The sequence below is a fragment of the Polyodon spathula genome, chromosome 22 (assembly GCF_017654505.1).
Source record: "Polyodon spathula isolate WHYD16114869_AA chromosome 22, ASM1765450v1, whole genome shotgun sequence".
Classification (NCBI taxonomy): domain Eukaryota; kingdom Metazoa; phylum Chordata; class Actinopteri; order Acipenseriformes; family Polyodontidae; genus Polyodon; species Polyodon spathula.
In genome coordinates, this window is record NC_054555.1 from 2,417,293 (window position 1) to 2,489,381 (window position 72,089).

General features: G+C 39.4%; 2 protein-coding genes across 2 annotated transcripts; both read right to left on the reverse strand.

Moving 5' to 3' along the window:
- Positions 1–2,958: 2,958 nt before the first annotated feature.
- On the reverse strand, positions 2,959–24,079 carry sncb (synuclein, beta). The gene is made up of 6 exons (XM_041222819.1): positions 23,793–24,079; positions 22,362–22,495; positions 10,580–10,621; positions 8,159–8,277; positions 4,852–4,941; positions 2,959–3,060 (listed from the first exon to the last, which is right to left on the reverse strand). The coding sequence occupies exons 2-6, from the start codon at positions 22,480–22,482 to the stop codon at positions 3,028–3,030; spliced, it is 405 nt and encodes a 134-aa protein (XP_041078753.1). The 5' UTR covers positions 22,483–22,495; positions 23,793–24,079; the 3' UTR covers positions 2,959–3,027.
- Positions 24,080–33,963: 9,884 nt separating this feature from the next.
- LOC121297603 (pantothenate kinase 3-like) lies at positions 33,964–41,386 on the reverse strand. The gene is made up of 7 exons (XM_041224040.1): positions 41,323–41,386; positions 38,799–39,151; positions 38,271–38,524; positions 37,788–37,964; positions 37,132–37,255; positions 35,013–35,138; positions 33,964–34,552 (listed from the first exon to the last, which is right to left on the reverse strand). The coding sequence occupies exons 1-7, from the start codon at positions 41,348–41,350 to the stop codon at positions 34,502–34,504; spliced, it is 1,113 nt and encodes a 370-aa protein (XP_041079974.1). The 5' UTR covers positions 41,351–41,386; the 3' UTR covers positions 33,964–34,501.
- Between the last annotated feature and the right edge of the window lie 30,703 nt (positions 41,387–72,089).

Genomic DNA, 72,089 nt, shown 5'->3' on the forward strand with positions numbered 1-72,089 from the left:
CTACAAACTTGCTTTGACTGCAACTTAGCTGTTTGTCTAAACTGATATTTTTTCTCTTAACTTGTGTCTCTACCTCCTACTTCCAAAGCTACTGGCAGTGATCTGTAACCAAGCCCCAGAGGGAATGGTTAGAAGGAATTCTGATTGTCAAAGCTGAAAGGCCCAAGGTAATTAATGAGGATTGTCTACGTGTAGTTCTAATTAAAAAGGAAGCATGGGGACACTGAGAGACAAGTGCAGTGACCCGGCCATGGCAGATCACTGAATTATTGAGGGAATGTCACAAGAAGAACACAAGGAAACCAGAACCACAGATACCTAACTGAAAGTGAATACTTAAATTTCATTATAATTAAAATAAATACATTTAGGTGAAATGCCAAACTGATCAGATTACTTTATTACATTCAATAAAAACATACTAATCTTGGGAAATAGTGAACAACGTAACTGATGTGGAGTCCCCACTTCTTTGGGGGTAGCTGGAAATTTAACAGGTGTTATATTCTGCGTGTCAGAAAGTGTCTCTTCATTTTCCACACACCTGAATGAAGACTAGGCTTTTGCAGTGTGGAAAGCTGGTGTCCATGTAGCACAGATAATCTAATAAACAGTATCAACACTTCAAATCTATTATCAACCTGAATTGCAATGGTTTGGTGTTTAAATGTTTTCCTACCAGCCGAGTCTGTGACCCCCTTAGCTGCCGCCTGTGTCGTTCCTCTGAGTCCCTCGAATGACTTCTTCATTGAGGCCATTGTCAGCGCCAGTCAGACCGCAGCTCTGGCCAGACATCAGTAGGCGCGGCGGGGACGTCCGTTTAATACCTTTGCCACGGACTGCCTGGGGGCACCCATTCCGAGCGGATACACACCAACATGCCTACTGATGCAAAACTGTGAGATGAGATTACTGTGGCATTTCAAAAATCAACTTACCGGGGTGGGGCGCGAATGCAAACGCACGCAGTTTTGCTGCCTGGTGATTAAACCCACGAGTCTGAGACCAGAGAACCTTTACTAACATTGAAACCATCTGGGCTTCTTTCAAAACCAAACAGCTCTCCATTGTGTACGTCTCATCTTCTTCATTTCCGTCCATTTACTGTACATACACTTGAAGCAGGATCACATTCAAAACCAAGTGCTTTGAAAATAATAAAACGACTCAGGAAAAAAAACCTGCAACTAAAGTTGTCTCTTGTCCCGTTAGTTTTTTGTTTTGTCTTTGCACCTGTGTACAAATGTTAGTTTAAATATGTATTCTGCTGTGAAATATTTAGGTTTGCAAACATTCCTATAAAAGCAAATGGAGACCTTTGGGAAAAGGGTTTGCTTCTAAATGAATCACTGATACTGGAGAACCTGCGGTATTTCAAATACAACAGAGGAAAGTTAGTTTTATGAAGCAATTATCATGCAGATTTAAATACATTTACTGGCGCAATAATTTTTATGAATTAGCAGCGTAAAAGGAGTCTAGTGGTACATTACAAGTCCCGGCTTTAAGGATTATCTTTGGGCCAGATCCATGAAGCATTACCTTACTTCAGTGCAAATTCATCACCAGGTTTTTTTTTGTTTTTTTCATTTCTTGTTGTAAAAGGAAAATGACAAAGCCACAGCAAGCAAGGCGAAAGGTGTAGCAGCCCTTAAATTATTGATTTGATTTACAAAACTCTGGTGTGAACTTTTATGACAGTAGCAGTAGGGACCAAATTTCAAATTTGAATTGATCTGCCCTGTATGTAGATACCGGTAGCAGATATTCTCCTTTCCAGCCAGGGCAACTCAAATAAAGAATACTAGTACCCTGGAAATCAAGGTTTTGAGACTCTGTGACACATGCTGTATCTAATTGTATCAGGAGACATACATTCCTCCCATCCCATCTCCTCCCTACAGCTACCTATGCGCTAACACGAGGGTCCATGCGATCAACCCTCAATCTGACTTGACTCCAGTGGTTCCTTCCTATCACATGATCATTAATAATAATTCTATTTCAAATTTCTTGTGTTCTTCATCTCGTATTTAACTATAACCGTCACACAAGAAAACATTTGGCTTAAAATAAAATAAAAAAAAAAATAATAAAAAGCACACAAGCAGGCAAAAACACAACATTTTTCTTTATTTTTTTATTTACAGATATTTAGTCTTCCTCGACACACAGATGTTTTCCTGTTTATTAGCTCCTGCGTTTGACATAAAGCACAGGTCCAATTGACACAGCTATTTCACTTTCTTGTGAGACACATTTACACCCATTTTTTAATTAGAATCATGGTTTTGTTACGCACACACGCACACTCACTATATAATATATATATTATATATATATATATATAATAATATATATATATATAATATATATATATATATGGATATATATGTATATATATATAATATATATATATAATATAAAATATTGTTTTTTGTAATTTTTTTTTAGTTTGGTCTCTAAGGATTTTTCACTGGAACGATTTCACGAACAACTGTAAAGATACAATGTAGAAAACACCAAATAAATAAAGGAATACATACAAAAGAAAACCATCACATACAAGCAATGTACAGCTCTATAGGAGTCATGTTTGTATATCGGCATGTCTGAGGTTTTTATTCTTGTTTCAGTTTTTACTAAGAGATAGGAAACAACTAAACCACACACACGTGCACCAACACTAGTTTACACATAGCGAGCGCAGGTCTCATTTCATTGGGAGGGAGTCAAGGGAATGAGACCCAGCTAACGCAGTTGAATATCAGTTAATATAACAATCACATTACACAAAACATGACGATCCAAACGTATTAAAGAAAGATCACTTTGTCTTCTTTAAGGAAGAACATATTCATAGGATATATTTTTTGCACCAGGGGTTACTGTGAGGGTTGGGGTGTTGATTATATATTATTATTATTATTATTATTATTATTATTATTATTATTATTATTATTATTAGCAGTAGTATTTTTAGTAGTATTGTGCTGTAGCTGGTTGGACTGGGAGACCTGGTCAGCTTTATGCTTCTGGTTCATACTCCTGATAATCTTCCTGTAATGATAAAAACATAAAAAATGATACATTGAGTGAATAACACATATATACTTCTGGGACATGTACTTTCTTGATTTTATAATTGTTTTCTTTTTTTTTAATGAAACATGTCTACCTCTACACGTTCCCAAGTCTGTACCGTTTACTCTTGTAATTCTCTCCATACACCACAAGAGGGCGATATCAGATGCTAAACGCATACAGCATCACTGCAGAGCACCAAGCCTGTATTAACAAGGCAGTGTTAACGCCCAGTGATAAAATCTCTGATTTCTGTCTAACCACTGCTCATGTGGCAGGATGAAGGGAGCTGTAGGGTAGAGAGTGGAGGGGTGGTTATTGCTGTCCTCTTGTAACTGTGTGGCATGGTTAGGGCTGTTTTTTTTTTTTTTTAGTAGGAATCTGTTCAGTCTGTACTGGGGTGTTTACATTACACCCACATCCATACACTCAGTAACAGCTGGCTGAGGGACAGTGAGAGAGGACCCATTTAACAGGAGGAAGAGAATGAGGGAGAGAGGACCCATTTAACCCTTGAGTACTGTCCATGTACTGTGCTATAATATAGCATGTTTTCAGTTACCTATAGTAAACTACACTGTGTTCAGATGGTACTACCGGAGCTAAAGATTTAGAAAGATTTCCCTCTGCACTCTCTGCTGTCTGAACATGCCTGTCATTGTGGTGAACCTTGAAGAATATGTGATTTTTTTAAGTGTCCCCAGTATGTACTTTCTGCTTTACATTGTGTATATGTGTACGTACACCCCTTTAGTCATAGTATGATGAATGATACAGTATCTAGATAACAGAAATCTGAACAGACTCCAGGCTGCTAAACCAGGCATTCGATAAACCGTGGTGGTATAGCAAAGGCTGGTTGTGATACAGTGACGTTCTGAAGACAAAGGGAACGTGTATGAGGTGAACATGGTTTACCATGTACTGTATCTAGCACGGCCTAGCAACAGCTAACCATGGTAAAGAGGGCTGTATCAGTGCATGGCTGAACCACGTTAAAAACGACAGAAATCCCGGACTCACGCTGAGTGTGTTACACACAGTGGAGTCACTGTGGATGAGAGGAATCAAACCCAACTCCAAACCCATCACTCTGCTAATCCACTCACTGCCCAGTCAGCCCTGCCTAGCTCATTGTGTGCTGGGACAGCTGCCCTACTCGCCTATTGATTTGGATCAGTCAGCCTGTTATTTTCCATTCTTGGAAAGGAAGGTTGCTGAGAAATTGCTGGTTACAGAGCATCTGTGAACGGGGATCAGGTGCCTGCTGTCTGCTTGTGAGCACACTCATGTTTGAAGCTGTACTCAACAGCAGCCAGCTCAGAAGCAGCTGGTGTATCTTTCAGCAAGCGAATCCTGGTATTTAATGAAAGTCTTTAAGAGTTGTGCTTAGTGCAGGATTTCCAATCAAGGTGCTGGAGGGCCATTCCACACAGGTGAAATGAAATAATCAACTACTGTAGGGTCTGGTTGGAAGGTTATTATTATTGGAACAAAGACCAAGACTTGACTTTGGCCACCTCAGGTCTAGTACAGCACATGTGGTTCCTACAGAGCGCCAATGCACCACCGTGGTTGTCTGCCTGTGTGCGTGCACAGGGATGAAATAAGACTCCTATTGTGTAGCAGTTTCATCCATTACAGGTTTTAGTAGGATCTTGATTAGTGCATAAGTAACACGCTCAGGTGTAGTAAAATCAGGAATCGATCAAGTCTTCTTTCCATCCCTGGTGTAGGAGTTGGGAGTCACCCCCTCAGTGGACTCACCTGTGGGGCCTCTTCGTAGGTCTCCCTCTCGGGCTCCAGCAGCGACTCTCCCAGGGGCTCCTCCGTTGCCTCCTGCCCCAGCTCCTCAGGCTGTGGAGACACACACACGCACACCCTCATTAACAGAACACAGAAGAGTGCCCCACGCAGGTCAGGGCTGTACACGTCAGTCACAGGAAGAGCAATCAAATACTAACTCAGGGACACATTTTCAAAGCGCCTTAGAAAGGGCGGAGGCTGGGCACGAACCCAGAGGCCCGCAAACTCTAAATGTCCTCAATGTGCTTTATTAGGCTCAAAAAGGGAAACTTGATAAAATGGAGAAATAAATAATGCACAAAAATTCCAACAACGTTTCATTATTACACACCGTTGAAATTTACTGACCCCAGTAAAGTGGTAATGATCACAGAAATGGTTATGCATACATACATACATCTATCAATGTACAAGGCCAGGCTTGAGGTGAGAATGCTACACAATTAATCAGGAGCTAACACAGTCTCTGATAACTGATGAGAGCCGAGAGGAACCCCAGAATCTGACAGTCACTATCCCAGCTATATACAGCGTGTGGATGTAAATAAGTGTGTTTACTCCAAAAGTGTTTCAGAGAGGAGAAAAAACTCCCCTTATAATGACAAATCAAACAACCAAGGTATTTAATGCAATCACTTTCAGGGGCTTGTTCATTTCTAGCTGTGTAACATTAACCATCGTTCTCTTTATTTGGCCCTTCCCATTGAACGCTGTAATTGAGTGTAACGTCTTGTAATAAAGCTGCTTTGAACTGATACTAGAGCTCAGCCAGTAGTATAAATCATGATAACGGGTCTGTGAGAGGATACCTACAGTGAGTCAGTGATAATATCCTGGCACCGAGGCAATTGCTAGAGATTACAAAGCCACACGCTGGTCCGTAATGGGACAGATATGAAGGTGTCATGCGCGTGACATCAAATGACATCTAAATGGAACAACAGAGACATCTGATGGATAGACAAGTGTATTGCAACTACTGGGGATTGCAACTTTATTGGATTTTAGTGTAAAAAACGACCCATTTGTATATTACATATGCACCCCTCAATCCCTAGTACATGAATTTGCAAGCATGGAAAGCAATGGCAAGCATGGAAAGCAATGGGCTGCTTACAATCCTCTTCGTTACAGTCCTTCATTGTGAATCTGAATCATTCACACGAATCTGACGGGAGGTATAGAGAACAAGACTCTCTAATTAAACTAATTTGTCATCAAGAGAAGATGTGATTAAGGAAAAGAAAAAGTGCACTGCAGCGCATATCATTAGTCAGGGTGCTTATCTCCAAACGTCTACATTAACAGAAATGTTTCTGTTTTTATTTGAGCGATTAATCACCTTTGCACATCTTATAAACAGGTGATATTATTTAAAAACAAGCAGCTCTGCAAACTGCAGACATCTCCTAGAGCTGAACAAAAGCGTCCCGGCTCCTGAGCAGCAGTAGGTTTGTTGTCCACTGCAGCGTGTCCTGCTTTTTCTTGCTCTGAGTGTGGATCTGTATCCTGGTCCATGTTGCAGTGCAATTTACTGTTAATTCCAGGTGAGATCCTGTGAGCCAGTGTCTGGTGCAAGGCTGCGTTCACTGACAAGGGAGCTCTGAAGAGCTAGAGCCTCATTTCCTTGTCTGCTATTTTCAGACCAGCTCTGAGAATAAAAGCTGAAGTGTCTTGGGCTATCGGCTTCTTTATTTTTAACCTCAGCTAATCAATTAGGTCACCTTGACATTGAGTGTAACCCTAGGAATCCCAGAGCTTGCCAGATTACGGTAGTAGCATGAGCTGCCTGTATGCGCTCCTGTGTGTTTCGTGTTAGGGCTGGTGCTCCAGAAGGTGGTTTTAATGAGATTTAGTGCAGCCAGAAGCCAAGGCAGGGAGAAACCCTTTGTAGAGGTCTGTCTTGTGTTAATAAGGGGGAAGTGCAGCAGGCAATACTCTTCCTCTGAGCTTATCGTGTCTGAGATCAGCATTGCTGCCTCGTTATTCTTCTATCTGATTTACAGGAAATACCGAAGACACTGAAGGGTATTTACACAGTATAGTACATGTAGTACAAAAACTGTGACTTAACCCAATACGTGAATTATCATTGAATTGTGAAATACAGGGGAAGCAAGGCATAACTATTGCTTGACACACGTCTCCGTGACTTTCCTTCTCACTTCTGTTATTAACAATGTTGCTAAAAAGCAATGATGCAACAAACGAGGCCAGTGCAGGTACTTTACCAGTCTCAATAAGAACAACGCGTTTCACTGACAGGCTCTAGTCTGATTACGTTCCAAAATTCTACCTGGATCGGTCTCGCACCTTGCCTATGGTTTAAAACACATACTTATGAATCTTTGCTAAGGTGAGATGACAAGTTCCTATACAGATTATGAACAGGGGCAGTGTCAGACATGAACAAACCTGGGTCCCTAAGCATCATTATCACGGCTGGCATATGAATGTATTGTGGTATTGGATTATAGAGAGGTGGTGGGCCAGTGCACTGTTTCCAAATGCTTCTTTTAAATGAGTTCTCAGCGAGCATGTTGTACAGGTTAAACTAGCTTGAAAAACTACCACTACTTTAATAAAAATACAAAATAAAAATAATGACGTTGAAGGACTCTAAGCGTGGGCGACTTGGCTGGCTCTTGATTTGGTAAAAGTCTTTTTTTAATCTCACCCAGCCTCTCTGCTCTTTCTCTCTCTGTTTTCTCTGCTAGTCTCCGCACGCTGCTCAAATCTCATTTTCTCCAGGCTGAAACCCTTCCTACGCATCCATGAAGAACACATTCAGTACATGACAGAAGTTAATTACAGCAGGCTGTTTCTCAGGGAGTAAGCTGTAGAGATGATTTATGAATTGTCACTGCACAATGTTTTACACAACAGGGAGCTGGATTCAAAACTAACAAAGATACTGCTGAGTAAAGTCCCTAAAATCCTAGTTAAAGTGGTCCGGTCTTGTTTGGTCTATCTGTAAACATCTCCAGTCAGCTTGCTGCATCCACTTGAACTTTCCTGCTTCCAATAATGGTCTAAGTAACGCTAAGCCACTGCTACTGTCAAAGGCTACTATTAACTGATTCAGTAAGGCTAATCAATTAGCAGAGCATGTAGACTTTCTTCAGAGAGAGCTGTCAAGAAAGAAGGAGACTCTAGCCACAAGCAGATGTCTGATAATCCCACTGAAATGCATGTTCACGGGAAGGTTCTTGCTGTGTGTCACTAAAAACATCAGACAACTGGCCGAATTGGCTAACTCTGTGCTTACCTTCATGTCAGTGGGGAATTCATCTTTCTTTACCAGGCCTGTGGCTGCTGCGATGTTACCTGCCCCAGAGAAAACAGCACCCCCTAGCTGGGAGGCCTGCTCCTTTGTCTTCTCTGCCACTGTAAGAGAGGACAGGGAGGGTGGGTCATGCTCTGAATGTTGAAATACACTGTATTCTGAAAGATCCCCTTTTTTTACATCTCTGCTCTCTACAGCTTTTGCATCACCCTACAGAATGAACCCACTGTGCTTCACAAAGTCGAATGAAACCTGCTGAATAACGAATAACGAATAACACACCACTTTGGAGTTTTCCATATACTTAACAAAAAAGTGACAACAACTGAAAAACATTTTGAAATCTAACATGATATACTGTACTGCTATTATGGCTTCCGGTAGACTTTTGCGATATCATTTTGTAGTTTATTTGATTGCATGATGTTAAATATAAGATCAAAATTATGTTCATATAGTTTTTATTATTTATTATTATTATTATTATTATTATTATTATTATTATTATTATTATTATTTTATTATTATTTTTATTATGTGTCAATCTTAAAATTGTAGGTGATGCAAAACTTTTGGCCATAACTGTATATTGTAAAGCTTGAATTAAGTCTCTCCAGAATTTTTTTTTTCCTCAGATGAAGGGCTTTTCAAATTTAAAGTCTCACAATTGGATTTCTCCTTTCTGAAATGATGACCGTGCCCCTCTAAGAGACATAATGAATGCGAGGAGAAGAAAGACACTCATGAAGCCTGGGCATGGCCAGTGCCGCTGCTGTTTAACCCTTGCATGTGCCAGATACTAATTGCCGATAATGACAAACCCAAATTTACATGCATGCAAGCCACTGCAGACACATGCAATGATCTTGAGAATCGTGCGCTATTCACTAAAACATTCAATATGAAAAATTACTGTTTCATCAACATGAAATGAATGCAGATTTAATGTGTCTGGTGCACTCTGCATGAGTCACAACTCAACATTCATTCTAATGGCAGGGAAGAACCAGTAGCTCAATTAAAGAGCAAAGAACAGAACGAGAAAGAGGCAATTTTCAAGGTTGTGGGCCCTACTAAGTACACTTTGATTAATTTAGCAATGTTTAAGGACTATTTTAGTATGCTCTACATTTTATGTGGCACATCCCAGCAACCTCTTTTCAGCTGTTTTAGCGAGGGTAATGAACTATTAAACCAAATGATTATAAACTCATTAAAAACAAACAAAAAAAAAGGCCTATTTTTTAGGCTCTCCCCCAGTTCTGTTACATTAGCAGTATGCACCTTTTGCTTTACCTGCAAACCTGCCCTTGCACAGGTCCACTGCTGCAGACATGCTTCAGCTCAAAGCTACACTTTGAAGAACAGTCACTGGCATCATACTTGCAGTCAAGAATCATCAGACTCTATACGACATACAAAGACTGTATTCCTAATTCCAAGTCACTTTATATCTTATGCTTAAAAGCTTACTTAAAGAACCATCAAATCAAGCTTGCCCGGGAGGTGGGATCAAAGGAATCCCACCTTCAAGAAATGGAGCGCTCTATCACACCCATGCAGCTCCACTGTGGCTGTGGTGCTGGGCACAGCTGTTGGACAGTAATTGTGCAGTTTGTCTCCCTGGAAAGCAACCCCCCCCCCCCCCCCCCCCCCCCCCCACCAAGAAGGTAATCTAAGACGGAGGTGTTGGATACAGTCTTCCTTTGTGAATAAAAAAGGTCATGTTCCACATAGGTGAAATGCTGGTTTTGCCATTCAGAAACTAATGACATTTTCTATTTTTACTTTAAATAAGTTACAAAAAAAAAAAAAAAAAAAAAAGATTACACTATGTAACACAATTTTTGTTCCCGGGTAGTAAGTGTTATTTCCTAATTGCTTACTGTATTTACAGTATAATTGTAAATCTCGAAAAACTACTCACTTCTAAATCTTTTGTAGTCATCTTTGTATTACTTTAGTATAAATACATGTTAATTTGGATTCATATGTTGTTTTTTTCTGACTTTATGTGAACGAAAAGACACACATTTGCCCATTTTCCCATTGGAAATAGTGATATTTTGAAATATCACTGTCCTGGTCACAAAAGCAAAGTTTGTGGGGAATAATAACCATGTTCTATACTTCTGAGGCATAAGCAAATAGGAAATAACTCTTACTACCCAGGAACAGAAAAAAAAAACATTTTGTTACAGTGTTATTCTTTCTGTTAAAGCACATCCCATTTTTGCTAGTGTTCTGAGGATCCCCTGAAATAAGATGCAGTTTACCTTTCAGCGTAACCTTGGAGCACAAATTTCATTATAAAAACTTAGAACTTTCATCCACCAATCAGGAAGCGATCCAGTAATGACCTCTACCCAGAGTTCTATTGCGTTAGAAAATATCTCCACTTACCGGAAGTGACACCGTGCACAACTCCTTCCTTGGTCATGCTCCCTGAAAATAGAAGAGGACTCTCGATTAGTGAGAGAGCTACAGTGCAGTGTGGAAAACCAAGGGCAGCAGTCTTTCATTTGCTTTATGACCCATCAAAATGTCAAAGTACTTTTAAAGTAAACACAACTTCAAATACAGAAGCACTGTGCATCATTTATGTAAACTGTTTATACAAAATCTACATAACTTAAATCTACAGCCTTAGCCATAACATATTACCAAGGAAATGTGCATTTCCTGTGTAATGAGACATACACCCACACGCCGTTATCAGATTATCTGTATTCCTCTGAGCGGTTTCCAAAGATCAATAAGTCAATGTGTCCATTTAATACCTGCTGATGCCTGCTGTTGAGCTGTTAACAAGATTTCTGAGATTTTAAAACACACAACAACAGCAGCGCAGTGTGCAGATGAGAATCATTAAACCTCAGGGCTGGCTTTTTATAACCTGTAAACACCTTGACGAAATAACCACAATTATCTAAAGATTGAGAGTAAAGACTCTCATTGTCATTCAAATTGTTATTTACCAGGGCATTACACAGGTCAGCATATATACCGTACATCTTTTCACATCTAGTTTATACCCTGTCTTTGCTTGTTTTTTACCGTACACAGAGTGAAGACACTCAAGATAAAGCTCAATACAACACTGTATCCTTTTGCTCAGTACGATGGCAGCTGTGGTCTAGGCTGTTAACGCCACAGGACAAGGTTTATTGATCTTCGCTGTGCTCCTGATGAATGATATCTCTGAAGGAGGGGACCAGACTTTTCTGCAAAGGAGCCATTCTATTTCAGTACAGATGACCTACAGCTACGTACACTCTGAAAGTGACAGAGTACACCGCTAAACCTGCTTTGAGAATCTCTAGGCTGCCCCTTTAAAAAAAGATGAACGGGTTTAATGTTGGCCATGATGATGTTAGAGATTTAAGAGGCTAAGATGAGTTGTGAATGATGAAGAAGATCGTACCACTCTGAAAGACAAAAAGGGGGGGACATACTGCACAAGCTGACAGACTGCATAAGCAAACTGAGGTCACACACACACACACGCACACGCACACGCGCGCACACACACACACAGAAGCACACGCATCTAATTACCACAATAAAAAGGTCATACACAGTGGGGCCAGTCTTTAATGGAAAGGGGATTGATTTCTTTTTTTCAGACAGAATGAGACCCTTACAAGGGTTTGTATCTTTAATTACTATCAATAGAAATTCTGTCAAAAGCACTGGATCATTCAGTGCTGGTCTAGATAAACAAGCCCATCCTAACTGTATTTTTTTTTTTTTCTGGCTGTTCCTTAAATCGTCTTTGAAAATGTTCCTGTTAACTTGTCAACTTGTAGCAGACCGTCCCTTGAACGTCACTGCAATAGCATACTGTGCGCTAGCACTATCTACTGCCGTTATATTGCCATTATAATACAATTGAATTACAGTTGCTGTATTGTAGCTACACACTGCCCTGGATGTACTGTCCTATTGTGGATAACGTCTAACAGGGTGGACAGGAGAAAGCAGGAGAAAGGAGAGCACTCCAGCAGTATTTAGACATGCAAACAATATTTTGGTTTTCTGTAGCAGTTTGTAAAGGGAGGAGGGTTTGCAAACGAGATCTAGGTATTTTAGACCTATAGCACTCTGTGCTTGCAGAAAGCATACCATTTGCAATGCTCACTTACTAAAATGAATGAAAATATTTAGATGGATAAGCCTGTCATGGGTGATAAGGAGCTTTGGGATTACAAGTCATCATGTATAATGACATCCTCTTTGATCATTGAATAGATTATGCACAGAATTTTAATATCTGAATAACTATGTTAGTAGCAGCAATGTTTTATGTTGCTAGATAATGAATACAGCCCATTAAAAATACAGATTATTTTTTAAAGAATATTTTACTGCAGAAGCATCCCAATAGAGGGCTTCATTTTTACATTTCTGAGACAAAATCCTTGCAGTCAGAAGCTGCAAAAGAAACAAATCCATATGGAAAGCCCATCTGTCTGCAAACAAACAAGCCCCCCCTGAGAGGGAGACTGAGAAGATAAACAGAGCATAATAGTTCTCCGATAAACCCAGAAACAGACATCAAAGCACACCAGTGCAGAGGGGTCCCTGCATCCATCAGTGCTGTCTGACATCAGGTTTTTATTTATTGAGTGGGGGAGGCCTGCTAGCTCCTTCACTGTCACCTTCAAACTGCAACAGAGGTCACTGCCACACAGCCTGCCTGGCTGCAGGAGAGACTCCGCCCCTCTGTGTGATGCAGAAGCACCACACAGAGAGACTCCACCCCTTGTGTGGCTGCCAGACTCCGCCCCTACGTGTGTTTGCCAGAGAGACTCCACCCCATGTGCTGCAGAAGCACCACTTGGCTTCTCCGAGACAAGATCAAACCATTTTGTGCAGGTGTACAATAGTTTCTCTCAGATCTCACTCACTACACACATTCCTTTATATAGCATTGTAAAAGCATACCATTCACATCAGCTAAAGCAGTCTCTGTCTCTAAATAAATCTATATCTATATTTGTTTGCAGCAGTATGCAACTGCCAATGAACCACACAAAGCCTGCTATTTATATTATTCCTTGTAACATGAATACAGTGGAGTTCAATTTGAATACGTAGGCCTAACACAGTGTCTGTTCTCTATATTGCGAATATTCATTCTTCAATAAAGGTGTAAAAAACTATTAAGTATAGGTGAGAATTCATAAATGAAAAAAGCAATCCCCTAATCAGATTTAAATTAAAATGTTATAGATTTCCATTTTATCAGACCTCCGTTACTGACTGCCTTCCTAGACCTGACCACACTGGCAGTCGCAGCCTCTATAGCTTGGGTACCTGGGCACTGTGAACAGCTCAATCGTTTCACATTAGATAAGGGCATAGCCGTGAAAGAAGCCATGCATTACACTCACCTATCTGGACCTTCCATGCATCACACCTCACACCTCCCCCATTAAACAGAGTGGCCCAACAGTGATGATCATGTGGAGGTTGACCTTCCCTATCTGAGGAGCTGCGTAAAGAGCTCTGTGAGTCTGACATGAGGAAGGCTGGGATCATATCAGAGCATTTCTACCATTCCCAGAGCTAGAACTAGCATGACAACAGCAACTGAAACGTCTCCAGCACAGAAAACAGCACTTACCACAAGGAGAAGCACTGTTGCCACAAGAGGGTGTAATAATGGGATGGGCAACACATCATCAGACAAGTAACCAGTATCCAGCCAGGTGACATGCCATTGATTAACTCATGATGCATATCTAGAGACATATTGGCAACACAGTACATCAGTGCACCATATACTGTACATTGCACGTGAATCAAAGACATAAAAACTGTGGCTTATAATTCAACATCAGATAATGATGAACAAGTTGGGATAAAAATCACATTCAATCACATGACCTCAACACGCTCTATTTATAACACTCATGTTTTATTTATGCAATTATCTCCGACTCAAAATACTTGGCTTTCGAAGTCCCATCTAATAGCTTATCAACACCTGTACTATTCATAGATGCATGCATAAAACGATATTATAAAGCTTCCCTATCTGTAATTGTGTTTGTTTTTTCCTACAGACCCTAAAATTGTCACTGTATTGAGTTTATAATGACAGCATGGTACTGGTGAAATAAACACCCAAATCAAGGAATTTAATGATTTTGAAGAAAGTGGTTAACCTAATCCAGTCTTGTGCATAGTTTAGATAGATAGCTAGATAGATAGATAGATAGATAGATAGATAGATAGATAGATAGATAGATAGATAGATAGATAGATAGATAGATAGATAGATGCATAGCTAGATAGACAGATAGTTTATTATTCTGAGGTGCACTTTATTCAGTTGTAACTTTTCTAAACTTTGATCCCTGGCTTGGACTGACTTATCCAAGGCTGCAGTCTGTCAGGGGCTGATTCAAATCAGTTTGTTATGAAGAGCCTGTCTGGCAACCTTGAAATGAACAGAGTTTTACCAGAGCCTCATCAAACCTTATGCTGCTCATTATAGCCAACCTGAAGCTTCTGAACCAACAACACAGGTCGCAGTTTTTGCAGAAGCATTTGCATAAATGGATGCTGGAGATGGTTCCGTGAAGGGGGACTGCAGGCTGTATAAATCTCCTGACTCTACTTATAGGACATGTGCCAGCTACTACACTCTCACTAATCAAATCAAATGCCTGAGTGCGTTACCCTCTGGAAGATGCCTCTATTAAAAGCTCTTTCCAGTGCCCTGATGAGATTGATTATACGACTCCACTTGGTGTTTACAAGCGGGCGCGAGTGAACGTTGGCTGACAGCGAACAGTACTGGCAACGTGGGGTGCACAAATTCACTGGTAAAAACCATGCCTTCCAACATGGCCAGTTTCAGCTTGAATCTAAACTAACAAACACCACCTGCTCAGTTTATTAACGTTGCCGACCTACAGTTTTGATGTGTGATGCAAGGACTTGTAAGAAAACATTAGTACGTGCACAAGCTTGCAGCTCACATACTGTTTTTATATATTTTCTTGTAAGGATTTTTTTTTTCAGACAAACAACTGAGGATTATTGGAACAGTGCATTCCCACAATTCCCTGAAAACCCCACCCAGTTGGGTTTTAGAGGATCCAAGTGATTCTGCCTTAACAACATGAGTAGGTAAACCATCCCATCCCCTCACCCCTCTCTATGTGCACAAGTGTCTCCTCTCTGTACTAAGTCTATCTCCACTTAATATCCAGCTGTGTCCTCGGATCCTGGTTTCTGTAATGCACTTCAAGTATTGGTTTGGTTTAACGATGTCAACTCCTTTTTAGATTTTAAACACTTCAGTCAAGTCCTCCTTAATTTTTCCTTGTTCTTTAAACAGATTCAGTATCTTCAGCCTATCTTCGCAGCTCATTCCATTAAGAAGGCTGTATTAAGCTCTGCTGCTCTGTTTGCTTAGCTGCACAAAAATAATGAGGCAGTTGGATGTGACATGCAATACGGGTTATCTGTTTCTTCCAGTTTTTGTATTTTTGTGTTAACTCAGGTAGAGCGGGACAGTGAATTGACAGTTTCTAGGGCAGATGTTTCAAGTAGTGTCTGCACTGAAAATGCTAGTACATGCCTTCACTCATGGGAAAGAAACAAATGCAATTAAAGGGCATTCACTGCATAATGTAGTCAGGCTGGAATTGAAGTTTCTTTTACTGTTTCTAAATGTCTGCATTTGAACTGCTCTGGAGCTGAAAGTGATGGATCTACTGTATAGATAGAAACAGGATGATCTTTAAAACAGAACTCAGGAGAAGGAATATTGAGTCATGTTTTACATTTAATAGGTTTCTTCCTGGTTTCATTAAGAACACTAACACTTTGTCAGTAGAATTACCAGTGATGTGCATGAATTAAGGTGGCCCTGCTACATTATGATTGCAGCCACCTGAAAAATATGCCATTACTTCCTTAAATAGCAATCATATATGGAAAAAACAAGGAAGGAAGGTATTAAATGAACTCATACATAACAGGTTTGTTCTACCTGTGGAATATGCAGATTACAGCATCATTTGCATATGAATTACTCATCTTCCTATTCTCTTAGATGACTCAGATGTCTTGAGTGGAATGCTCAGCATGCCTCCACTGACAACAAGAACGATCCTTCATCTGACAACGATCCTTCATCTGACACTGAAAGATCCGTCATCTGACACACTGAAAGATCCTTCATCTGACACTGAAAGATCCGTCATCTGACACACTGAAAGATCCTTCATCTGACACTGAAAGATCCTTCATCTGACACTGAAAGATCTGTCATCTGACACACTGAAAGATCCTTCATCTGACACTGAAAGATCCTTCATCTGACACTGAAAGATCCGTCATCTGACACAGTGAAAGTCAGCAACACTGAGGCGCAGTTTGGTTTGGAGTCGATGCTAATGTGGATACTGGAATCATCATTAGTGGCCTGTTCACCAAATGCAAAGCGATGCTGACAAAAACCCATCTTGGGGCACATTGTGGGGTGTTGCACTACACACAAACTAACATGGTTTCTGCTCATTCTAATAATCTCACTTATTTCTTCTATGACTCTCCTTGAATGCATTGACCGAGTGCAACCGACAGACAAGCACAGTCTTAAAGGAACGGATATAAAACCAGTTTCTTTTTCTGAGGCGCTATCCAATCAAACTGTTTCAAATTTATAGCATGTACTGGACTCCTTCGCCATCGGGGTGTCCTATGCCTGCCAGTCTGAATGAAAAGAACAAAGAAAACCCTGAAAAAACCCACAGGTTACGTATGCCATTCATTCACTGGGATCCTCTGTATCCCAAACCACCCTCACATGGAAACACACAACTGGCTTACAGTGCTAAGACAGCCAACAGGGAGCCCACTGTAGCACCAACTAAATTATTTAGAGTTCATCCAAATTGGTGACATAAAGGGGGTTCGGATCAGACTGGGTGTTATAGATTACCAAGGTTATATTGAGAATGTCTATAAACGTGTAGTCTCACTCACCCACAAAGGTCACAATCTGCTGAAGCTATACTGCAAAGCCAATTACATCTACAGCACCAGTTCCCAGTGAAATAGCCCAAGTGTCTTCAACTAAACTTGTTTTACTGCTACCATCAAATGAAATGAAAACTTGTCTCCATTAATTAACAAGCCAGACTTGCCTTCCCCTAATGGCAGCTCCTTTAAATATACACATTTGTGAATGAGTAGAAAGTAACCTCTTTTCTCCGTGACCTTCTGGTTTTTGACCATAGAGAATGCGCTAGGGCTCTCTGCAAGGGTTACTTAATTTGAATCTGCAAGCATGTGACCAAGGCAAATGGTTTACAGCAACAGGGCTCCCAAAAGAGAAAATTACAGCATTTATTCCTGTCACTTCGCTCGAGCCCAGCAAGCTTTCTCAGTCTCTCTGGTTTAACATTCACATAAAAAGGGGGGGGGGGGGTAGCCATGCCAACTAGCTACTCCAACTCATCTCGGAACAACCGTTAAACTAGAGACAAACTCAGAACCACAAGACTTATTCCAGCCCCATAGGGGACATAAACCTAGGGAGCTGCACTATACCTTATCCAACATTGTTACAACGCATTTACCACTGGAGAAATAACCAAGGATTTGCGGTGGCCTATTCCTGTGTTAAACTGCAGTACTGCATCACTGGACTGTACAACCAGCTTTTGAAGCAGTGCCAGTTTCAACTGCTTTCTTGTTAAACAATGGAAGTCTCTGTTATTGGTCTACCCGTAAAAACATGCATTTGAACAGTCGCTAAAGTCATTTGAATGGAATGAATAAGTGCACGGTGCTGGCTGTGTTTTTAACTGTGTCAGGAAAAAGAGCAAAAGTGATCGCAAAGTGCCTTAGTAATGTTATTATGCAGAGAAAAAGCAGAATGAAGGATGGTGAAAATGCACTTATTAATAAAATGCAACTACATTAATAAAATTGTCAGAAATATAAACAGAAAAAAAACCATTCAAATACAATGGATTTTCAGACACACATTTCTGACCTTCGTTGCCCATGCCACCACGCTCAACCCCACCCCATCCCACCACGCTCAACCCCACCCCACCATGCTCAACCCCATCCCACCACGCTCAACCCCACCCCACCATGCTCAACCCCATCCCACCACGCTCAACCCCACCCCACCATGCTCAACCCCATCCCACCACGCTCAACCCCACCCCACCATGCTCAACCCCATCCCACCACGCTCAACCCCACCCCACCATGCTCAACCCCATCCCACCACGCTCAACCCCACCCCACCATGCTCAACCCCATCCCACCACGCTCAACCCCACCCCACCATGCTCAACCCCATCCCACCACGCTCAACCCCACCCCACCCCACCACGCTTTACCTTTTTCTGCTCAGTTTGCATCTGCTCTCTCCAGCGCCTGTAGCCAGCATCTGAAACTGCCAGACTGACTTCTTCTGGGTCACAGCACCTGCAGGGCCTCTTTCATGCTACACATCACTAAGCGACAAATGCATGGCGACAGCTACCGAGCAGCATCCAAACTCCACTACTGCTAATGAAGGCATCCTCTACTATTCAGCCATCTTGAGTGCAGTAAAATCAACACAGTAACTAGTGCACCATAATAGAAGCTGCTCCGCTACACTGGACCAACACGGCGAACACACTGCATACTTATAATCAAAATACGGGCCAAATCTTAGACAGGAGCAAAATATGATGCTGAGCACTCCTCCTTCTTTGCCCAGGCTATTGCAACAGAACCACAACATTAAATATCTACCAAACGTGGTTCCAGGTTGTCTGTGAATACTGTGCGTTGTGTGTTTGGTGACTCTTATTGATTAAGAGAGGTCTTCAAAGCTGGTCGAACTGTACCAATTACAGCTCTTATGATATGAGATAATCTATACATGACTTATTAAGTTATCAAAAATAGACTAAATTGTACTTAGAAACATATAAAGAGAGTATTTTTTTTTTTTAAATAAAACATGCAGACCATATAAGCTGTTCTCCTTTTCTGAAATGTAGTCTGTATCTGTCATAAATAAGAGTTAATATAAATATATATGGAAAAACATAAATATTTGCAACCTAAGGAAGTGATGACATCACAATTTATAATTTGCAAGTAACAGTAAGTACACTGTCTGGAAACACACACAATAGCACAGCTACAGCTCCCATGCTTCCACCCCACTGGACACTTCTAACGAACCCCGGTGTGAGATAGGCTTGGTAAGACTGATTTTTTGACTGAGGAGCAGTTCCTGCATCCCTCCCAGACAGGATGTTTTTACAGGGTGGCTTTGTGTACTCTCATGGGTTTAATAAGTGCTCTAACCTTTCTTCTTGTCCACAACAATGGGCACTGTAATGGATAACTGCATTGAAACACACCCTGTCTCTGTGCTTTCCACTGAGAACATTCAAACACACCCTGTCTCGCTGTGCATTGAAACACACCCTGTCTCTGTGCTTTCCACTGAGAACTGCATTCAAACACACCCCGTCTCTCTGTGCTCTCCACTGAGAACTGCATTCAAACACACCCTGTCTCTCTGTGCTTTCCACTGAGAACTGCATTCAAACACACCCTGTCTCTCTGTGCTTTCCACTGAGAACTGCATTCAAACACACCCTGTCTCTCTGTGCTTTCCACTGAGAACTGCATTGAAACACACCCTGTCTCTCTGTGCTTTCCACTGAGAACTGCATTCAAACACACCCTGTCTCTCTGTGCTTTCCACTGAGAACTGCATTCAAACACACCCTGTCTCGCTGTGCTTTCCACTGAGAACTGCATTCAAACACACCCTGTCTCTCTGTGCTTTCCACTGAGAACTGCATTGAAACACACCCTGTCTCTCTGTGCTTTCCACTGAGAACTGCATTCAAACTCACCCTGTCTCTCTGTGCTTTCCACTGAGAACTGCATTGAAACACACCCTGTCTCTCTGTGCTCTCCACTGAGAACTGCATTGAAACACACCCTGTCTCTCTGTGCTCTCCACTGAGAACAGCATTCAAACACATCCTGTCTCGCTGTGCTCTCCACGCAACTGTGCTTTGGTTATGGGTGTGCTTTGGTTTATCATGCACCTGGCAGGATGCAGGGTGCTCTGAAAAACTAGTCGACAACTGGACTACAGGAAACCATTGGATTTCTACTGTATTTACAGGGACATCAGAGGTATTGCTCTTCTGATTTTATTAAAGTCAAATACGTTTTATTCTTTTGAAGGTCTTCCTTTAAGTGAATCTGTTCTTGGCTTGTTGAGGTTTTTACCGTCCAACAGCTCTCCAGCTACTGTAAAGGGATCACATGGAGCCCTTGCGTTCAAACACCATCAGTGTCAGATATTACTGATTTATGTTTTTATTTAGCATAACTGGTTTGACAACTGAGGAATAATGTAGGACATAAGACAAGCCAATAAGCCTGGGTATTTGATTAATTTAAGTGCGTTGTATCTGAAATGCGAGCATCGTGTAAATCATAAAAAGACAAGGACCCTTTGTCCAAACTTGAACAGGAACTTGTGTTTCTCTAGTGTGCTTCCAGCCTCTTCTATCTTGAAACGTTAATATAATACCAGCGTTGATCCTATTTTTAATTTAGATGAATTGAATTGATAACCCTGCTTTTGTTCACTCAAAATGGCTCTCGCTGGAGAAAACCAAACTTGCAAAAGGGCTGCCTTTCCTGTTCAGTTTATCTCCAGTGCACATAAACACACAGAAATCCATTAGAGCTTCTCCACTCCACTCCTGGCTCATGTGACTTGACTAGACAGTGTGCAAACAAATTTGCAATGTACAGCCATACTCCTGGACAATGCTGCAAACAAAACACTTACTGCACTGTACAACTTCCACCTCTGGGCATTCAATTCGACTACATATATATCTTCTGAAATGCTGCCAACTTGGTCAGCCAGAAACTTAGAACACATTAGTTTTATGTTCATTTATGTTGTAAATTAATTTGGGCATTTTTAGGTTATGATGCCACTGTACTGTATTATAATTACGTTATCTAAGACCCATGTTTATAAGAGACCCCACAAATCACTCAAATATCACTTTCCCTTTGTTAGGTTTCACATTATAGTGTTTTAAAAGCATAAATCAGCTGGACTGAACAAACAAGAATGTGTTAAGCCATGAATCTGGTTCTAATAGAGATCCTTTTTGTATATACGCTTCCTAGTGGACATCTGCCACTACTGCATCTGCAGAAGGGTAGCTATGATGCACACAATGGAAGTTGGGGTATTGTTTCAAGCAACTGGAACCAATACCAATTTGAAAAGAAATGAAATATCTCAAAACTGCTTGGAGAACGCATCATGGTTCTTCATCCGAATGCTTCACTGCATTTAGGAGGAGATTTTTTTAGTGGATAAATCAAATACCAACAGGCAAAAGTTCACACAGAGGGTGTGCTCAAAAGTTTACGCATGTGTGAGGAGAAGTCATGCATCTGGCAATAGGTTTTCAAACGCTGGATTATTTCTGGTCTTACATTTCAGGTCACTACTATTCTTTTGGGATATTGGTAAGTCACAAATTGCAAAATAATTTGCATGTAATTTGCATGCATCTTTAAATCTGACACTACTGCACAGCCTGGATTTCCTGGAACCGCATTCTACATGACGTCATGCAGAGGCGCTGGAAGTCCACTTGTCCATGCACACTTAAGGAAAGGTTATCCAGCAATACTCCAATACCTGATCGCTCAATCCGAATTGAGTGCAGTGCCATCAGGGGATCATTTCATTTATCTTTCATTTATCTTCATTCTGATGAAAATCATGACAAATCTGTAATCATATTGGACAATAAATCACTGTCGAAGACTCCTTGTCAGGATTCAGCACACTAAACCATTCCACATACACAGCTTATATACAGTTTATATATGTATATCCATAGATATCCACAGACCACCCTCCTCCTAGCCCCACGTTAATAAAATGCATTATCTCTCAGCCAATCACAGCAAAGCACGAGGAAACAGCAGCACACGCGAGGTTCCACCTATTTTCCTGCCACAAATGAATAGGCTGTGGCTTTTTCCAGGGTGCCCTGCCCCTTGAATCGCTCGACCGGTCTTACAGTCATATCATTTGAACCGTTATTCTGAAGTATGCAAATCAATTGTTTAATCTTACCGACATACATGACCCCTTCCTTTGTTTTTTCAGCCGCCACTGCAACCCCTTCCTTGGTCTTCTCTGCAGCAGCAGCCATCCCTTCTTTGGCCTTGGAAAATCCCTTCATGAAAACATCCATCTTGAGTACTGGGCTGTGATGAGTAGGGAGGCAATCATTATTACAAAACAAACAATGAAATAAACAAACCAGTCAATTCGATACACAGAGGAATAATTCCATTCTGAATCCCAGAATTCTAAATCATAGTAATAATAATATCCAATATGATATAAAACATGCAACTAAATAAACCTTAAAACTGCCTTTTTTTTTTACTGTAATTTTGATACAGACAAGCAACTAGCTTACTTTTTTTAAATTAGCCTTTTATTTTTAAATGTGTGTGTGTGTGTATATATATATATATATATATATATATATATATATATATAATATATATATATATATATATATATTATATAAACATCGTAGAGAGATAGAAATTGCAACGAGCCACTAAAAGCAGTCGCGCAGAAAACACGCCCTCCCCCAGCTATTCTTTTGCGTGGAATCACAAATATAACCTGCTTGCTTCCAAACCAAACACACGACGAACTCAAATAAACACAATCGAGTTTGTTCGGGATAATTATGTGTGCCCGTTGCCTAAATTGTCACCATTGTAACTAACACCGATCATTGGGGGGCACGCCACCTCGGGTGCATTTATAATATCAACCAACACTGCTTTCCTTTCATTGAATCCACTTGAAGACTGCCACGATGCCATTGCATTATGAATAAACACCCAAACATCTTGATAAATACTACTATTACTATGATCTGATGATTGATACTACTATACTTACTATTAATAATCAATAATAATAATAATAATAATAATAATAATAATAATAATAATAATAATAAACTAATAATAATAATAATAATAATAAGGGCAATGGATGGTGGAACAATTCTAGTTATACCAAATTGACAGTTAACAACGGTATACATAACTACAACAGCGTAAACCTGTTTTTTTTTTTTTTTTTTAATTTATTTTTTTACAATTGTCACTTGCGCATTTTTTTTAAATTCGTAGGCTACGACCTATTTTGAGTTTTAAAAAAGTCGTTTTCAAGCAACACATCGTGTTATTGTATAAAAGCAAAGGAAAAAATAACAACTGGGAGCAACATACCAGTTATTCGCTACTATAACACTAACATTTTTGTTTAAAAAAAAAAACAAAACAAACAAAAAAAAAAAACTCCTTTTACGTCTTAAGATGTATTCGCCATTTAAGATGTATTAAAGCTGCTTTCTTCTCAAGAAAGACATATAATATAGGCTTTTGGAACTAATACCTAAAAAGGAAAATACAATAATAATTAATAAATAAATAAATTAAAAAAAACAAAACAAAACAAAAAAAAAACACTTACCTTTTCTTTCTTTTTTAAATTAAACAAAATCTCTTCTTTTACTACAGCACACTGGAATAACGTCAAAGCTAAATGAAGCTCACAATACCATCACATACGGGCCTTCCTCTTTCTTTCTTTTTTTTTTTTTTTTGTTAACCAATAGCTATAGCCCCTCTCGTGTTTCAGTAAAGAGAATCACAGTGATTCTGCCATTGATTTCTCGAAGATGTTAGCCTATATTTAATGCCACAGTGTGATTGTGCCTGGTTAATATTGCAATGCGCTTCTCCCTATAGACCGGCGCCCTATAACGAACCAGGACGAGGATTTCATCAGCACGAATCCAGCAATCAGGCATCGACACTGCAATTGCTATCCACACCCGCCCTTTATGTGGGTTTGCTTTTTAAACACATTTTTCATACTCTCCAGGAAAATATGCACAAACAAACGGTCCCCTTATCTCTCTCTTTCAAACCCACCCATTATATAGATAGATAGATAGATAGAGATAGATAGATAGATAGATAGATAGATAGACAAATATATTGCTATATGAATTGTAGATTATAAATAATTGTTCTATACCCAATGGCTTTCCATTCTACAGTGGAGCAGTGAGAGAAAGAGAGACAGAAAGGGGCATCTATTACATCACGTAATTAGAATAATATATAGTCGAGGAACACACACACACACAAACAAACCTTGAAACATGAATCATATTATAGCCCTATCTAAAAGGGGTTACCCATCTGAGACATGACTAATCTTATCTCCTTGGTAAGCTATAGAAATACACACAGAAGGGAGGGTTTATTTCCCAACACACATGCTGGTACAAGAGGTGTCTACACAAATATGTACACGATGATGATATATACTATGATTATATATATATATATATATATATATATATATATATATATATATATATATATATATATATATATATATACACACACACACACACACACACACACACACACACACACACACACACACACACACACACACACACTCGACAGGTACAAATAGACTTGTGTCTGAATAAGCATGCACTTATACATAGATAATATTTATTATTATAGAGTTAACAAGTGCGTGAGAGACAGAGTGATCAGGAGCCAGACATCCTGCTCTCCTGTTGTACACTAAGATAATCTAGTCAGCTTGCTGAATTTGGTGTATACACATCCTCTTTGAGGAAATAAGAACTTGAGGGGATATTTATTTAGCTTATTTGACCCCCTTCAGACATCTCCATTTAAGATGTATATTAAACGCGTGCGCACGCACGCACGCACGCACGCACGCACGCACGCACGCACGCACGCACCCATCTTAGTACACAGTAGATACAGTTTGCTCAGTATTCACTATATTATCGAATGCTCTGGTGATTATGTACTGCTGATGAATGTATTTTATATTAGGCATGGTTTTCAACATATGGTTGTATTAGTCATGTAGATACGTGAAACTAAAATTTGTAATCTGATACGTCATACTTCTCAATGTCAGCCCTTGTCATGCTTTTCAAAGCTACTACAACCTCAGTGCTTGGCGGTCAGGCAGGGTATAGTAGACCACCTAATTGGAATGCAGGGTCCAAGATCCCAGACAGCCTTAAATAACACTCTGAGCTCCCAGTTTAGGAACAGGGCTTTCACAGCAAAACATACCCTATACCAATCAAGAATCACAACAGTGCCTAATGTGTGCTGTGCCCTGCTCTACAATTCAATCAAACTTCCTGGGACGAGGACAACCCCTGAACAAGCCATGGTTTAGAAATGCTAAAAGAAATATCAGCAATTCAATGAGAAATGTTTTGACAAAAAAAAAAAAAAAAAAACATTTTCAATCTTGATCACCCAAGTTAAGGAATGAAGATTAAGAAGTGCAAAGAATCAGACTTCATTGCTTATTTAAACAATACCAATACCTGGTCTTTGCAACAATAAGTCCAGGCAATCTGACCCTGATTTAACCCAAACGGCATTGGCTTTTAATAGAATTCATATCTTTGCATCAGTTAGCTCGGCCACATTGGTCTGCTCCTAATCCTGTATCCCAATCAATGTACCATCCAGGAATCAGCTGGCACAGGGCTTGAAGAGCTTCTCTGGATCCACAATGAACAGGTGTGGTGCTGAAGCTTCTCCTCTACCTGTCTCAGGAACCCCTCTCACTGTAGAGACTATACAAAGAGACTGTACATTACACACATGGAAAGCTTGTGCAGTAAGCTCAGTGAAGCCACTCAGGCAGACTCAAGGTTTTATTAGAGTCTCTGCGTCTGTCGTTTTCTCTGCTCTGCATCATGCATTTCAACACAGCATTAGGAACAGTAATGACACAGATGAAATGAGACACAGATCAGAAATTCTTTCTAATTCAGACATACTTTTCTGCTTAAATCCCCAGACTGCCACACACTTTATCTGACTAGAGCACCTGTCGTTGCTGTGGACCTCCCTGTTGCAAGTCACTTTCAGTGTCAGGCAAGTAGGAGCTCAGCTGGCAGGTGCTCCCAAACACATAGCATGCAGTACAGTACCGTATTGAAATACATAATACATATGAGATGGACGGGGAGTGTTGTGTGGTGGAGATGATAGGTGATGCTGTTTAAGAAGAACATGCAATGAAACCTCACTGCCAACCACAACAAGCATTACCTTGTGGTCAATTCATTAGGTGGTTGATCATTTAATCCAAAACTGCCTGCTTAGGACCCTCCAGATACACCAGCACTGTAATGAATGTCTATGAACTACTGTACCAGGCACATCCTGCAGATCAAGAGTCCTGTGGGGAACATGAAACTGTATATTTAATCAAACAAGCCAAGTGTATCTGTCCTTCTCATTGCAGTCACTGAGGTAATTATTATTATTAGTAGTAGTAATAGTCGTAGTAGTATTAATACTACTACTACTAATAATAATAATAATAATAATAATAATAATAATAAATAATAATAATAATATCTTTGTTGATTTCTGTTTCTGTAATTTTTCACAAGGCAGGCTGTTGCTGTTTGAAAATGTATATTTGTGTAGCAGGGAGACGTAAGCAACACCTGCATGCCCATTGCCAGTTCTTGTTGTGCCTGAAGTTCATGATGCTATCTTTAAAAAGAGAATCTGATTGACTGGCTACTGACTACAGTAAGTTATTGTAGGAGCTTGTGGCGAAGCTGTGCTCTCCATTATATACAGGGTCTCTTTTTAAGATCAGCTGAAGATAAGTACTGTACTCAATGCTATTATCTTGTGATTGGATCTCTGTTAAAAACCTCTGGTGGTCACACGCACACAGTGCACACTTATGGTAATTTTTCTAGAGGAAAAAAGAATGCTTGCTAAAAGAAAGCTTGTTAAAAGAATGCTCGTTTCTGTCGCTAAGGCTGAGGCTGTTGACCTTTAACCCTGGGAAAGAGTGACAAAGAAAAGGTGAGGATGACTGTTCTGGGACTCAGCCTTTCATTGGGAACACATCGAGTCTCGCTTTACAACACGTGCTTCTTTGTGTGAATCAGGCGCTGGGCTGAGCCTCAGATTGCCTTCAAACTATCAGAGAAATGCTGCAGAGGAATGTGAGATTTGTAGCTGTACAAATGTACTGGTTTGTGAGCAGTAGGATCCCTGTATTTGTGTGGGTTCCAGCAAGCAAACACATTCATTTATATTTTACAAGATGATCAGCAGTGTCCGCTTGCCATTAAAACATTTTGTTGTTTGTTTGTAGGGCTAATGACATCACACACTGACAGCTGGCAATGTCATACTGACCTGTGTTTTGAGAACAGAACTTTGCACTGTGGGTGATTCTGTAGCAATGATTAAAATATACCACAGTCTGAGAGCAGTCTCAGTAGATTTCACTTAATGCAGAACATAAAGGCAATGCACTTCTGTTCCTATTTACAGAGCAGATGCACATCTGATGCATAACAAAGAGGGGCTGCACCTGCTCCAGTGCCTTTCTTCTGTGTGGTGACAGAACCGCCTCAGACTAATCAATAGGCTTTTACTACTGCCAGTCGCTGCTCTCAAATAAAATTACAATTCTTTTTATAATGCATGCTTCAAAACAAATACTCAAAACCGCTTCTCAACTTTGTGTTAATGCATCTTAAGAGAAGAAATCGATAAAGATAGCTTAGATCTTTGCTGGTCTCAGATGGTCAGTTTGAACTGAGAAGCTTGGCTAGGTGTGCCTGCTGTTCCACCAGCTGCTGCTCCACACATTATTCTGAGTTCTGCCAGCTTCCTCTGGTGTTTGTATCGGGTATAACAATAGATCATTTCTACTTGGCCACACTATTTATCGTCGATAGTTTACACACTACACAAGCAGAAGTAATTCAAATATTGTAGCTCATAATTTCCCACAGGAAAATATTTAGAAGAAAATAGTCATTCACTAACAATTTTTATTTTATAGTTTGTTTAATTTTATTTATTATTTTGTTGTGCAAAAAAAGGTGTTCGTTTAATGAATTATGGGTGTGTGTGGGAGGGCAGACAGGTGACTTTTTTCTCCCCCAAGATATATGAACCCTCTATTTGAAACGATGAACGCCGATCTTTTACAATGCTAACACAGCTTTTGAAAGGAAGGTCAGACAGTGACGTAATGTCCCACGCATTCCTCGAAGAACTACCTTGAACATAATAATACATTGCTGTTGTCATTCCTCACCATCATTGACATTGCCACCTCTTCCGATTTCTGTTGCCAGGACAACGTAATTGCTATTCTAACCCTGTATACCACTGCAGTATATAGAAAACGCACAGTACATGGGTATATTCTGCACACTGCTTGCACAGATGCCTCAGGTAATAAGGGCAAGGAGGTTAAATACAGTAGATTAAAATAATTGGGGAATGAGAAACATTGTTACTGATCCTCACTTACAATGTAATGGTTCAGTACTGGGGCATTGGCAGACTAGACCCACGTGATACCATTGGTAGAATAGAACCACGTGATATCATTTTCATAGCGCTAACAGCAACCATATTAATACAACGCGAAAACAGTGAGTAAAGTCAATCAAAGTGATTTATTAAAGGGTACTTTTATCAAACATTAGCCACATTATTGCCAATACGGAAATACAGGTATTACAAATATAGTCCTGGACGGAACATACTGGATAGCTGGTTTAAATACAGTTTCAGAACAGGTGTGCAATATCAACTTGAACTGGGAATAGGAGTAAAGCATGTCCTTTTGACTCTCCTGAATAGCCTGAGAAATGTGTCTAGGTTCAGTGTACTGATAGGCTACAGCTCCCACTCTAGGGCGAAGCCCTTGAGTGCACAAAGCTAACTGGTTATTTCTATAGGTGTTGAGCAATGATTTGGCTGTAAAACAGTTGCTATGATCCCGTAACTACCTCCCCCCATTATCATGTCAACCTTTGTTCTGGTCACTCTGCCATGTACACAACCTTGCTTGGACCGGTTTTAGCCAGACCAGTGGCTTGTTATTGTGGTCCACCCTCTGTTCATGAACTTACATAATACTTATATCACACACTCTGACCCCTCATTTGTACAGTTGCACTAGCTTTCCTATTTCATCTCCACTCGCAGTTCAATGCCTCTTTAATCAGTGACACTGGGAAGCTTTGAAAATTTAATGAGGGCAATTCTTTGAACAATAGGTCAAGCCTCAGCAGTGGGGAGTAGAGGCTGTGACAAAGTCATGCGGCAGTCCACACAGCTCAATGGCTCTTCAGAGAAGGGCTGAGTAAGTATCAGTGTAGAAGAAGGGCCAATGGAGAAATCTGCACATACCTATTTGTTAGTTTATCATTGTATTTCAAATTAGAATCCAAAACTGCCAATGTTTCAAAATAGGTATTGATGATGAGTGCTTACCCGTACCTTCGTTTTTAAAAGCTGTCCAAATCTGAAATGTCTAAATCTGTAAACCACTTTATTCTAGAGTCTACCAGTGTTGTTACCATTACAGATCCTCTCTAAATATAAATCTTGGCTGGAGCTATATCGTTTCTTATATTTACACACACTTTTCTTTTTGAGTTTGTCTCTCAAACACAGATTTTACTGCAAACAAACAGACCACTGCATCTCTTTTGAAATGAAACTGAAACTAGGTTTTTGTTCTGAAAATTTCATTTTAGGAACATGAATCACTCCAATGTGTCAATCTCCACCTTAAAAAAAAACCCCAAAAAAACCCCAAAAACAAAGCAAACAAAAAAAAAAAAAAAAAAACATGACAACGTTGTTCCATGCTTGAATTGTAAAAGCAAAGTTAGACTCAAGACTCCGACACTGTAGATTTATTTCATGAATGTTTTATTGCAGAAAATGTAAAGCAGTACAATGATTAGAAGTAGGAATGATTCAGATCCTAAAATGGATCCCACAGCAAACACTGGCAATAATACACAGACCAGGGGAATGACATGGTATGACCACAGTGTAGTAAAACGATTGCGTCACGACAATTAAAACATGTAATGGCTGCAAACAATTTACACCAAACAAATTGTTAACAGTTTTAACAACCTTCCGCAGATGTACTATTGTACTGAAATGGTGTTTCTGTAAAATAATAATAATAATAATAATAATAATAATAATAATAATAACAACAACAACAACAACAAAACTGTTTACCATTGTTCACTATTTGCTTCATAGTACAGACAGGCATCTATAAGTTACAAGAACGCCTGTGATTCTTTCTGGTCTCAAATGGGTATTATGTTAAGAAATACCACCACCAAGATACCACATAATAAAGCAATGGAAACACATGGACTTTGTTTATGGTGCCATTATAGCTATTACAATGGAGATGAACGCTGCATAATTTTAATTTAATCCAGACCACTGTCCCATTCTTGTTTACAGAAATGAAGTACAGATACGACTAGAATCTGATGGATAAATTCCTGTACACAACTTAAAATGGTCCATGTAATTGCATAAATACTTGTATTAATTGCTGCAGGGAAACACAGCATAAACATATTATTCTAAGATATACAGGTGTTGAATGTTAAATGAATGCAAAACACTGTACATCTTCTCATAATGCACTGCCCACGAGAGACACCAGCTGGTACAATGACAGAACTGCAGCTGTTACTCACCCAGACCAGACACTGGCTGGTCTGGCCAACAGCATACAGCAGACAGAGTGCCTCCTGGTAAGTAGGCGATTGCCTAAACAAATATTGTAATTATTTTTCAAACACTTAAATTTAAATTTCCACAAGTCACGTTCCCAGAAGGCTGTCTCAGCTGTTTAGACCTGGGAGTTTACCCTGCGCAAGATTGTACATAGTTCCCATGACAGGTCAGAGTAAAAAATATTTCACAAAGGACCAACGTAAGTAAATGCTGTGGGAAGGGGGGTTAATTCTTCTTAAAGTGCTTTAGCAATCCTCCATGACGGACTGCAGACAGTGGGTTACAGGATTATTCAAGAGGCTAGTGTCATTTTGAGACCCAAAGTCAAGAAAATCCACAAATAGCTGTCTTTTTATAAAGTATATGCAAACGAAAGACTTATTTAAAGACAATGTCATTCTTAATGCACAGACTGCATGACTGTTCTTTCCTACATTGCTTGAGGACATTTGGAGGTGTGCAATGCAATACTGTGCAGGAGTCATCCTTCACACAAGGTCTATCCTAGGGGTGTCTGGGCTCCCTTGCTCTCAAAGCGAATGCAAAAGGATGTCTGCTTTAGAGAGGCACCATGCACCATGAACCCTCTGACACCGAGAGCACAGGCATTAAAGTAGGTATGGGAACATACCCTGGGCAGTAAAGGGTTAACACAAACGAGAAAAGAAAACAAATGAAGTACTTAGACACTTGACTGGCTCTTTAAAACATTAATCTTTTCTTTTAAATTTTTTTTCTTTTTTTTTTTTTTTTTAAACCTTTTCATAAATAATACAGGCACTTCCCCAGCAACAACCATTTCTCTTAGTTAGCTGCTACAGTGTACAGACTACCAAGCCATTCTCAAAGTTACAGTGGTCCAGACTTAGTATTTCAGAGTTATTGTCCATACTGTAAAGACAAGGCAAACGCATGCCAGAAACCTGGCAAAGAGACAAACTCTTTAGTGAATGTGTGTTTGTCAACACAACCTCTGACACATCTGCTTCTGCCTACACTTAGAGTTAAACAGTGCAAGCGCTAAAATGCAACAGTTTTTAATGATTTAGAAAACTATATATTACAAAAAATAAAAATAATTTTAAAAAGTGCTTCAAATGGTCAAAATGGGTAAGACATTTGACCTAAAACAGCACTTTGTTGAGTCCAACAGGAGATTAGTGGAACAAATTGAGTTAAAGCTCCCCGGTTGTCTCAAGAGCTCTCAGAATCATGTCTAAGTTCCACATAAATTAAGTACACAAGAGCAAAATAGCAGCATGTGTCTCACCAGGGGTGTAAGAGCAATGTGAATTTCTTACACTTCCAACATACATCATTATGATGTAACATGCACCCCCTTCTGGTTCATCCGAGATACTGTCTGTTTTTCCACAAATTAAACTGCAATGATGTGGAACGGTTTTAATAGGAGACTCTAATGGCTTCACATGAGGTAGATGTATGAGGACTTGTAGGTGTTGAGAGCTGGGGATCTTAACAGCTGACTGGCTACTCCAGAAAATGAAGATTAAAGTAAAAAGCCACAAGGATTTGAATTGTTTCAAGCACGAACACAACCCCATCTACACTGTGAATATCCAAGCACAGATTAAGGGCTTTAGGGAAAAAAAAAAACACTAGTATTAAAAACCAGAAAAGGTCTGCCACTCCTCTGATACATCATGCATTTAATCTGTGGGTTTACAGACCACACTGTAAATTTTACTGCTAATTATAAAATAAATTATTAAGACTTATTATAATACTGAGGTCTCAGAGCGTTAAACTTTGACCCGAGTGTATTCCTGTGCTCTGTATAAACTGATACAACACTCGCTGGTTCAGGTCCTTCAGATAAAACTGTTTAACGCATAATGATGTAGAAGGCGTAATGGCGGACATCAACTAGCGAACTTTAAGAACAATACCGTACAGCTACACATGCTGTACTTATAGTTTCAATAACATCTGAATGACGGTAGATGACAGCTGTCAGCATTTGCTTGGACTGTCACTACCATGGAATGCAGGCAGTGTAAGTTGAACATCAATATTTTACAGCAGTGTTGAAAACTTGTGAGGTACAACCCAGTGACTGCTAATCATGACAAGTACAGAGCTCAAATTAAAAAGCAACCGTATCAAAACATTACACTGAAAGACAATGAGGCCATGGCAGATTCAATGAGAAATCCCATCGAAGGAGAAATAGACACAGCAACTCCCGTTTCAATTAAGTCTACAGCCCAAAAGAATTCTCGATAAAAGCGTTTATTTGAACATATTAAAAACCACAGTTAAGACAACAATGGCTTGTTTCGACCCGTAGGTCTTCCTCAGAGCACAATAGAGATACTGGACTTACTTGAAACAGGAGTTGCTTTTTTCTCCTTCGATGGGATTTCTCACTGGAGGAGACTTCAAATTATCTATTTCCCAGGACGAGGTACCCTGGATTTTATAAACTGTTCCTGAACACTTTTGTAGAGCTGGCATCTTGGCATCGTGTGTGTGTGTGTGTGTGTGTGTATATATATTCATTTTGGGCAGCACAACTGAGCACTAGGTAAATAGTTACTGTGTATATATGCATATATATCCTTTGTGGGCCCGGTCGAATTAATAATGGACCTAGTTGTTTGGTTTTCAGTTGTGTAATTAACAGTATAGGGTAACCCAGAGCGTGTTGACTGGGACCTAATTTTTATAAAAATATTGAACAGATGCTACGCTGTTCTGGTTTGTAGAATGCTGTTACAGCATGTTGTCCAGATGGCTGAAATTCTAGCAAAACCTAATTTGTAGATATTTGCATCTGGAATATCTTGCTAGTGAACATTATATTATATACAAATATTATATATTATATAGAGGGCTATACGAACATATAATATTATATACATATATATCTAATAGATATTTATACATTTCTAATATACCTACGTAGCATATATTTGTTAGTTGAACATATATTGTCAAACACACGTTTAAAAACTGATTTAAAAAAAAAATTAAATATAAAAAGAAAATACATGTTCATCTTAATCTCTCTGCATGTGGATAATACAGACTTCACTCAATAAAATAGATAAAAAAAGTCAAGTAGACAAGCGTTGTGTACATTTGCCTATTTGAGTTTCTCATATGTTTCACCTCAAAGTACAAACCTAACCATTTTGCTAATATACAGTATATATATATATTTTCTTTCCCTTTTCCTCCCCTGCTGTCCTATACTGTAGGGTGTCTAAGAGGCTGACAGGTTTCATCAGAGTAAGCCTCTTAGACACCCTACAGTAGGTTGCAGAGAGACCTGACCTCTAATCAAATTGGACCCAAAAACAAAATACAGATATGTACTGATTTTTTTTGTTGTTGTTGCAAATAAACGAAAGTCTCAATATACATTACAGGAAACCTGTCCTCTCTCGGTCCCTCCACGAATTCCTATTTAAAAGCTTCTTTTGCAGTCCTTGGGTTTCCAGTTGGACCAGGCAGAGGCTACCTCACCGCCCCCATGCAGCCAAGCAGCGGATATGCAAGGGGGCAAAGGCTCTACTCGACGTCAAGCAGACCCAGGAGGGCACCCACTGCCCCAAAGTAGCCCTACAAAACACAATTAGACATTTACACTGACATGCACAGGGCACGTGCAGGGATGGAAACAAGACCCCTATTGCATGGCACCCATTCCAGGCTTTAAAACAAGCTTGATTAGCCTCAGTGTATAGGTAACAAGCTCAGGAGCATATGATCAAACTCATAGTAAAACCAGGAATGGATCAAACTGCTAGGTAATGACAGTCGTACTTCTATGCATGCATGGGGACTTAAACAGACATTCACACGGTGGTATCAGCTTTTCAGTCCTCGTGATACAGCTGTTTGTAGCCTCGGATAAGGACTGGGAACCACTAAACTTTTACCTGATGGCTTATCAGTTGAGCCCCATCTCACAGCTATACCATCCTGGACACCCCAGTGGGACAGATGTATGGGGCTTCAAGGAACCAGTAAACAAGACCCTAGATCCCAGCAGTATTCACTCTAGTAATAGCCCCAGTACCTCATGTTCAAGGAACAGCGCCTTCTGCTGCCCATGTGACCAGTATTTCAGTGCGTCGGACAGGAGCTTCATCGACAGTGTGTTCACACGCAAGAAGTTCCCCACAAAGACCACTCGGTCTATTTTCTAAATGGAAGAAACAAACCATTAGATACTTAACTAATAGGACTCAGCTTCTCCATGCACGGTTTCTTGTGGATACATCTTGAAATCATAACGTATCTAACTGTATCTGAGCTTTTTGCCTGGTGTTGCTGTCACAAGATCACACATATCAGTGAAGGAAGCAAGCAAAACAATCAAACCCTTCAAACCCTTAATTCACAATACAGTACAAAAGGATGCATGTGTAGAATAGCTATCTTGTTTAGTGTAAAGAGTTAGGATGGTTTGCTCAGAAGTAGCTAAGCAAAAAAATGTCAGTGTTAGTTAAATGCATGTTTCAAAGGGGACCATGTGAATTCATGATTGCTGCTTAATTGAGGACCCCAGTTCCTTCTCGCCCACAGTGAAGTGCTGAACCACCATTATGGGCATGCTCACAATGCAGCTGTGACAGAATAAATGCTGGGCTGAGGAATCAAGGTGGCCTTTGTATATTTCAGCCCTGGTTACCTACAGTACAGCACATTCATAGAACCATTAGAAACAGAACAGCAGAGTCTTCGAAAATTCCACAATGGAACAGGGACAAGCAAATCAAGCAGACAACCCCAAACACTTCCAGAACTTTTCCTTGGGGCGATGTACTGTTATGCTGGCACAGACATCAATGATGATTTGCAGCTGCACTGAGAAGTGCTCAGTGGGGAATAGGTGTGCTGTTTCCTGAGCTGGTCAATGAAGAGAAGGGCAGGGTGGAGCCGAGTGGCAGCACTGCTATTCTGAGCTTCTTGCTCCTCTGCCGATAGAAATCACTGATCTGTGCAGCTGTGCAAAGTAACTACTTTTATTTGGTTTCTGCCTAGTAGATCATGAAGGCACTATCTAAATGCTTGGTGAATGTTACCTCAATGAAAACTTGGATGAATTAAATATTTGTTTGCCCTTAATTAACATGAATCTTGGTGAACAGATCATCATTGGCATTTTAAATAAATTAGGAGCGTTTTCTATCACAAAGCCTTTACCTTCTTGAGGAGAAGACACGAATATTTTGTATGAAACAGAAACACAACTTGCCTAGATGACTGTAGCTGTATAGTGGAAGCACAGAATCATGATTAGATGATACCAGGTCTTGTGAACAGGTGCCTCCTCCACTGGTAAGAAGGACTCTCTCGTGATGCAGCGGGTGCCGGGTCCCCTTGTTTTCATAGCCCTGTACAATGCTGCTTGATTCTCAAGTCACAAGACAGCACTGTAAAGAAGCCAAAAGCAAGGAGAGGAGGGGTCTCCTCCACACTCTGTAAAGCAGGGGCTCCTCCACACCCTAAAAAGCAGGGGCTCCTCCACACCCTAAAAAGCAGGGGCTCCTCCACACCCTGTAAAGCAGGGGCTCCTCCACACCCTGTAAAGCTTTTCAAAGTCTTCCTGGGAAGTAACATTGTTTTTTCATGATTCCCCACTTTGAGAACAATTGCCATTAGGGAAACATCCATATGGTTTGCAACACCGAGTCAGGGATTCATGCAAATGAACAACAAGGTCTGGTGTTACTGTCAGCATCCCGCCTATTCCTACATATTCAGAAACAAGGTATTTTGTGTTACACCTTGCTACAGACCAGCTTTAAAGACCAGTACCAATTATGACCCAAAGTAGCCTATTTTTTGCTTGACAAAAACACAAGTCTAACAAAAAAAAAGTTAAGTAAGCACTTAACATAATTAATGTTCCGTGCTTAAAACCAGCTCGCGTAGTTAGGCGAGTAAATGTAGGATCTGCAGCATTAGTGATGTTTGGAAGCCTGCACTGTAAGGAGGCGTAAGTCTGTACTCTGACAAAACCAGAGCAATGCTGGTGGGGGTGGGGGTGTCAGTGCGTTTCAGAGGATTGCTGTAGTGGTTGCAGTGACTGTCAAAGCAATGAACAATTAAAAGTTAATACACCTTTAAAAATGCACTGCTCAACCAAAACAAGCCAGATAACTGAAGAAGCTGCATGTGTGTTTACCCACCTCGCTCACAGCGGACATCTTTGCTATCCAGCCAATGTTGTTGGTGATGGTTACCAAGGTAGCTCTTGCCAAGTCCTCTTTACTGACGGCCTCTCGCTTCTCTTTGTGGATCATGTTTCCAAAGCTGAAAAGCAGGATTGTAAAAGAGGCTCCTTTATTTTTAGGCTCCTGCTGAAATCGCGGCCAAGTTCCCAACAATACGGACAACCTAGACAGCCTTTTCAATAGGAAGGGGTGGAGGACTCGTAGCAAAGGGTTACAATCACTTGATCAGAAGTATTTCTGCTAAAGATCGCTCTGTCCAGTACAAGAAGGGGATATTTCACGTGTCTGTTGTTATTTTTAAATTTGCTTATGATTTTATTTTGTTTGATAATTCACTGATGGTGAAAACAGAATGTCTTTGAAAGGTAGACAAAATAAATAGTCTACATTTTAGCATTTACTGTTTCAGGTAAGAATTTATATATTTAGGAACATTTGTTGTATAATAACTCTTAGAGGAAACGATCAGCTTTGAATGTGGCAACTCATTTTTTTTCTGCTTTAATAAATATTATGTTTAAATCATGGAATGTCTTGAAATACTGTGGGGTAAAAAAAGACAGGAAAAAAATACAGCCCTAGTTATAAATACATCACTTTAACTTGTTCACCTGGAAGCCACAGCCCATCCTGGCAGGTCAAACCGTTCGTAGTTCCCGCCGTAAATATCCTTTACCAGCTTGTCTGCGTGGGTGCTGTCCCCCTTTGAAGCCATCTCTAGGACCTCGTCAAAACTGTCACAGCCTGTCAGCAAGCTGCACAGGCCCAAGAAAGTCCCTCCTCCTAGACTAGAGACAGAGAAATAAAAGCACGGTCAGTATTCCCTCCCAGCTTGGGGGGCTTCTCCAAAGGGTGTGGTCTAATGGGAAGGGCTTGGAGTTTCTGGCTGTGCTCACACAGAGTAAAAGCAGGGCAACTCATTCTCCTCCCCGGTCACACCTTCCAACGCAAAGAAGCAACAGAAGAAATGGCAAAACAGAAATGCTACAAACCATGCACTCGTGATGCAAAAGCAACAGAAATATTGCCTTTTAATAGGCTGCAGCCAACACAATGTGCTCCTGTGTTGTTTGCCTGCCTTTGCAGTTCTGTACCTGGTTCCAGACACCCTCTTGTAGTTGTCTTTGGAGTACACGGCCAGGATGCTGACCCCTGAGCCAATGTTGACCACCAGCAGGGGGTAGGGATCCTCCAGGTTATAAGGCATCTTCCGGCACTTCTCCGGTTCCATGGCGTTCTCGTAGTAGTAGCACTCAGCTTGGCCATTGAAATGGGGGGAGTTGATGTAGAGAAGCCCTTTCACCAGGCAGTCCAGCTCGTCTTTTTTGTGCAAATGCAGGTTTCCGATCTGGCAGAGAATAGAAGGACACACAGTGAGACAAGGTTCCAGGTAGGGAAGGCTATCTGAGACCGTGGGGAAGTGAGGAAGCATATTAGCGTTGCGCTGTGCACTGAAGCCATAAGGTTGGAGCACCGTGCTCTGAAAGCAACACCAATATGCTCCCCCCTTAAAATGAGTAGGTAGTATGACAGCATATGGAATCAAACATGGTTGTTAACCAGTTAAGAAATAAAAACGATTGGGAATGTGCAATCTCTCTTTATAAAGGCCTTGACCCTACCGTGCGGAACTCCTGTTCAAACTTGTAGGCCCCTCCGCCGGTGGCGCAGAGCACGGTGTGAAGGGTGGAGAAGTTCTTGTCGTGGCCCATCTGGATGAAGGTGGGCAGGTCGTGGGTCGGGAAGCGGATGAAGTGCAGGTTGCCACGGCGCCCCAGCAGGGTGTGGTCCTTGAGCTCCAGGTGGGTGTCGCGGATGCCCGTCGTGCCGTATGCCACGTTGGAGGTCAGGTACTTGCGGATACTTTTCAGGCTCTCCACCTCCTCCTGCTCCTCCTCTGCCGAGATGTCGATGGGCTCGAAGTAGACCAGCTTCACCAGCGTCCCGCCGATGTCCATGCCGAACCAGGGGAAGGCTGCAGAGCCACAGCCACAGCTTACCAGGGTTTGCCATGTTTGTCTAATGTGCTTCAGTACCTCTCTTGCTTTCCAATGTTTATGTATGCTTTACCGTGCCACTGTTATATTTTGCTATGTTTTTCACTATGAGAAGCACTATTAATTAATTAAATTAATTCACCATTTACTAACCCTGGTGCAATTCTTTGAATGTTCAAACAAGCACTGCTTGCGATGTTATAAAAGGACTGTATGGAAGATACCAATGTAAAGAAAACCAATGCATAAATGATGTCTGAAATAAATAACACACATTTCACTGTAAAGAAGAGTTTTTTCTTCCTTCTTTAACACAGTAATTAGATGAGGCACTTGACAAGATTCAAGTGATCAAACAGCTACTAGGAACCAGTCACTTATGGTATCATTAATTAAAAGTAAACAAAAATAACAAAAAAAGTGAGAATAAAGGGTCTTAAGAGCTGAATTGTCTAAAGGACAATTCAGCTCTTAATGTCTCTGTGTCTCTCCTAGAGAGAAAGAGCCCTTTATTGACCACTGCACTATCCGTGGGTTCGAAGTCCAGACAAACAATTCATTGTTCAGTGCTTAGCAGCTATTCCATTGTGTGGTTAACCAACCTGGCTGCTGTTTCATTGTATTTCTGTTACGCACCCTGCATGAAGGCACTAAAGCAGATGTGATTAACATTTACAGTCAAGTGCACGATGAGGCACTGTATTTCAAAGCTCAATTCCTCCCAGTGACCTTGGAAAACTGTGAAAAATAACACAAGTGGAAAACACTAAAATGGAAACCCTGAGCTACAATGAACCCTGCAGACACCATCCAGAACCTCTTCCGACAGGCAGACTAACAATTCCATGGGGGGGGGGGGGGGGGGGGGGAGCTTGTGCATCTGCAGCAACCGTTAGGGAAAGTAAACCAACTGGACCACCAACAAATACTGCTTCCTGTCAGTGGTGTTCATGGTCAAGAGGATCTTATAGAGGAATGCATCAGTTTGCAGTTCTGGTATAAAACTGGACCAGATAGCTGCTGTTTGACTGACCAGATCGGGGGAGAGTCCAGTACTGACGTCAGCCACAACAGGTGTCCTAATTGCAGACTGTAAGTGTACACTGTCTGCTTACAGAGCAGCATTACCCTTTTCTCAAGTTGCACAATTGCTGATTAAAAAGCCAGGCCTACTAGATAAGGAAAGAAAATTAACTTCCTTAATTTTCACTGAAATTAGGAACATGTGCATGGCATTTTCCATGACAGCAACGACAGAGCACTTCACATCCTACCACTAACTCCCATAATTACAGTAATGTTAGTTATGTGATATTTTCTATGCTGAAAAATACGATTTGATCCAGTGTTCACAACTTTCCCAAACAGATCAATGGCAAATGAAATGTTTCTAATTTCCCTGTACTATTAGGCCCTCTGTCTTTTAGAGTTAGATTTCTGATAAAATCAGTTAGTTATGCCTGTTGTTGCTCATATGAATGTGTGTTATGTATGGCCACAGAGTGTCGCAGAACGCTATGTAAAAAGCCATTGTAAAAATGTAACATTCAGAACTTTAACTCCACTGTTTGCTAAAGCATTTCATATCTACATAAAATATTGCTTCCCGGATTTATATGTATATATTTTTACAGTTGGGAATTTTTGGAGACACAGTATGTCACAGCTTCTAACGTTGTGAGGTGATCCAGTAAAATAGGTAGGCAATTCTCGCTATCTATTTGGATATTTCATTATGCAAATTCACATTTGAGTAAATAAAAAAAACAAAACACTTGAAATATCTACCGGTACTATATATTCCCGACTTGCATGCCGAATTCTCCTTCACTGCCACCCCCGTTAGTACAAAATTAAATAAACACTTATGTATTTAAAAAATACTTAAAGGAGAAGGGCAAGCCATGTACATAAATATTGCAAGAAATGTCAAAATCGAACTGTCATTTCTGAAAAACACGAACGATGACGTAACCGTGACGCTTTTATTTCGGGCGCATATATATGCTGTTAATAATATACTATTAAACGAAGAAGGAAAGGAAATCCTTCACTCAAACACAACCTGATCAGTCGAATCATTTATTAATCGCGTGTGTCTGCAATGTTGAGGTTAGACAAGACGGTTAATAAAATAATTCTTACTTACATGGTTTTTTGGCATCCTTGATTTTCATTTCTTGCGAAGGAGGCTGAATTGTACAGCTCGCGTGTGTCTGTGTGCGTAATTACTGTCGCTAATTGTAATGCGGTTTTAATAATGTTTTATGTAGCTGCGCTGTATCCGCAAATTCACTGTGCTGGTAGCCCGACAATAGCACCGAATAGTCGTTACAACCCTGCAAACCTCCCAGACTACAGCGCTTGTACAAATGACACTGTCTACGTAGACTATGGTCCTAGACTATGGTCAATTGCGTATAAATAAATATGTATATAAACACCTTCGCTTAGTTTAAGTACTCTAAAACGAGTCTGTAGTAGTAATTTATATAATAATAATAACAATAATAATAATAATAATAATAATAATAATAATGTGACATTAAAAGACAACAAACACAGCTCCTCAGCCGATTATCATACTGCAACAGCCAATCACACCATGCGGTGACACCAAGCCCTACGCAGAATATGCCCACCTTGTGGTGTAATGAGTTTTGGGAAACGTAGTTTAGCGCCATATAAGCCAAGACTGGAAAATGCCACAAAAACAACTACAACACCCAGAGTGCATCAAAAAATAAGGAAGTGCATGCAGCGGGGTTTGTGTTAAAATGTATGGAGAAACCTACAACACACATTCAAAGATATCGTCAAGGATGTTCGACTCGTCTGAACCAGTCAAATTAAAGAAAAAGATAGAACTTTTATAAGACATAAAGGGGAAGGCCATTCACTTAAATACAAAGCTTATTACTGGAATATGAAGCAGCGGTGAGTCTGGCTGCGGGAATTGCATAATTTACCAGCACTGGCCGGAACAGTTCATGCTTCTAGTTTTAGTTAGATCATAGTAGCGCTGATTAAGTTATCAATTTGAAGTGCCTGGGGTCAAAGGCACACTGAAACGTATATCGGTCCACCCAAATTCAGCTTACCTTTTATCACAGAATTTGCTGGTTTCCCCGTTATGCTCCCTGCTAAATATGACAGTTATTATACTTGGCGATTTTTATCTACAAAAATAACTCCAGAGAACTTTTTTTTTTCTATTATTGATAAGCTGGTAATTCGGTCCTCTGATGCTCCTCCTCATTTAGAATCCTCAACTTTTAAATGTGAGGAATTTCTTAGTTATTTCAAAATATCATTATTAATGATAGGAATCAAATTTCCACGGATGGCTCTCCTTTGAATATGCAGTATTTGCTATAGACTCTTTATCTCGGTTTACAGTACAAGCCCTCAATAAATTGGTAATGCAAATTAATTCTTCCACTTTTTGGATCCAAGTCCAACCGCAATTCTAAAAGCAGCTCTCAGTGATTTGAGTGCAATTATCTTGGATATAAACAGTTCACTGACATTAGGAGTAGTTCCCTCTGCCTTAAGAATGGGTGTGGTTAAACTATGTTTAAGAAACCAAACCTAGACCTTGCTGCTTTAAACAATTATAGACCCATTTCACATTTACCATTCTAGCTAAGGATTTAGAAAATAGTAGCAAACCAGCTGCTTTGATTTCTTGAGGGTAACAAAGTGCGAGAAAAGTTTCATTGGGGTTTCTGTTCTGCGCACAGTACAGAGACTGCCCTCATCAGAGTGCTGAATGATGTTGTTTTAAGTGCAGACTCTAGTTGTGTATCTATTCTTGTTCTTTTGGATTTAAGTGCTTCATTTGATACAGTGGACCATACAGCTTTAATCGATTGTCTCAGAAGCCGAGTTGGCTTGTCCGGTATTGTCTTAAAGTGGTTCAAGTCATATCCCACTAACAGACAGCAATTTGTTTCAATTTGCTCTGCCGATGACACTCAGTTCTACATCTGTGTAAAACCTGATGATACCCTGGCTGTATCAGCCTTAGCTGAATGCTTCACCTTCAACAACAATGTCATTTCAAAGATTGTTTTAGTCTTTAAATGACTGGGAATGACCTAGTATGTTGTCTTCGTTCCCCCCAGCGGTCTGTTCCATGTGCCCAATACCAGTGTCCAGGTACGCAGTTCAGTGGAGCTCACTTTTGTCTGACTGTTTGTTGTGTTTTTCTACTGAGGTGTCACGATCATACAAAAGCACACACAGCCTCCTTGTTCCGGACAGCGTGGAAATCGCTAGCACGTACTGAAAAGGTACCGCCATTTCAATGCCACCAGAGAGCTTTGACGCATTTCTTACTGCTTTTACATACACCACCTGATGGATTTTTTTAAAGGTTAATTTGCTGGGATTCTGTATTTAGTATTGTGTTTTACCATTAGTGTGAGACAGCAGACAATGTGCCAAGACATATGCAGAACTAACTAAATCAAAACAAATGATATACTTTTATGTGACTCATTAATATGACTAATTTGGCATTTTTCTTCATTTTATTATGAAAGCAAACTAATTTCAAATGTATGTTGGCAGCCCTTGTGCTATTTATTATGCTAAACCGTGTGAGTGGGCTGCTTCTAACAATTAGAGCCTTTCATCTTTGGAAAGACTGTCACTTGTTAAAGGAAAAGTACTGAGGGAACAAGAGCACACAGCAACCTCACATTGGTAGATATCTGAGTAAACTACACCATGTCTGAATCAAGACACCATCAAGATCATTGTATTCTTTGGACCCTAAAATAAACGGTTTGTTCATCAGTGGTACACCTGAGTACGTTCCCAGTTTAAATTGGATCGTTGATGTCTCCTCTACTGCATGCACAAGTCAGTAAGTAAGTAACATTGCTTAGGTTACTATAGGGTTAATATCCCAGCTCTGCAAATACTCTTATGTGCTTCACACATTTGTGCAGTACTTTCAGAAGTGTAGTGACATGTGAATGGCTTTAAAAGTTCCCTGAAGCGAAGAAGCATTATTTAATTACAAAGGGCAGAAGTCTTGTACATTAATATTGCAGTCAGCTTAGTTGGAGTATTTTACGCTAGAATGGTACTGCTAATGGCATAGTTGTATCACTAATGTTCTGCTCTTTTTTGATATGGTGCATGAATCAGTAGCATATCAAACATAGCGAGGAAAAACACGTTGAAGCATTATAAATTAGCACGGCCTCTGCACTTCCTTTCATCAATTCACTGATTTTTTCAAAAACAGAATTCATAATTAATTGGTAAGAAAACGTGGGACTTTGAACATGGATTTAAACTTACTTGGGGAAAAAAAATGAGCGGAAAGCTTTAGGTAAAGTTGGCTTAATCCTTGTCTTCATGCTCCACACCAGCTCCCTTTCATGAAAAGACTAGGACAACAGTAATATGTTTGAAAGTGCCTAACCTCAGATGGTACTGTAAGGTTTACTGTCAAGTTTTCTGTTCATAACCAACAAACAAACGCTGTATGATGATGCATTTTGAAACATATGTTGTGCATTGCAGTGTCCTCAATGTGTGTATTCAGATTCATCTAGAAATTAAACTGCTATCTTTTTTGCTCTCTCTGTTGGAATAATAGTTTCTGCTATGTATGAATATACAACATGTCTTAAAGCACTACAGCTGTTCACACTGGCTGTCGCTGTACAGATATAGTTTCTCAAATATTTAGAAATATGTTTATATTTTCATTCATAGCAAGATTCCTTGAGCCTTTAACAAATAATGAGAAGCAATACCAGCTGCTTGTAACAGACAGGCAAAACTACGATAAACTGAGGCAAACAATCTGCCTAGTGCCATCTTCATTGTACTAAAGAAAGTATTAACTTTACCTCTGAACTCTGATTGGGCTTTTGAACTTAAGGATGATTGTAGACAGGCCTCACAGAAGAAACTACAAAGTTAGTGTGATTTAGTCCAATTTCTGTCATGCAAAAGTAGATTTTCATCTTATCAGTGTCTGATCAATAACACAGTTAATTTTAGGTATTTCAGCTAACATCGCAATGCATTCTGGTAAGTTTTACCTGTCTCAGGTACCTTCCACAGCAGGACTGTACTTAAGAATGCATTGGGGGTGTGAGTTGAAAAGCCTCAACTGTCCCAAAGTGGCCCAGTGTACTCGGAGTTGTCTGGTAACCCTACACAAGACCTAACCAGCAGGGCTGCGGTGGAGTGCTCAGACGGGGTCCCTTCCTGTCATTTACATGAGAGATTTGGATAGGGAACAAAAGAAGGAAAAGGAGGCTCTTTTTGACTGCTGCAACTTGACGCTAAAACACCTGCTTTATTGATTAGTAATGAATTCAGTGAAAACTGAAGTTTAAAAATACTTTCATATAAAACAAATATATGAATGTATTGGACTTCAGGAAGGGTATAATCAATTTCAGATAATCTTTTGTTAATTCAATTACAGAGAAATGCATGCAAGACAGGATCATCCTAGAAGGTATGCGAGGTGCCCAATGAGCTTCTCTTCAATGGACCAGATTCTCACAGCATGTATTTCAGTGCAACAACTTGTTAACAGCTAGTTTTTCCTTTTTGGATCCAAATGCAAGCTCAGACATTGCACTAGAGAAATGTTAAGTGAATCTAGCCCCATATGTTCTTATCAATTCAAAAGCAGCACTTAGGTTAATGCAACACAAATTGCTTTTTAAAACAAGCCCTGACAACTCCAAGGGTGAAAGGTTGTGTTGTTACCTAAATAATATATCTGGTATATACTGCAATGCGGGATGGGATGAGCAGTATTGTACAACCTTTGCATTTTAAAATAAACCTTTGTTCCCTGTTCAGTGCTTTGGCATTATACAAGCTAAGCTGAAGAAAAGCTGCTAAAAGTGTGATCATGTGGAATCTGTCCATATGGAAGCTGTCTTTTTTGGTGCCAAATGTAACATTTATACACTCTCCTTTGGGACAGGTGATAAGGAGGTGATAAGAAGACAACCCACAAGCATGAACTGATCTTTTCAAGAGCACTAAGACACTGGAGTTTAGAAAGTGGCTGATCTCAATCACACTGCCTTACAACTGCTTTATTGCAGATATATGTGTACTGTAGTCTGTTGACTCAATTAATTGCAGCTCCTCTCCCTTAGACAGATGGCAATTCAGAGTTTTTTTTCAAGGACCACCTAACGTCTATAATTTGTATTCTGACTATGTTACCCCAAGGTTTGTGGAGCCAAGCAGCAGAGACCAGGGTTAAATAAACACATTTTTTTTCTGTCAAAAATGCTCTTGATTCTTGAACCCTTAAAAAATCCAGCTTTAAGGCAGTGTCCATGAGCAGCAACTGTTCTTATCTGTGTTTAATACTCAAAGCCATGAGACTTCTTTTGCAATCAATGCACATTTCAAGATAATATGGTTTAAAGCAACTTTGAAGACCACAGTGAGATGCTTTTGATGCCTAGAGATCAGAAACATTAACTCATCTAGGCAAAGTTGCGCAGAAGCATGCAGACATTGCTGGAAATAAATCTAAAATACACCTAAAAATAATCCAACATCTAACTACAGATGTATTGGAATCTAAACAGAAGACATGCATCCATACTGACATTTCTTTTTCAAACGCATTCTAGAAGCATGTTCTGCACCTTTGTAGCACAAGGCAAGTTCAGAGAGAGTCCATGTGTTAGAACAGAGAAAGGCAGATACAGTAAGTGCAGCTGATGAGCCGAGAGCTCCGCGGGGAGCCGGTGGAAAGGTGAGCAGAACCGCTGACTTTTAACAAGAAACTGCATCCAGACGGTCCATCTTCCATATAACTGTCCTGGGGGAAAGCAGGTGTAGGAGACTCAAATGTATAACGTCAGACACAGACTGCAATTTCAATGAAAGATTACCAGCGTTGCATGGTCTCTTAATTAGCCCTAAACTAATTGAACTGTGTCTTATACAAAAAACATTATACAAAATGGGCATATTTAAAAATATTAGCAAATTAGATTAGTTTACCGTCCTGCTGTTTTGAGCAGAATTCTCATTCCTAGACCTGTATAGAGACCCACAGTATTATTATTATTATTATTATTATTATTATTATTATTATTATTATTATTAGTAGTAGTAGTAGTAGTGGTAGTAGTACAATATAACTACTACTAGTACTACTAATTATAATGTTATAATAAAGGTTTACAATAAGTGTGTCTCTATTACACTGTAATAACACAGTAATTACATAGTCACTTGTTGTGCAGTTACAGTGCAGCTACACAAGTTTTAGGAAGTATGCACTGAAGGGTTCTAAGCTGTTGAGCAGTGGTTCATTGTTAAACTCATCACCAGGGCCTGCAATCTGCATCAATCACTCTTCAGAGGATCACTTGCATGGCAGCTGCCAGGCCTTGGCTTGGTTTTCATGCCAGGGTTTGGGATCGTCTCTCATTGTCATTCCTCTTTCTTTATGATGAAGGAGCTGAAGCCACATGCTCAGTCGTTTTCAGCTGGGAGCGACAATGAGGACGACAAGTAGCTTGGATGAATTACAGGTTCTGCTGCAGTGCAATTAAAATGACAAAGAGCTGCAGGGAGAGGGTGTGTTGAAATGCTCCCAGTCACATGATTTAGGAAACAGCAGCGTTCAGTTACACTTAAACATGTTGATGTCCTTAAACCACTTAGAATCAGAGTTTTATAGGAAAGTTTCTTCTTCTTCTTCTTCTTCTTCTTCTTCTTCTTCTTCTTCTTCTTCTTCTTCTTCTTCTTCTTCTATTTCTTCTTCTTCTGTATTGTACTATTGTACTACTGTATTGTAGTACCCCAGCGATAGAGCTTTGTGTTTGCATGGAAGCTTCTATAAAATATTGTAAATTGTGAATGAGAAATCAACGAAGAAATCACTGGGGATGAGACGGTATATTATTTTCCACAATTATTTGCAACTCCAGTCAAAGAAAACAAAAACAAAAAACAAAATCAGAGACACTGCACTTTTTTTTCTCCACTAGATGACACTGTTTCATCAGTGCCCAAGTTGAGTCGCAGGTTTTGGATAATGAATATTATTTTGAAGTATTTTGCATACTGGTATTTTAAAAGATTATGACTTATGAATTATGAAGACACAGAATTATAATAATGACTTAAATGACAATAAGTATCTTTGTAGTATGAAGGGACAGCAATAGCTGACTATTTTAAGCACGGCTAATGCGTTTTCTTGATCGATAAGAAAATTAGGTGAAGTTTTTGTAAAACATCAATTTGTCCTATAATATACACAGAGGTAGCATTTTCTTACAGCACAGTACAACTTGCCAGAATTTACTACTTCATGTTTCCTGTAGCATAAAGAAGGGTGGCAATTTCTGACAAAGTGACACATTTTGACATCTGTAATTGTACAATGGTAGCAAATTCTGCCAGGGAAACATATTTTGTCGGTACACCGACATTTGCAGTGACAAATCCTCTGTATCTTTCTTTACCAGCAGACTTTTGCAGCGTGTCATCCTATATCTGGAAGCTTATGAATTGTGTCATAAATCAAGGAAATAACGCAGTTGATAAAGTGACACTTTTAATTGGATCTACTACTAACCTGTACTGGGATTGAGGTGGTGGCCCAGAAAGAATTTTAGGGCTCCATATCGTGCAGCCAACCCACTGTGCCACCCAGCCTCCCCAAGCTTGTTCAACTGCTGGGTATAAACGATGGATGAGTTAACAGGATTTAAAGTGTTGCACTTGAGTGCTGAGAAAAGATAACACAAACAAGACAGCGAGTTCAGTGTTTCCTTTGGTCAGAGCTGTTGCAGCTGTGATTTGCTATAAGCTGCCCCAAAGGCAGTTACACTGTAGGCACTGTCCCTTCCTATCTATTCAACCATTAGTGCTTGCAGACAGGCCATGGGGGAGGGATAGGTAACTCATTTTTACTGCAGCTTTGTGTTGGAAGGTTTCTGTCTGCCCTGCGCAGCTTTCTCGTCAGTTTCTATCCTCATTATCTATCCAACCATTACCAACTCCGGCCAAACGGAGGGGATCAGGGAGGAAAACAGTCTCTGTGCACCAACTAATTATCAGGTTCTTAAACTCGGCTCCCTCGGAAAACTAATAAAGTGTTCAATTAAATGGTTAATAACCAAGGCTTTAAAACATGTTCTTACCACTTCCTTATCATTCTTCTATGCATTTTCACTACTTGCCTTTTACTACTTGTAAATTCCTTTTGTCGTTAGACTGCACCACAGATCCATTATAACTGCAGTAGGGACTGTATTAAACTACACGAGTTCTTACTTATTACTGATAAATTGTCTGTGAGTCCGCCCTGTATTATCCAAGGACCCTCATTGACTCGAACACTGATAGCAAACATCACAGCCTGTCAGAACCACAATCAGCCTAATTACATGCATGGATGTGTGATAAATTGAAACCCACAGCTGCACTGGAGCTCCTAAAGAATCTTCAGTGAAGCTGCACTTTGCATCTTTCCAGGACAGCACAACTCTACACTCTTCTACAAGACCCATGTTTATTATGCAGTCCATTTGAAGCTGCTAATTTATTTTCCACATTAAAAGTATTGTAATGCTGAAATCCCCCTTGTATTAACAAAGCTGCTAATGTGAGATGCAGTCACACTGAGGACCTACATTATTAATATCTACTCAAACGCTTGGGTTCCCTGGAGAATCTAACCTGGTTTTCAGTAGCTGTCAACAGACTCTCATTCAGCTCTGCCGTCTGGTAAGGTAAACAACCTGTCAAGATCTGAGGATCACTACTGTCAGAAGCACTGCTACAGTTGAAAGGGGTTTACATTGTTAAAACAGAGAAGGGGAGGAAGTCCATTGCAGACGAAGCTCGCCGCGTTTAATTGCTTGAAGAGCAGGGTGTGAAATGTCCCTGGGATCTGTAGCCCACGTAAGGAGCAGCTTGGGATGGGTGTGAAATAGATAAACAAACGGATGTGATCTTAACTGATGTATTCTTCCTGCTGTAAAGATCAATTTAGTGTAATAGTATAATGCAGCTTCAATACAGCTAGTAAAATCACATCTAACTTTCAAGAACATGTGGCACACCAGTGTGAAACCTTCAATCTGTCCCCCGTTCAACACTCTGCCCCAAGTGGATGAAAACATCACCAGGATGACTGAAACCTAGAATAATACAAAGTAAATCTTAACAGGATGAAGAAGAAGAAGAAGAAGAAGAAGAAGAAGAAGAAGAAGAAGAAGAAGAAGAAGAAGAAGAAGAATACATTATTTAAAATAACTTTAACATATTTCATACCCATACCAAGTTACTCTTTAATTAGACTATATTACTACTGAGGATGTTTTAGCCAATCACAGTGCATGTGTGGCTTGCTGTATTGCGAGATTCTTCGCATTATGAACCTCATTTATGACATCGACTGTACCACAATACATTTATACCAATTGCAACTTTCAATATTCTTTATCTCTTGCAAATAGTCCTCAGCTGTGGCACCGATTGAAATGAATGGACTGACTTTCAGCCCCCTGCAATTCAGCTGAATTGAAACTGCTCAGTAACTGCATTCATTTACTTGCAGTAGTGTTTCTCAATGCCAAATCCCAACCCCCCTGAAAGATGAGGCTGAGCATCAAAACTGAGCAATGTCTGCATACAGTATATATTTTAGATATACATGTTTTAAATTAGTTTTGTAACCTCACTGGAATACTGTACATGCTGGTATTTCTGTGCATGCTTATTTGAATTTGTTGTTATGTAATATATTTCCCCGCCCTGAGAAAGACCTGTATACCACTATCTTGTTATAGTCCCCAGTGCATGCTGGCCTACATAGCTTCCCTGTGCCAGGCTAATGTTCCTGCTCCTTTGAAGAGGGGGGATAGTGTGTGGCTGTCATTTCTTATTCGTGTTCCAGTCACTTACTAAATGGGCTGCAAAATGCAGAGCTGCATTATGCAAACTGTGTGTTATTTTAAGAGATGGAAACTCCTTTGCTACTTTTGTTGATTCTGGAACCAATTGTATTCCCCCAAAAAGACCAATTAATTTGACTTTCTAGTTGCATTAAGTGAGAAGACGTGGCTTGCAAGTTGTGTTGTGCAAACAAAAAACAAAATAAAAAAAGGAAGCACAGGCTTTGGCTAGGGAACAACAATAACAATTGTGATCATTCCTGGAAGAAGCATATTCCCTGGCTTGGTTCTTGTTTGCGCACATGTTTAAAGCACTCTTGAGACGTCAGTAGCCAGGAATGACAGGTGAAAACTCTTCTAACTGAACCCCAGAGGTCTGAATGAACCCAGATAATCATTCCTATTATGACATCCTGTCTAATCTTGAGTTTAACACTCCTGGGAGCGTCCATGTACTCACTGTAAATCCAGCATGTGTTCCAAATCCCCTCTTCATCAGATCAGCAGCAGTTGTTAATCATTTTCAGTAAAGGTGATTTACACTCCTTTGAATCAATGTGTAATACCCACAATGTCTAGTCTACCATATAGCTAAACAATTCCAATACAACACAAGTGTATTTCAATCAGAAGGTGACCATAAGCATACAGCTTATGATAGGACACGAAAGCATCGATGATAAGGGAATGAGCTTTCTAGGCAGTCAGTGATATGAGAGTTCCAGGTAATATACATGCTGTATATGTATGTTCATCTAGGACCATTTTTTAATTTGGGGGTTTCACTATATAATCTGGGCTGATTTTATGGAAGAAGTCTCATGGCTACACATATAAAATGACATTCCAAGCATTGAAAAATTACCGTGGGCTTCTGAGCAAGCAACCCCCCCCCCCCCCCCCCCCCCACCAAAATCTTTCTTGAGCAAGAAAAGCAGCAGCATGTTTGATAAAACTCATGGTTACAGTGATGCTCTCTGACAAGAGAAACAAGACAAACTAATATAAAGATTATTATGGGAAAGCTGTGCAAAGCTTAGACTGTATGCAGCACCACACGGCTTGTCAATACAAGGAAGCATGTTGCATGCTAATGACATGCAGGGCCGCAGCTCTCTAACTGAGTCACTGCATTCTTTTACTTGTTTTCTCAATTGGTTTTGGTAATCCATCAACCATCATAATCTAATAAGTGCATTCAAACAAATAGGGGCAGGGTATCAAGGCTTGTCGGCAAAGTCCTACAGCATTGCCTCGTGTGCTCATGCAAAATAGATTTGTTGGCGCCCCAGAGGATAATGATTGCATGTAATAAGTGTAGTGTGAGCATAGTCAATCATAAAAAAAATGTACTTCACAATTTTTATTTTACTATGATTTGCAAATAAATGGAATATGCATGCATGTGCATACATACATAGATGCACACACAAATGCATACACATATCCATGCATATAGATACAAACATATACATACATACACACATACACACATATACATACACACATGCATGCATGCGTAAGAAAACAACAAACAAGCTGACAGTAAAGCCTGTCCATTACTATTTGAGCACAACACTGATTTATTTTATTACCATTAGGTGGCAATGTTGCTTCTCTCGAAACACAGCAGACAACAATTGCTTGCAAAGTTGCAGGAAAAGAAGTAACAGAGAAACAACAAGATATACATGGAAAATCTCAAGGCTTTCTGAGAGGACAATGGTTACAGAATTGTGAAAGGCACAGCGCTGGAAAAGATCCAATGGTTAATCAGCCTGTGAGAGGTAGGACATGCTAGTTTTTTGTGCTTTACTTTGACAAGGCAGAGGGAAAGGTTTCATTTTCAGACATTTCTTTTGCCTAATTTCTGAAGTGGCATCTAACTGCTCTGTCGTTGTGGCTCACTGAGTTTTTCTTTCCAAGCCCATCCTGTACATTTGAAAAACACTATAAGACTTGCCACCTACCTTTATATCAGGACAACATCTATCCTGCAGAACACACAATACTGGACATCTGTGCCGTCGTCTAGGGTCTATCTTTACATCAGCAATCATTTCACAATGCCAGTAATGTTGTAAGGCTATTATAGCAAAATATTGCTATTAGTATTAGCAGCCTAATTGTAATTTGCTATTTTATAGTAGTATTTATCAAGCCTTAGAGGTTCTTTAATTCCTAGTTATTCTCAAAAATCTAACACAGTCTAACACAGACAGGAATCAATGATTGAGCGACCACACAGAGGGATGAGTCATTGTGTTTTCTGCCTAGTCTATGCATAATTAACCATTTGCTCCTGTGGATAGATCTAATTAATTTTTGTTTCATGACTAAGAAAAGTCTCAATGGACATGCACACAAATAGGTGAGGAGTCAGACCCAAGACTTAATTAATTGATTGCTGAAACATGCATATCTGTTGTCGACAGAGAGACAAGAAACAGGACAAGGTGTTTCAGTTCTCAGTGCAAAACAGATGTTTCAGTGGCTCATGCAGCCTTCTTCAGTGTTCCATTAATACAGAACAACATGAGCACTACGGTATAGCAAATAGCATGCAAAGTAAATAATGATGTGAATAATTAGTAAAGCAATCAGCAAGGACAATTATTGAAACATTTAAAAACAGCCTGTGGGGAGCTAACTGAATTCAAAGCCTGACAAAGCTGTTATTGTGACATCACTGCTACAAGCAGCCACTGAAATATGGTAAAAAAAAAAATGCTTTGGAACTCATGTGTAGCCTAAAGCAACATTCCATACACAATGGAGCATTTCAATACACCCCCTATAAAAGATTACCATACTAAAAGCCGAAGGCTGGTAAATTATGGTAAATGCATAGTATAAGCATTAAAAACAACGTAGGGAAACTGTAACACTACCATGCAAGTTTACTGGGGTTAGCTTTTATAAGGGATGATGCTGCAGCCCAACAATAGCAGGCTTGTATCAAAGGATTCAAGGTGTCAAAACTGGTAAGTAGCATTGTCTCAGTTAATTGTCAACCAGAGAAGATAACATTGCTTGCATCCTACCCATTAATGTATGTTAGAATGACTCTACAGGGAAAGCTATTGATAAAGAAATCTATTTACGTCAATATAACATCAAGAATTCACAGTACAGTGTGTCTCTGTCTTGCAGAGCTGCCTGGTGCTCTATGCTTCTAGCAATACCCTCAGTTGTTTTTGCATGTGTATGTGTGTGTGAGTGCTTTCAACATTTCTCTTTTAGCAGGTGTAGATTGTAACTGACTGTCACTGCAGCTCTCTTTGCTTTAAGGGATGCAGCTTTGAAAGGAGTTCCAGGTTGAAAGGGCTCCATAGCAAAGTTCACATTTACTCCAGCTAGAATTCTGAGTAGACCTCTATGTAGAGAAACCCACTGGTGGAGTGTTGTGCATCAAAGCCTGTGCAACACACCTGTCCTTCCCGCTGCAATACTTTAGAAAATCAGCCTTCAGGGAGTCTTTTCAGAAGCAATGTCTGTTGCATTATAATGGCCGAAGCAAAACAACAATAGAGAATCACCCAGAACACAAATAACAGGACATCAATCAGCTGATCCATTATGTATTCGGAAACTGCAGACCCATCCCCTAAGGTGTTACATATGCAGTGAAAACATATATTGAAAAATACTTTATGAATAAATGTATGACTGGGCACAAACATTCTAAGAGCTTCTAAATGATGAATAGAGTAAGCCTTCTTGCCACTTCTTTCAATGTGACTGTATTGAAGTAGTATTTGAAAGTATGGCTGCTTGAGGAATGCAGAGCCTCATAAATCTTCTGAAAGGGCAGTTTTTCTGTATGCTGGGTTGTGTGCAGTGCACTTATATTCAATTCTTTATAAAAAGCACCCCCTGTGCCAGGAGTAAATATGATGAATCATCTAAAAAGCCACTGCGACATTGGGGTCTACTGAGACGACGCAAAGGGAGTTTTAAGTAAGGTCTTTTCAGTCATGGATTAAATGAACAGTCAGTATGCCTTTGCATGATATTTCTAGAAGTAAACACTACTGATGACAGAGCTGTAGCTACACTGTAATACAACAAAACTGCATAATCAGGTAAATAACTTCAATCCTCGCAGTGGCAGAATTGTGCACATAGTAAATATCAGTAAAGACACTGAAGAAACTAAACATAGTTAATGCTCCTGCATTTTGAAATTTCTCGATATGTTTGACTGCCATGGGCAGTCATCCTTAATAATGAAGAGCTTTAAGTCTTTATTGCAAGATTGAAAGTCTGAGGTCAGCTTTTATTTCTGCTGCACGCCTCTGCTGGCCCATTGGGCTCTGTTAGAGATATCACTTCCCCTGGTCTGGCTGGTTAGGCATTGCATTAGCTCTTAGATTTGACTGATACGGTTTCCTAAACGGGAACACAAACTGAGATTCAAACCTGGCAGGGCTTTAGAAATATTAATAGTTATGGATGAAATACCTACGACTTTATAAATGCAATGTAAAGGTATATTAAAAAAGCTTTTATAGTGCTTAATATAGCCCATTGTTATTCCTTAACAAGTGTGTTTAATACTAGTTTAGATGCTATGCAAGCTCTCCTATGGAGTTAGAACAGCACTGCTATTCTTTGTGTAGGGGTGTGTATGTGTGTGTTTGTGAACACATGTACACAGCAACAGCAGCAGCAGCAGGAAAAACAGAAACAACTCAAATAATAACAGTAGACACCAAATTGCTGCTGACATAGCGCTAAGCTGTGCAACACGATGGTTGTACAGAAAGTGCTATTTGTCACTGCTACAGCACACCAGCAATTATAACAACAGCTATAGTTAGGATACACTACGGTCTGTGTGTACACATCTAATGAATTCTGGAATTAAAAACACAACTTGGTACAGTTTATTTATAGAAGTGGGTGACTTGAAAACATTTGACTACAGAAAATGCATTTCATTAGTTCCCATTCTCTGCTGTCTAGTTTTCACCAGGGGATCCTGGCAGGAAGGTTGCCAGCAAGCATGGTTTTTGAAGGCAGTGATTAGTATTGAAACACAGGTTGAGGAATAACAATGGGTTTTATCGAGCAGTACAGCAGGTGCTGAAGCTCCGTATCTTATCCAAGTTCACAGGGAGCTGGAGCGCAGAAACGGCTTGACAGTTTCAGGATACAGCTTGACCTTGAGTGGAAAAAAAAAAAGCCAGCGTTTCTGTGAAAAATGAAAGGAAATGATTGAATTGAAGTCAGCGCGAGTGATGAGAGGGAGATGGGGATTTTATATTTTGACAGCTGCATTTCCACCTGGGTACAGAGTGCCCTTTTGATTGTACACAATCATCTGGGCTGAGAATAATAAAAGTCACCTAATTACTCGTGCATCACAAGTTGGCTTGGGTCAGCCCTGAGGCAACAAATGATGTTAATACCCGTTACAAATGGCAAACTGTTAGCCAGAGTGGATGCTGCACAAACACGCTATTCTGTTTCTAGATGTATATTTCTGTTTCATAGTATGAAATAAATGTCTATTTTTCATTTTTTATATTTAAATCTAAAGCTTTAGATAGATATATATATATATATATATATTATAATATATATATATAATATATAGATATTATCTTATCGTAAGAAGTGTATACCTGTGTCAGTCTTCACATATGGACACAGTCAGAAAGTTCCATCATATTTCTTATAGTTTAGTTGCTTGTTTATGTCCCTTAGAAAGATAAAGCAAAAAAATGTATGACTAAATATGACTTTTCACCGCGATGTGGTTGGCGCTTGTAATGCTGACATTTGCATGTCCCGATTACTGGTATATATATATATACACACACACACACACACACACACACACACACACACACACACACACACACACACACATATACATATATATATATATATATATATATATATATATATATATATATATATATATATATATATATATATATATATATATATATATATATATATATACATATATATATTATATGTATATTTATATGAAGACATTGACTCCTTTTAAAAAAATAAAGACCCTTGTTAATCATGACTGTAATGCATTTTACTAGGGGGCTGAATACTGGTACTTAAACAATAATTGAGCTGAATACAAGTAGATTGAACAGAACATTAACCTTACATCCTCATTGCTTACTCCATGGCTCTGTAGATAAAAGGTGACAGATTGCCAGATTCAATTACAGTTTGAGATAAGATGAATAATGGGGTATCCTGCATGGTTTAGAACCAAGCGATGACTCTTGTGCTGATACAGGTCATGTGGTTTTTAAAAGGCTCATCCTTCGAAGCAGGGCAGCTCCAGTAAAGTTTACTTCAGTCTCCTCTCCTATGACATTGAAATCATCCCTCGATTTCCATTTGTAATTACTGTGACATGCAGCAGTACATGTGGCTGTCTAGCTTGCTCTGAGAGACACTCGGCTGCCTGCTCTAGTGTTGGGCTTGTTGCTTTAGAGGACAGCGAGGCAGAACGTGTCACTCACTGGCCCTTAGGGACGACACTCTGCTCATTCCCACTATGACATCTGCTTACCGCTGCTCCTGCAAATGCAGCACCAATCAATTGGCTATGGACCCAAGCTTGTGCTTGCTTTAATCGTCCTTTTCTTTGGCCCTGTCTTTTCAGATTTGGGATTTGCTGGTTTCATTTCTACCGAAAACAGGAGGATGATGTTTCTAATGGCATTAAAAAACAGTAGAAATGGAAGATTATTTGTCAGTTAACATGTACTGATTTTGACATTCAGTGGGATTAGTTGTGCTGTATTAAAACTGTGGTTGTGTAATTATAGTGCATGAATATGTTTAACACAAATTTGCACTATTTGAGGGCATTTCTTGGATGCAGTTTCTCCATACTGAGAGATTCTTAGGAGGGAGAAATGTGCTTTTACAAGTTACCCATTAAAGCCTGCTTATTTGATGAGATGTGAAATCATAGTGCCAGGTCTGTAAAACCATGAGATTTTTTTTTTTTTGCTGATTCACAATTTAATTTCCCCTGTTATAGGTGTTGCATTGAAATTGCTTTATTTAGCTGCTGAGCTTTCAAATCTCCCTCAAAACATATACAAAGCTTCAGCTCAACAGTGACAGCCACTGAAAACCATTGACAACTTTAAAACTGCTGTGGCTTGAAGCAGGGACCCCTGTTCGGCTGGTTTGGGTCACAGACTTTAATTTGTTCTAATCCATACAATAACACTTACTATGACAATTCGATTTCAAGTCATGCACATTACCCTGTTGGCAGCGCCTTTTCCTTTTCTTTTTTTAATACAACAGGATTTCTCTGCTGAGAGTCAAATGAAATTACTGAACAATATCCCGACAGAATAACTCAGTTGAAATGTGAATATCTAACTGGGCACTTGCATGGAGCAAATGTATCTGATGGGGATGAAAACTGGCACATGACAAGAACGCTTTAATTGTGTTTCACAAGAAATCTGATATGCTTAATGTTCCTGGCAGGCTGTATTGTGTATACTGACATGCGATAAAATTTAATAAAATTGATGAAGGCACTTGTTGAAAACTTTGTCTGCTCATAAGTTTCACATGATATTTTTTTGAACACTGTTAAAATGGTTGTCACAGTCTCCTCTTTTTTTTTTAAAGACTCAGCTGTATTTGACTCAGCAGGGAGCTTGCCCAATGGAAGCAAAAGGTAATTTTCCCCATGTTAGCTGCATGAGGTTTGCAGTTGAATTAATCCAAACACAAGGCTCCTCCCGGACTGTGCTGCCCTTGTGACTAGTAGACAGCGGGAGGCTTCCCCCAGTGCACAACCTGCCTGTGTTGCTCTGACCCAGGATCCCATACACAGCAAGACAGTCGAGCCTAATTAATCAATAATTACTAATTATTCAATTAGAGCTCCAGCCACATTCTCACATGTTTTCCTGGCAGGGAGAAATTTAACCCCCTCCCTGCCAGTTCCAAACATATTCATATAGACGGGAAGTTCCCTGTCACAGATGGGTTTTTGATAAAAGATGTTGAAGTCCACAGGATACATTTTGAACTCAGAATTTTCTGTAATTTCAATTCTACTCCCTGACTACCTTAAGAAAACTCTTCCTAAGCGTGGCATTTCCAGAGGTGAAAGGGTTAATAAAATGTGCTTCCACTACTTAGTTGACACAGCTAATAGTAGAACTTAAGGACACATGATTAATTTAGCTCTCTTCACAGATACAGCTGCCTTTGTTCTGTCCATATGCCTTGGTATTTTATTTCACTTGAAGTAACTATCATGCAAAATGATGCCAGTTCAAGGTCAAGCAATATAAACTATGGGGTTTAAGTCATCACACATTCCGATCAGCAAACAGTTGTGAACAGCTCAGCCCATATCAACTGGGTTGTTTCTATAAGCTGAAAAAGGTTCAGATCTTTAATAACTAGATAACAGAAAGGAGATGAATGCAGCACAAAATACATGGATATATATTGAACCCAATGCACAGCATTGTACTCTGAGTACATAGTACTCTGAATCCATGTTGATTTGCGTGTCTGCTTAATCCTCAAATGGGGTGGATTCAGAACAGATATTGATCCTATTTCAGTCTCAGTAAACCCAGCCGCTAATGGCTATACCTCACTCTATGAAAACCTTGTTTTGATTGCTCAGTATTTCCTAGGTGACTATTCTCTTTCTCTTTTTAGTTGTATGCATTAAAACTGCTTGTCGTAAAGCAATGAGCTTGAGCGAACAGGGCTGTAATGTGTTGTCACACCCTTTTCGTAGACTATTTCAGAGGTTGGAGACGTTCTTCTCTGATTGATAAGAGAAGTCCACATGATTTTTCTAGCATACTCCTGGGCAGCTTGTGCAGACCCCAGTGTGAAAACCTCTACCATAGTCCTCTGCTGAGTGACTGAGAGAAATCTGCATGCTGATCAAACTTTGGCTTCATCCAGTTTCAGCTTCCAGGCACAAAGCGCAGACCCTGTTGAGAACAGTGTGTAATTTATTCAGGTGCAATACACGTTTATTTGTTTTTTGTTTTTTGCTTAAATCACCACTAAAAGGTTTGGTGCTTAAATTATAAATCCACAGGACTTACATAGCAGCTCATGTATTTAATCACAGCAGTGAGAGGAATGGAAAATACTTGAGGGAAATTGTTTTACCCTTCATATCTTTTTTGATTTTCAGTGATCTGGATATAAAAATCAATTCCACAGGCATCTGGAAAACAGTTATTTTACTCCAGCAATGAAGAATTGTGCAATTGGACTGTAATTATGATGCATTCCAGAAATACATAAGCAATAACGCGCATGAAAATACATTATTTCTGTATATCAGAGAGCAATTATCCTCCTGTTAGGGTGTGACGAACGTTAAAAAGGAGGCACTTGAAAACACAAGCAGGCTGCTAGCTTTATTGTACGCTTCACATAAAATAATCGTTGAGAAGCCATTAGAATTGGATTTCAAAAGAAATGGTCAGTAGAGAGTAAAATAGAGCAAGCAAATTGCATTGCGTTTAGCAACGGCTTTTTTGCTTGATTCTACAGAAAGCTCTTGCTTTGGTAGTTGCTCTGAGTGTACTTTTAGCCACTGGCTACTTATTGGATTGCAGCACTTAAACAAATTATTTGAGAAATTTGAGGTGAACATCTGGACCCGAGTCAATCTGTCCAAGAGGTATACAACGATCTCAATGGTGTTAAGAGATAATAGTTGAGCAGGAAAGGACTTTAGTGCAATAAAGAGCAATCATGCAGGGTAATTTCTTGCCAGTGTTACGACATTAAAATGATTTTGTTTGTCTTTGTGCTTCCAATAGCCCCTGTTCCTTTACCAATTAAGAGGTCTATCAAGCTGCAGAACAAGCAAACAATGTGGGGTTTTATCTGGGGCAATGAAAGCAAACTGGGAAGTAATCATTGTGTTAATTGCCTGACAATCCCTTCAAAGGAAGTGTAATGAGTAAGCTTGAGATTTTTGAACCAACAGGCAGCAATAATGAAATCCAGTATGCAGCTGCTTTCAGGATCAATATACTCTTCAGAAATATTAAAATCCAACTGCACAGTGTTTGAAGGCATTAGCATGCTCAATTCCAACTTTGAGAAAACACACTGGATGATCGCGCAAAGGAAAACGCTGAAAAGATGTGGATAGCCCATCAAAATGAGGTTTGCTGTCCTATTTGCACACAACCAGTCCTGGGAGATGCAAACTGTTTAATAGAGCGATGGGGATTACTGATGCGTCGATATTTAAATTTTGCCTCGGAAAACTGTTCCGAGTTATCAACTTCGAGTGTATTACATGGACACGACACACTGAACAGCTGCTTCTCTCTACCTGGAAGAAGTTGATCTTGCAGTGTATTAGGATTGCCAGATATGCCGCGGTCCCTTTAACACGCACCACTGCTCAGTTTTAATAAGGCTCAATGGGAACAGCTTGGAAAGCAGACACGAATTAACACTGGTGTTAAAATGTGTTTGGAGCCACCACAGCTCCCTGCTTAATAAAGCTGGCTAATCCACGATGCCTGACAGAAAATATCAACATAGAGAGACACTATATTCACTCAGACTCCTTTAAATGGTGTGGACTATCCTGCTACCTTTCTGACTCAATCATCTTAGAGCTACTGCTGTAGAATAGCAAACTGCAAGGCTTGATCCATCACAGAAAATGTGAACATGACCTTGCGGTGTTGTCAAGAAGTAAACCCAGGCTAGGACTTACATAAATGAAGTCAATCTCTAGCACCACTCAAGCAACAGCACTCTGATTGGAGGACATTATTGTGTGGTAGTTGATAACGTCAGGAAGGTTAGGGTTAGGGTAAGGTCAGTCATTGATAAGGTCAACCACTAAATGAATGTATGATATTTGTTAGCAATTAGAATTATATTGCCTTCATTTTTGTCTTCAACCAAATTAAACATGTCATTTTATAATCCCCCTTTTTTTACTGATTCCATAATTGGTAACACTTTATATTAAGGTGATACTTATTAATGTTTTATAAATGTATAACAGGTGTATAAGAACTATGTTATAGAGTGTTACTAAATCATTACATATTGTTTATAATCATGTAATAGCCATAGATGGAATTGTGTTTAAACATCCCAAAGTACAATAGTGGCTAAAAACTGCCCCCTTTATAAAACTGTAATTCCAGCTTTGGTTATAAACTAATCTATAATGCTTTATTAATACTTTATAACATAATTATTAAGCATATGTTATATGCAATTTATATGATGTATGTCTCTTGTATAACGTACAACTCTTTTTTATATTACTTTCACACAAACACTGTCGTATTTTATATAGAAACACTTCCTACATAACATGCAGCCTGTATATGGCATTCATGAATTCTTCAAAAATGTGTGAAAGAATGGGTGTTATACTCTAACAATTACAATAAATTATTTGCATACAAAGAGTGCAAATAATGACAAAACTTAAAACTCTGTGGAGCAATATACAAAACTAAATTGAGCACTGGGGCTTTTATAAAGAGGGTTCTCTGTGTTTTTACAGTCTATGAAAGAGAGCAAGGAATGGGCAATGCACCTCAGACATGCAGGGTACAATAACAGTAGTTCACAGACAAACGGCCCAGACCTGTACAACTGAATAGTGAAGAAGCGCAATGACAATATTATTATTTGCTGTAAATGAAAACAATCACAACAAGAAAGTGAATTATATATATATAAAAAACCCAAAAGAACGTTTAGACTGGTTTTTGACACAACACCAGAGAGTTGGTCTTACTTCTTTTAAAGATAGTTCAATTTTGTTCCAGTTATACATACACACACATTTTCTCAACTAATGGATGGTTAATTATGTTTTTTGACCTTCACACAATCTTGGATTTAACTCAAAGCATATCTGCTTCTCCGAATCCCTTGAAATTGTTAAGAGTATTACAATGAAGAAAAGTTTTGTCTCTTGTCCTCATGGATTTCTTACAGAAAGGTCAGTTTGACATTTTTATTGTTGTTCTAGTTTCCAGGCTCACACTGGGAGTGACCTCTACTACAGTAGCTATACAGTAATGATCTACACCCTATCACATATTGATCTAAACATTCAGTGCTGAGGAAAGGCATTACTAACAAAATCTATTTCAGAAAGAGGGAAACATGCTGAAGAGACATTTCTTTCTTTCTTTCTTTCTTTCTTTCTTTCTTTCTTTCTTTCTTTCTAAAAAAGGCCATTTGCCTATGTGGTAGAGCTGAAGCCCTACACGTGTATATATTGTTTGGCAAATATACATTTTCTAATGTGGCCAGGAGCCAGTTCTTTTGTCCATTTTTATTTTATTTTGAGCCCCAGAATAAATTTTGTAAACTAAAATCCTTTATTTTTATTTTATTTTGTAAACTAAAATGAGCCCCAGAACAAAGTGTCTGGCTCCTCTTATACCATGTGGCCAGGGCTGATTGACAATCAACCAATCAGTCGGCTCCTGGACACATTCTGCACGGTGATTTGGCAGAGATGTGATTTGAACCATGCCCCAAGGGGCAGCTCTCCACCACCTGCTACTGTGGAGCTCAGAGGAAGGGTAGAGTGGAGGACGGGGAGGCCAGTGAAACTGGATTCAGTGTAATTATCTTAGCCACCTTTTCAATCAGCTATTCTGACTAAATGATCTTAATGTGCTGTAATTGGGATTATTTAGCTTCATAACCTTTTCTTTTTCAGTGCTTCCACTAATTTATTTGTGAATACTTTCTAGAAAATGTAGATATTAACCCTTCAGATATAATTTAGGGCGTCTATTATCTCTCTCCTTCAGTTGTGTAGAAAAAAAAGTAACATATATATATATATATAACACAAAGTTGCTCTAGTTGATGTATAACACTGCATATGCATTTTAATATATTTCACAGCAGTGGCACCTGACATTTCGATAGGGAGTAATGAAAAGTCAGAAGAGCTCCTGCCTGTGGTTTATACTAAATCTTACTGGGAAATGAGATAAAATAGCCAGTGGCGGCTGCAAAAACAATAATTCAACTACATGCATCTTCTTGATTTTCTGTTTCATCTTCTTTTTTTTTTTGCCGGCAACCTATAAAAATGAAAGATGGCCCTTTGGATTTGTTGCTGATACAATATAGGGGTGCACTATTAACGGGTACTTCCAAAGTTACCTTGAGGATCTCGGAACAAAACCTCAAACAGAACAAGACAAAGCAAAACAAAAAAAATGCCTCCTGCTCTATTATTTGAAATTGCTTTATTGTAATCTTACAGCTTGAAAGACTCTAAATATAAATGTTCCGGTTATCTGACTGCCATTATAATTTGCAGCTATACTAATACACAGCACAATAACACCTAGTGAGCTCAGGAGTCGAAGCATTTAATTTCCGTTTTTGTTTTGTTCTGAAGCCTAATTGTAGCACACTTCAAAAGAATGCTATGCATTTTCATTAGAACCTCATGCATTTTAATTCCAGTGGACACTGCAGCCATTCTTTTTATTCTGCATTTGATGATTTCTTTAACCTTAATGCTTGTTGATTGATACTAAGTGTCTCAATAGAGGCACAAACTCACTGGAAGTTAGTCTGGCAAACAAAGATTTCTATGACCTGGTGAGGTACCAGAGTTTACAAAATGAATAATTCAAAAACAATATATACATGCTGACAATAACATCCGAGACAAATATAGTGAATGAAAGTTTAAGACTGGCAGTGGGGTTTTTTTATATAGAAGTTTAAAACCACAAGAAACGTTGTCAATGTTTGGCCAACACCAGTGAGATATAGATCAGAGTTTCACCCCGTGGTAGTGGTGCAGTTCAGGGGTTGATTAGGTCACCACACTCACAGTGTGGGACACCTTGCACTGAGGGACGTCAAACGTCTGTGCTCTTTGTCTCCATGGCCGAACCCCTGGTGTGATTAAAAAGTGTTCAGTACAGTTCAAATACTAAGTGTTACAACGAATAGCTACAATGTGTCAACCTCTGTTGGTTTTGATAGTACAGTAATGATCTCTAGTTTAAAAAAAATAATAATACACCTCGTACTAACTTTTCATCTGATTCTAAATGTAAGAATACGCTGGAATAAACATTTAGAAAGTAAGTCCTATATCAACGCAACATAAAAGCTGTTGATGTCTGGCCCGCCTTTGCAGCTGTCCAATTCTTCCTGTGAATAAACTTGTTTGCCAGAAAGCCCCATTTACACCTTCACAGCGGTGTATTGGAGTGGAGCTCTTTCTCCAGATTTGTCAGCTACATGTCTAATTAGATTTTCGCCAATACGTGCAAGGGTTTTATCTTTCAAGTCAGGCTGTGAAACCGTATGCCTGCAACACACTGTGACAGCTTAAAAAAAAAAACTTTACAAAAGAACCTGCGCTTTTTCGGGAGATTATCTAAAAGCCGACTATTCAAATCCATTTATCAGTCCCACTGGCTTTTGATGGTTACTGGGTAGTAAGCACCAAAAAAAGTTTGAAAATGGATATAAATTACTGATGTGAATATGGGTATAAGTATGAGGTAAAGAAATGCTGGTATCAAGAGAAATGGGAGTTAGGGTTTAGACATTGGCATCTCTAACTACACAGTAATTACACTGTAATTATACATGTGCTTGTGCAGTAATTACATTGCAAGTAGACATCGACATGTCTAAATCCAGTTTAATTACAGAGGACAACTGCAACTTCAAACATTGTTTTCCATTTGTAATGAAGCATGTTGTTGCATTGTAATGACAAAAACATTTGCATAGTACTGTATGACATCAGTGTAATCACAATGTAAGTAAAATGTTTTTTAATATGCAAAACTATACCATCTGCAGTGTCAGACAGGAGTGTAAAACCCAGAGCCCATCTGAGTACCCTACAGATTCTGTTGAATTGTCTCAGTCTTGCAGACTGCAAACAGGCTCTGAACAATATTCTCCAGAGGAGAGAAGTTTACTTTTTGTGTTTTTTTCAACTACTTTCTAGGTCTCTGCCATAGAATAGCTTCTGAACTGTTACATGCTTCTGATAACTTTCATCACAGTTGGTGAATTTCAATGAACTCCTGCTTTTATCACAGTTGAGTGAATTTCGATGAACTAAAATGTCACTTTTATATATGTTTGCAAGGAGGTATAGTTCAATTTTTTTGGACATATTTTTTATTTGTACACCATTTTAACCATTTAAACCTTCCAAAGAAAACTTGGCATTTATATATATATATATATATATATATATATATATATATATATATATATATATATATATATATATATATATATATATATATCTGAGGCATTCATCACAAATCTCGAAAAGATCAAGTGACTAACTAAAAAGGTCTCAGTCCTTTTAATAATTACTAACAATTTGCATGCGTATACTCAACTATGGGGCATGGAAACATGATACTGAAACTGTCTTTCTCAATGCTGTTGACAGGTATACTAGTATATACACGTGCTATTATTATTATTATTATTATTATTATTATTATTATTATTATTATTATTATTGCTACAGTATTTGTGAGCTCAAAGAATGTAATTTATTGGAAGAGTAATTCCTATCTTGACCACTAGATGTCCCTGTGTAGATGTCCCTCTACCACTACATTGCAAGCCTCTGTTTAAATCTTGCTGGATTTAGGTGATTTTTCTTCTTGATAAAAGTTATGCCGCATTTCCTAGGAGGGCAGATAGTAACTGTGAACATCTCACAATGCTTGTGATTATATTGTGCTTATCAAAGACCAAGCAAGCAGCCGATAATGCCAGCGGTAATGATCAGCTATTTACTTAATGACCATCCTTCTTGCAACCTTTATTTGGCAGCCAGCAGACATGTTAATTATACATAATGATCCAAATAACTCCAGGTCTTGCAACGACTGGAACTATATACCATTGAACCAAACAAATAATGCCACAGCCATTTATCACCCTCTCTTATGCATTAGACAGAGCAGATTAAAGTGCTGGGAGGCATCACATAAAAATCGTGTTGTTCTGTCTTCTGCATTGCAGTGTGTGTTGTGTGTATGGTTACCCATAGGTAATAATGACCTATCAGAAGAGGGTATGGAGAGAAGCAATAGAAAAGAGCACAGAAGCCCAGGCTGCCAGTTCCACAGGTTCAAGCAGCTGCAAAGCCCAGAATAGAAGCTGAAAGTGAAGACGTTAATTATGTAGTTTTACTCTCATCCTGTCCTGTAAGTATATTCGCACTGGCAAAAAACAAGCTGATTACTTTCCTAACTCTGTTTTAACCAGTACATAGAGACTGCTGCATGAGTTTCAAATTCAGAGAGAAACTGAAACTGGTGAAAAAAGTTATTTGATTGTTATTTTAGACTTTTTTTACACCTGCAGTTGACAAGTTCGTTTTCGCTTTGTTCTGCTTCCCTTCTGTTTCGCTTTTGTAAAGCGAGACTTTTTCATATGATTATTTTTCAAGTGAGACAATTTTTGCCGAAGAACAAACAACGACTACATTTATTTTGTATCCCATGTAAGTCCATCTGTAAACATTCTTCTCTCAATATCAATGCAGCTAAATGTCTTTTCATGTTTTTTTTTTATTTATTTAAGATTGGGCTGTAATGAAGATATGGAGCAGCAGGGAATCTGTGCTTCACTGTATGGATTTTAAAACAAGCTATAACAGTAAAGCTCTTCAAGAAGGCAGGAGAATACAAACTACAGTGCCTCTTTATTTGAAATATAGCATGCTGTGTAACATAATAAAAGCATTGCACTGTAGCATATACTGAAGCATGCAGGCTAATGGAGCGATCAGTGATGAGTGCCCTCTCTGGTCGTCTCTGGTAATGCCAGGGGATTATTGCTATTGTAAACCTCACAGATCTTCTCTGCCAATTGGATTCCGAGTAGAGAGGACATTAACCTACAGTGGATACCCTTAAAAGCAAAGGGGACAGTAGACTATTTAAACTGGCTTTAAACTCTGACATACATTTCAAGAGACTAACTGATCAAGTCCAAATAAAACATACAAACACATTAAAAAAGTGTTTTCATGATTCATTCATCGAATATCTTGCTAATTAGGATTCTCTAAGATGCAGATGTAAGCCTGTGTGATCTCTGCAGATGTTTCATCCTCAGGAGACCAGAGTATCGAAGAGTTTATTTTAGAACACTAGACCGATGCCAGGGACAGGATTGTGTTTTCTGGTAGCTTGCATGGAATTGTACATCCATTCTGCTAGCCAGCGACAAACACTATTGCAGATGCCTGTTATCTTCTGGCAAGGGAATACCATGCCTGGGTAAGCCTCAGATTCCCTTGTCCCACACTGGAGCCCCCAGCAATGCGTTCTGCAGTGATCCTTGCTCCACTGGCTGGGTGCAGATGTCAGAATTCTCACTTTTCACAATGAGCCAGGTGGCCTGGGGGGCACACCTGTTCTTATTGACGATTTTGTGCCTCCTGTATACTGAAATTGCTTTCTTTAACACCTACTGCAGTCAGGTCTTGAGTGAGGACAGGTGCATGTGCTTGAATGTTACACTTTTGCATTAAACAAAACAGGTTTAATTTGACTTCCATCTGCTTCGTTTACTGCTACCAGCATCCTCTGATCGCCCACGTGCATTTCCCAAGTAATGTAACCGTTTACATCTTGAAACTTGTTCAGCATGTCTTCCACTTCGTACCCTCACCATGCCCTACTTTTCTGACAATTTCTGCCTGTTTGGCCAACATTTTTTCACAATGAAACAGTGGGTTATATTCAAAATGCTGCACAGCATTTACTGTTATTTGAAGATACACAATAGATACTGCAAGGTTGATCTCACAATAACCCTATAAAGGTTTTTTTTTTTAAATCTGTATACTTTATTCAGTACTGTATACAACTGTCACAATGAGGTTTTCAGGCTAATGTATGCAGTCATTACCTCTCATGCAATCACCTTCAAGTGCCATTGAAAGAGAGTCCACCTTTCAATCTCCCTGTTTACTGTATACAATAACACTAGGAAGATAGATTGAATATATATCTGAGTGGATGCCTCAGTGTGAATTGGGTGGGGATGTGTAGACAAAAGAAAAGGCTGTTCACTATATAATTATAACAGTTCATTACAGTAATATTGTAATTGGATTTGATTCAATTAGCAAGAATCTGAGTTTTCATTACCACATGCAAATGGGGTACACAGATCTCAACTGGGTGTGGAAACACACAGTCATTTTGTATGGTTAAAACTATAGATATGGATATGAAAGAAGTGCACTGAAACAGATTTATCAAGATATTTACATCAAAGTGCAATGAGCAATATTAACTGTACCTGCTTTGAGCCCTGAAATTAAACAGCCGAATAGTTTTGCTTGTTATGTAACTGTCACGGGTGTGACTTGTTATTCTTACTGAGACCTGTTGTTTACTATTGAAAATGTGCTTTATTGTTTTCAATGCCCTATTTTCACTATCATTGTTTAAAGACAACTGTATCTGTCAAAAAACAATGCTCAGTATGAGACAGCTCTTCATGTTTATAGCAGCTGTCTGCTTCTGTTTTCATTAACACCTGACACTAGCTACAACGTCGGTACTCTCTTGATTAAAAAAAATAATAAGCTGTGTTTAGTAAAATATGAACTATAATGAGCACATACTGCTTCAGAGAGGGCAAACAAGGGAAATAAAGACACACTCACTCATACGCGCATGCATGCATCAGATCCTGGTGTTTTTTCTGGGGTTTCAGGGTCTCTGCAGATGTGGAAAATGTCTCTCGCTAACAATTTTGAACTTGAATGCTACAGCCTGACTCAATTCAGGAAATTCCTCTTATATGTAAATAGGGCACAACAGAGAGTATTAAAATTATACTGACCATAATCTGATTGGAACTTAACATTACATGTTACGTGCTAGCATCTTCAACTCTACCGCGACCTTTTCTGAAATGGAATCTAGCTTAATAGAAGTTTGGAACCAGAAAATTAAGAGCAGCCTTTTGCTTGATTTTGATATTGCGATGCTGAGGCAACGCACCATATAAAAACTTAAAATAAAGTATTTTTTTAAATTGTACAAAGGTATTAAGCCTTATATTTGTGTATTGAGCCAACGCATGTGTAATCAGCTCCTGGGAACTGGGAGTTGTAATTTGGGGCGGACTCAAAAAGATTCAGCACAAGGCGCAATAATAGAATTGGCTGCTTCTGGGAGACATTCAGACAGGTAAAAGGTTAAACTGTTAAAACGTTATCTTTAATTTAGGTTCACCTGAAATCTATCTTGCCCATTATTTTTGCTTCCTGGCTGGGTGTGAGCTGTGGCAGCCTTGGCCCACTTAAACACTCCATTTCCTCTGTGTGGCTGGTCTGACCTTGCTTGGTACCTGGCTCACTGCCCTGTGTGGCTGGTCTGACCTTGCCTGGTACCTTGCTCACTGCCCTGTGCCGCTGTACTGACCTTCCCTGGCTTTCTTGGATGGTCTTTTATTTAATAATGCATTACACAATTTTATTTTATTTTTTGTCTCAATGTAATGTTCTTTTTGCAAAGGATCACATAGGGAAAATCCAATCAGAATTTCCTGCATTCCAACTTATTTTCTTGTGCATGACTGCACACACAACAAAGGAGTAGTTCCATCTTTGGTAACGCGACAGAGGCAAAGAAAGTAGTGGAAACGAATGTCTTCTTGAAAATAATAGTATGGGATTGCAGGGGTGATTATTCAGCTGCCAGAGTTGCTGTTGAGTGGAAGAAAGGCTGCTTTGCTTCATATAATTTGGCATCCTTTAAAAGCCAGCCTTCTTTGTAGCTTCTATCAACAAAAGTCATATTACCCTTCAGCTCTGCTCCATCTAGGAAATACATTTAATCACACCTACACCTAAGCCATGGGATGCATGATTTTAAGGATTGCTAAGCTTTATGTGAAACCAGCTTCCTTGTTATACCTTCCACATCTGGGACAAGAGTCCTTTCTTGTTAGTGAAACATTTTGGAATCTCCCTGGGGAGTATAGAGTGCTCAAGTCAAATGTGACTTCCTTTAAAAAAAAAAAACAGTTTAAAACAAGCTTTAGAACACATTGGCTGTACCTGAGTCCATTATTTAACTAGATGAGGTCCCTTGAGACCCACGGGGTGATTTTAATGTTGTTTAGCAAGTGTTCATAGTAGGAGACAGCTGGTGGCAAGTCCTGTTGGAATACTTCTCTAGCTCAAGATTGCTGCTTAGCTATTACAACTGGCCTTTTCTTGTTAGGTAGAATATTCTAGCTTGCTTACTTCTGCAAAACAGCTGTCAACAGGTTACTCTCCAGTACAGCCAGTACCCTGCTTTTTCAGCCTGGTCACTGTAAAATGTTTTGAATGAATATAATTCTGGCTTTCAAAACAATAACTTGTGGGTTTTCATTTAAACCACTGTTTATGACACTGCATGAAACATGAAGGACTAGTAATAGTTGTTCTCTACCAATGAAACAATGTTTTTACATAGCCTCAAATTTCTGTAATGATAAAAGAGTCTTCACAGAGTCACAGGATGCATTTTATTTTTCTCATATTTTGGTGCATAATATACAGTAGAGGTAACTGAGTTTAAAAAGTACACTTTCATTTCTTTGAATGAATGTGTTGGAAATGATATTCAAAATAATAGATTATAGTACTACGAATAATAATACTGCAGTGTTATGTGTCATGTAAGGCATGTATTAAAACCATATATTTAATTTATCGCACAACTTAAAGCTTTACATTAGAAACACATCATAGTCAAACCATTCCTGCCCCATATTTGCACAGCCAGTTGCCAGACCCATGAGTCGATGTTGGTCCTGTTCAGCTGGACAAGTAAACTTGACCGAGTTCAAACCTCCTCCTAGTATCTGATCTACTGACATCTGTCAGAGAGGGTACTGTGCAGCGCACCTCTCTGGGTTCAATCACTGCCTGCATTTCATT

Bases quoted from the DNA above. Each gene is read 5' to 3' on its own strand.
- LOC121297603 (XM_041224040.1), bottom strand. From the start codon at position 41,350: ATGAAAATCAAGGATGCCAAAAAACCAT. The intron at 37,256-37,787 runs GTGAACAAGTTA...CCTGCTTTTCAG, and splicing joins GGATGGGCTGTGGCTTCCAG to CTTTGGAAACATGATCCACA. The intron at 34,553-35,012 runs GTACTGGGGCTA...TGTGTTTTGTAG, and splicing joins CGCTGTTCCTTGAACATGAG to GGCTACTTTGGGGCAGTGGG.
- sncb (XM_041222819.1), bottom strand. From the start codon at position 22,482: ATGGATGTTTTCATGAAGGGATTTTCCAAGGCCAAAGAAGGGATGGCT. The intron at 10,622-22,361 runs GTAAGATTAAAC...TTCTATTTTCAG, and splicing joins GGAAGGGGTCATGTATGTCG to GGAGCATGACCAAGGAAGGA. The intron at 4,942-8,158 runs GTAAGCACAGAG...GTGTCTCCACAG, and splicing joins AATTCCCCACTGACATGAAG to CCTGAGGAGCTGGGGCAGGA.